Source organism: Orcinus orca, chromosome 3, assembly GCF_937001465.1.
Source record: "Orcinus orca chromosome 3, mOrcOrc1.1, whole genome shotgun sequence".
Taxonomy (NCBI): Eukaryota; Metazoa; Chordata; class Mammalia; order Artiodactyla; family Delphinidae; genus Orcinus; species Orcinus orca.
Window position 1 is genome coordinate 179,735,189 of NC_064561.1, and position 63,419 is coordinate 179,798,607.

The following is a 63,419-nucleotide window of genomic DNA, read 5'->3' on the forward strand; positions in this document are numbered from 1 at the left end:
CGCTGAGGGTCGGTAGGGCTGGCCCCTTCTGGAGGTTCTGGGGAGAGAGATTCCTTGCCTCTTCCAGCTTCAGGTACCACTAGCGTCCCTCCGCTTGTGGCCACATCACTCCAACCCTTGCTCCTATCACTGCATTGCCTTCTCCTCTTCTGTAGTCAAATCTCCCTCTGCCTTCCTCTTAGGAGAACACTTGCAATTATATGCAGGACCTACCCAAACAATCCAGAATAATCTCCCCATTTTAAGATACTTAATTTAATCACATCTGCAAAGCGCTCTTCACCGTGCATGGTAACATGCTCAGGTTCTGGGAATTAGGACATGGGCAGCTGTTATGGGCTGAATAATATTCCCTCCCCAGAATCATATGTTGAACCCTGACCTCCAGAACCTCGGAATGTGAACTTATTTGGAAATAAAGTCGCTGCAGATGAAACTAGTAAAATGAGGTCAGACCGGAGGAGGGCAGGCCCCTAATCTGACAGGTGTTCTTATCAAAAAAAGAAGTTTGGACACAGGGACGGACATGAAGACAGACACCACTTGAACATGAAGGCAGACATCCAGGTGATGCTTCTGAGCCAAGGGTTGCCAGCAGACCACCAGAAGCTGGAGAGAGGCCTGGACCGGAGAGAAATGCACCCTGCCCACACTGGGATCCCGGACTTCTGGCCTCCAGGACTGAGAGACAATAAAGCTCTGTTGTCTAGCTGCCCCGTCTGTGGTGCTTTGTCACAGCTGCCTCAGGAAACGGACACAGCATCTTGGGGCCATTCCTCAGCCCAGCACTGTGTGCCCAGCACTGGGCAGCCAGCCCAGCATGATCTGGGGCACAGGACCACCTTGCCCCGCCCCCAGATTTTATCCTCCACAAGCTGAGAAGCAGGGGCTGTGCTTCTCCAGCATCTCGACCCACAGACTGCACTCCAACTGCCGTCTCACCTGGGCCAGTGTCGGCACCAGATACAGAGCTCAAACTGCATCAGCACGCAGAGATTCCCCACTCAGGAAGCTCCGTACAAGCACTGAGTGTGGTGGGCTTGCACCTGTGCCTGTCACTGAAGAGGAGGCCCACGGATAGCCCCTGATGACAGTGAGACCCCTGCACTTCACCTCCAGAGCCCCCGTCCCTGGAGCTGGGCCTCCCTCACCAAGACAATTAGTGGTTGTGCCTCTGGAGGAGATGGCTGGACCCCCAGGAAATCCCTGCATCCCAGCAACATGGATGTTAGTGTGTTTGTGCTGAATCTCCTCCCTCACCTGCCTCTTCCTATCTGAAAATGACAACAAGCAGAAGGGTCCCCATGTGTCACAGCGGTCCTCAAAACCACCTTGAGGTTCAGTGATTTGCTGGAAGGACACATGCAACCTGGAAAAGCTGAATTTACGAGAGCAAAAAGATACAGACCAAAATCGGCAAAGGCAAGGGCTCCTGAGAGAGTCCAGGGCAGACAACGTATAAGCCTCCAGCTGTAGTGTCCACGGAACTGTATAGACAGTGCTGAACCCTCCCAGCAGTGACATGGGACCACAGTGTGAAGTATCGCCAACAAGGGAAGCTTACCTGGGCCTTGTGTCCCAGGTTTCCCTGGGGGTTGACCTTGGATCCTCAGTCTCTGGACACTCTAGAGGTCAAACTGATTACAGCGTGAACCAAGGACCCCAGGAATCACACTGCCAGCCTGACAATCTACCAGGGCCCAAAGCCCCAGATAACCGAAGACCCCCTCATCAGGCAGGACATAGGGGCTTAGAGGTGACCCCCCTAGGATGGTCAAGGACCACAACTTTTGGAAGGATGTGCAGGATTTATCACCCTGCTGAGTGAGCCTTTCCCCGTATACTGAGCCTGTGCGTCTAAAAGCCCTGTCACGGCTGATCCTGCTGGGAGATGCTCTCCGCAGAACCCAGCTCCAGAGCTTTTATTGCCAAAGCCACGGCCACCAGGATCCAGCCCCCCAGATGAACCACATGTCCGGACCTGCCCAATTTAACCCCCTGTGTTTCTGTGGATGTGAGGCGCCGACTGGGCTTCTAACATGATGGAACCTCAGAAGGTTTCTTCTTTGGATGGAAAAGAAGCTCTCACCCACCCGGGTCCTGTGATTAGAGCCTTGAACAGCAATCTCACAGGTAGTGAAAAGTAAACATGCTTCATAGCTTCATTAGTTTTTATCCCACATCAGTTGTAGATTTTTATAATAAAAGCAGTATAAATATAAGGCTAACATAAAAACTCTTATGAAGCTGTGACCACAAAACTCACTGCCCTCTAGGACAGGGATTCCCAATACTGGTGATAATCAGAGCAAATTCTGAGTCCACAGAAACTATTACTTCACTGTATTTTTATAGTACGTTTGGGTAAACTGGAAAAAATTGGGGGCATCGACATGAAGTGTGGCAAAAAAGTTTTTCCCTTTTGTATATCATTATAATTTTACAATGAAATACAGTATATGGAGATAATAAATGTTGCATTTGTGTGAAATTTCCAAATAAAAGCTTTTACTATGTTTGTAATAGAAAGTTGGGATGGATTTCTCTGAGCCTGACTTTTTTATATCAAGCTATGTGTTTGAAATGGTTGTGTGATCCCTGTTCAGGACTTTTTAGTGACGATGTCTTCAAATTCTTTTTGACCCCATGGGTGAGACACTCTGTTAACGTGATTGGGGAACAGAGTTCAGGAGGGCATTCCCCATCACCCTTCAAACGGTGACCACCCTTGGAATGAGGGTGAAGCACCTGACAATCCTTCTGTCCCTTCGCTGATAAACGTAACGTGAATTTCTCATGTGACGATGACTATGATCACTGAGTCCAGCGGACTTTTCGCAAGTAGGGATTTGAGTGACAACGATGCTTTGGTCCACCTAGGCTCTGCCTGGTTAGGATAGTCTCCCTGAAGCTGTTTTTGAGCCACCGTGAAGACACATCTCCTTCCAGCCAGTGACAGAAGCGGGGTGGGAGCCCCTCCCGGCCCCTCCCAACCAGAGGCCCTCGGGCTGGGCACCAGCATCTCGGATGTCTGGAACTCACCCTGTGGATTCCAGCATCACCTGAGCTCACTGCCTGTGGGGTGCGCTGGCCACACAGACCCCACCCTGCCCTTTGTCATCCAAGGAGCCCCCAGGCCAAGGGAACCGGTGTCCCCAGCGTGCTGGTCCTCGAGGGCGGCACTTTGGCCACAGGTGGGAAGCCTCTTCAAAAGAAGCTTGGTTCAGGGCTTCCCTGGTGGCGCAGTGGTTGAGAGTCCGCCTGCCAATGCAGGGGACACGGGTTCGTGCCCCGGTCTGGGAGGATCCCACATGCCGCGGAGCGGCTGGGCCCGTGAGCCACGGCTGCTGAGCCTGCGCGTCCAGAGCCTGTGCTCCGCAATGGGAGAGACCAAAACAGTGAGAGGCCCGCGTACCGCAAAAAAAAAAAAAAGAAGCTTGGTTCAGACAAAGGGTCAGGCCACACTCACTCCCGCCACTTACAGGGTCAACTCCCCCTCCCCCTCTCCCTCTCTCCTGGGTCACCCTCCCAACTGCCATGCACCCCCGGGGTCCTGGGTGCTGCGCCCACCTTCGTCCTGAAGTGGGGGAGGGAGGAATGAGGCCGGCAGGGGGAGGCCGAGAACCCGGCCTGGGCTGTGACTTCAATAACGTCACCAAGAGCAAAAAGAAGTTGGACATTTGTGAAGTAAGATAGCTTTCATAGGGACTTCCCTGGTGGTCCAGCGGTTAAGACTCTAAGCTTCTGCTGCCGGGGCCCGGGTTCCAGCCCTGGGGAACCAAGATCCCACATGCCAGGCGGTGTGGCCTAAATAAATAAATAAATATTTAAAAAATAAAATAAAAACACAAACACTGTATATTAAAAACTAGTTTTCATAGTTGTTTGCTTCAAACTGTCAGATACACAAAAAAACTGGATTCCGGGACGAGCTGGGTTTCTGAGAAGAAAGCAGGACTTCCTGGAATCCCTCTGGTGGACCGGGGGCGGGGGGGGGGGGGGGTGCTGTGCCTGCTGGGGAGGGGAAGGGGCTGGGAGGCCCCGGCCCCATGGAGGAACCAGGCCTGTGGGAACAGGGCCTACAATGCGCCCCAGAACTTAAATAGGCAGAGAGAGGCGGAGGTCCCTAAAGGAAAAGCAGAGAGAGAATAAGAAATATTTCTTCCACCAGCTCAGGCTCTGAGCATCTATTTGCAGAGTGTTTGCCGACGTGGCTGTTCTCAGAACGGGGCCGTCAACCTAACAACCCCCCGAGTTACCAGCCCCCAGCGTCCTTGGCTGCAGGTCGGGGCCACAAGCAGTCCCTCCAATGGGGCCGAGTGACCCTCCCCTCCCCGCGGTGGCGGCCGCAGCTCCAGAGACCTCTGTCCACCCGCACTGCCCACGTGCTCCCCAGGGCCACGCCACCCCCAGGGCCAGTGCCCCCTCTCTGCGTGGGAAACTCTTCTCCCCCCAGGAGATGCTCCCCGCTCTGCTCCTGCGGGGCTGAGCGCCGTCTCCACTACGGATCCCTCCCCGAGGTCCAGCCGCTGTCCTGCGGCAGCTCCCCCCTCCCGGTCTCCCTCGCAGCACATCGTCGCCGTCGGGGACCTGTGGACAACAGGGCCACCAACCCCCTGCCCGGGCCAGACACGCCGTCGGGTCTGCACGGAGGGTGGACGCCTGATTTCGGCAATTCGGGGCGCCCCCGTCGGACCCGACGGGCATCCCCGGAGAGGCAGGAGCGGCCGCGGTCCCACCCGCACTGTCACTGCTGGGAGGTCCCAAACCTCTCTTGGTCGCGGTAGAAGAAAAGAGCTGCTGCCCCGCTTCCCTGTGCTTTTGTAAGACCTGGGCACGTGGTTTCTTTCCGAATATTAACTGAGCTCAGAGCCCGCCTCAAGGAGCCGTCCTCCGTCGGTAAAGGGACCCTCCCGCCGGGCGGAGGGAGGGAGGGGCGCTGGGCGGAGGGTGGGAGGGAGGGAGGGGCCGCGGGGGTGCTGGGCCGGGGCGTCGGCTTTGAGCCAGCAGCGCCCCTCCCTCCTCCGCGAGGCGAGGCTCCCTCAGGCCTTGCGAAGGGCCGGCAAAGCAGCCCCCAGGGGACAGTCCCGGGCCGGGCACGACAGCGAGGCCCGCCCAGACCCCGGTCGTCGCACAGAGGTCCCCTCGCCGGGCAGGCGGCGGCGGCAGGACGGCAGGAAGGCCTGGAGCACCTGTGAGGGAGGCAGATTGGCCGCCAGTAGACACCCCACCCCGGAACTTGGAGATGGGATGGGGTGAGATGGACCAAAGCGGCCAAACAAAACGTTGACAATTGTCCGGCTTCACTGTGGGTCCAGCTTTTCTTCCTCCCGTTCGACTAGCTGGCAGGCAGGGTATCAAAGAACCAAAGAAGACTCTCCAGGACAGGCAACACCGCAGTGAGATGTGTTACAGCTAAAGGGAGGACTTGACATTCTTTCAAATTCTAGTGGGCATCTAGACTCCAATTTTCCTAAAATGAACCTGGAGTCTTACTATTTATTTCCTGCTGCATTTTTCCACATAAAAGCCTTTTTTTTTAACTCACTGAAGCTTTGCTGTCTATTTGCTTCTTTCCTCCCTGTGTAACAACAGAAGCAGGGAAGAAGCATGTGCACCTCCCCATAAACCGGTGAGATCTCAGCAAGCAGTTTCGCGATGTCCCGCCTGGCACTGAGGCTGTGAGGGACACACACAGGCACGCACACACACTCACACACCTCAGAAAGCTCACGATCTACTGAGGAAAGAAGATAAATTTGAAAAAGTCAAGTAACAGCCTTCTTACCATGGTATAGTAAATATAGTAAATATCAGAAAGCAAGTTGACTGACTGACCAATGACAATTACGGGACCCAGCAAGGTGCAGACAGCCCTTCTGACCCTCCAGGAGGCTCCAAGCAGAGGAGGGAGCCGCTGGGTGTGGACGGAGGAGCCGGCCCTGGAATAAGTGCACAGAGAAAAGGAGGACCCAGTCACCCCCAACCACAGCCAACATTTCCCTATGCCAAAGAGGGACCTGGGACACACAGGTGGAGGCCGGGGTGTCAGGGCCTCCCACACTCAGGAAGGACCCCCTGCCCTGCACCAGACCTACCTGGGCTTCTACACCTTCACAGCGAGCTGGAAATTCAGGACATGAGGAGGGAGGGAAGCCAAAAAAACTCCCAACTGCTCTTTGTTTTGCACCGCAAACAGAATTCAGCAGCATTTAGACTGTGACCACAGTGTCACCTCCAGCCAATGAGATGCTTCTCAAAGGGCCAAGCCCCTCAGACCCCACCCAGACAGTTTCTCTTGAAAGCAGCACAGGGGATGCTGGTCTGGCTCAGGGACCCCAGGAAGGAGCTGCACTCCGCTGGCTTCCCACCCTCCTCGACCGAGGCAGCTCGTGTCCTTTCTGGGCTCCGGGGTCTTGTGCTTCAAATGATGGGTCCAGACCATCAGGGCTGGCGAGAGAGATGCAGTGGGTGAGGCCACCAGCATTCTGTTTTGTTTTTAGTTTTTAATTTTTTATTGGAGTATAGTTGATTTACAGTGTTGTGTTAGTTTCTGCTATACAGGAAAGTGAACCAGTTATATATATATATATATATATATATATACCCACTCTTTTTAGATTCTTTTCCCATATAGGTCATTACAGAGTATTGAGTAGAGTTCCCTGTGCTATATAGTAGGTCTTTATTAGCTATCGATTTTATATATAGTAGTGTGTATATGTCAATTCCAATCTCCCAATTTATCCCTCCCCTTCCCCCCCACCTTTTTTTTTTTTTTTTTGCGGTACGTGGGCCTCTCACTGTTGTGGCCTCTCCTATTGCGGAGCACAGGCTCCAGACGCGCAGGCTCAGCGGCCATGGCTCACGGGCCCAGCCGCTCCGTGGCATGTGGGATCTTCCCGGACCGGGGCACGAACCCGTGTCCCCTGCATTGGCAGGCGGACTCTCAAACCACTGCACCACCAGGGAAGCCCCTCCTCTTCCCCTTTTGTTTGTTTGTTTGTAATGAGCTAGAGCAGGATAGAACAGAATCAATCCCACATGTAAACATGGGCAGTGGTTCATTTAACTTGTAGAGTCATATGTACGTGGCGGCAAAGTAACATGTATTCCTTTTGGTGAGGTGGTCGTAGAAATAGGACACATGATGCTCTGGGCAATGGGTCTCATCCTGACCCTACAGGAGAATCCCCTGAGGCTTAAAGCTGGTGGGCACAGGCTCCATCTACACAGTTAATTCAGATCCCTATAGGTGGGGCTCAGGCAGCCAGCCTCCATGTAGACACCCACACAAGTCTTCCAATCACTTTTGTCAAGAGCAGTGGTGTAACGTGGGCACTTGATGGCCACCCACAAGAAGGAAACACCACAAGTCGTGTGTTAAATAAGTGTCATGGGCCTTCCCAAAGGATAAATGCTCCCTAGGAGGGCCGTGGAGAGACCTGAGGACAGGTGGGAGCCGCGGTTCAGAGCAAGGTGAGGGACCAGTTGGGTCCCAAAAGCCCAGCCACGGCCACATAGGGAGGTATGAACATGGATGGGAACATTTAGACACCCGAACACCTGACAGCACAGCTTTGGTCTGATGGATCCAGTAACGAACCACATGAGCTTTTAATCTGTATATTTATAAGCAGGGTTTTGTTTTTCCACTTTTCTTTTCCTACTAACTCATTTTTTATTGTATTTTACATGACTATTGGTAATGGCTGACCAGATATTAAAAAATAAACAACTCACAAGTCCTTCAGTACAGACCATTTGAGAGACAAGTGTTCAGAGGTCATCAGAAAGGGCAGCCTTCTCTTCAAAAGGGCTGCCCGGCCCCCTACAGGGGAACCAGGGTGGTCCTACCAGCCAGCCACGACTGTTCAGGGCTCTTGAAGGCTCAGGCCGAGCTCTAAGGGAAACTTATGCGGGGCTGTGGTGAAGCCAGTGCCCCAGCGCCCGGGCTGGCCAGTGTCCCCTAACTGAGAATGAGGAGGCAAACAGGAAATGAGAGGTGACTGGCTTCCTTCCTGTTCCTCTCTGGACCAGGCGCATTTGGGGGTGCAGAACCCCAAGAAGCTCCCAATTCCGGTCACAGGATACAGTGCTCTGGCCAGCCCCGCAGCATTTGTACGACCTGCAAGTCTCAGCCCCAAACCACTTAAGAAGGGGTATCTTTTCCTTCCTACATAAATGGACCTGCGTTAAAAAAAAGGAGGTAAGTAACAATTCAGTAACAATTCAGGCAGTACACGCAGAGAGATAAAACTGGGAAGGAACTATTCAGTACTATAAAGCCTGATGTTGGGGAAGGCCGTCCTGAGGACCCCGGAGAGACATGCCGGGATTTGAGAAGCAGAGACAGGGTTGAGGTTGTGTTTTTGAAAGATGGTGCTCCGTGGAGGGAAGTTGGAGAATGGACTGAAGGCTGACCCCTGGAGTGGCGTCCAGGAGAGGGAGAGGGGGAGGGGAGGGCCGGGGGAGGGGGAGGAGAGGGCGGGCCCAGGGCGGGGCGTCCGGGAGAGGGGCGGGGGTGAGGGCGGGGCGTCTGGGAGAGGGGTGGGGATGAGGGCGGGCCCGGGGCGGGGCGTCCGGGAGAGGGGCGGGGATTAGGGCGGGCCCAGGGCAGGACTACGGGGAGAGCAGGGAGGGTGAGGCGGGTAGGGCAGTCCCAGGCAGTCAGGTTGAGAAGGAAGGGACGGGTCTAGGTCCTGAGGAGTTGTAGGTAGCAGATTTAGAGGCCAACAGATGCCCAGTGGATGAGGTAGGATGATCGAGGAAGGCTGAGGGCAGCCACCCTGGAAGCAGGTGAGGTCACAGGTGGAGGAGAGACCAGTGTGGCCTTGGGAGTTGCTCCTGGGGAATCCAGCCAGGCTACAAGCAGAGCTGGGAGATGGGAAAATGCGGAGAAAATGTCGTCGAGGAGGCCAAGGAGGTGAGGGCGTCCTGGGAGCCCAGCCCAAGAGAAGCAGAGCTGAGGTTGCCCCGAGGTTTCACAGAGTCGCAGGGATGCGAGCCCAGAGGGGAGCAGAGGGTGGAGAGAGCCATGCAGGCAGCTGGTTCCAGAAGAGGCCAGGAGCCTCCAGAGAGGGAGGAGACGGGGGAGACCTGAAGGGTTTGGAGGCTGGTGGGAGACAGAAGCAGGGGTCTGAGACAGAGGACAGGACAAGTGGGCCCAGCAAAGGCCGGGCTGCACTTCCCGTGTTTATTTACAATGTCGGCGAAGGAGCAGGGCCGGTGCTGCAAGCACCCTGGGGCCCCGCCTTGCTTTCTGACCCAGGAGGCAAGGCCATGTCTTAGAGGGGAAGGAGGGGAGCAGGGAGGTGGGGTGTGGATTTGAACCAAGTAGGGGTCGAGACCCTCCTCGCTAAGAAAGTGGGAAGGACCACCTGAGCCCTGAGGGGACGGGGAGTTGTGTCCCATCTCACCCCACACCTGTTAAGTGACCCTGGCCGAGTTTCTTAACCTCTGCACCTCCCCTCACTCACCTGCGGATGGGACGTCACCTGTGCCCAGCATGGAGGCATGCAAAGCCACAGCGCTGGTGGCGTCACAGGGTGATCCGGGCCCACTAAGTACTTAGAACGTCAGCCTCGTCTCTGCGGGGCCCTCGGCCCCGGCCTTAGCGGACCCCCCACCCCCGCCCCCGCTGTTCCTTCCCCTGCGCGAAGGGCCGGGGGGTGCGGGTCTTGCCGGGAGAATGCAATTGAGAGACAACGGTGAGGGATCTGACCACGACGGCCTGAGTGCGCTTGAAGCTGGATGAGAAAGGAGGCGCCAGGGGCAGAGGAAGATGGGGTCCGTCAGGAAGGAGCCGAAAGGACCAGAGGGTGGGATGAGAGCGCACGTTCCAGAATCCGTCTTTATGAGGGCCACTATCTTACGACATAAACACTGGCCATGAAAACCAAGTCCAGGTGGTTTTCTCATAACCATTTGAACACATCAACCCAGGGGGCTTCCGGCTGGCCCTCAACACCAGTGTGAGGCGAAGGGGTTCAGCCTGAAGTCAGCAGTCTCTTGGGGGATCACGGGAGACCTTGAGGCGCTCCGGGCTGGCACACGGCTCCAATGAAAGCAGAACTCACCCTACCTTCTGAAAACCCCACTAACGAACACCGGGTTTATCCATCTTGCCCACTCTGGGGCCTGTGAATCACAAATTGGTCCTTCTCCAGGACCCTGTGATGCTGGGAGACTGACAATGACACCAGCCGGTGTGGCCAGGGTACCTTCCTCATCAACTGCTGGGGAACCGCCCTGCCCACACGCAGCCAAGGAAACACAGTAATGAAACCTATTCTTGAGTCGCTCTTAACCAATGGGAAGTAGCCCCAAGGGTGGGGTGTTTGGGGTTCTGTGCTTCATGGTAGCCACTATCCACTGTAATCAGCTTGCTCTGGTCATCTAAGTCGCCTAAAGATTGGCAAGAGCTTTGCAAGTTCTGAAGTGTAACGATAAACATCACACCCTCCTCAAAGTTTCATCAAATCATCACAGGGGGTGAATGTAGCCAATATTTCATAATAACTTTAAATGGAGGATAAGCTACAAAAACACTGAAATACTATGCTGCACACCTGAAACTAATATCGTTAAGTCAACTATACTTCACTAGAAAAATAAAGAATACGTTTTAAAAAATCATCACAAGGTGACTGAAACAAAAACGTGTACGTGTGTCTGGATTACCAATGTCACCGCCACCGTGCACACAGGCTGTCTGGGGCCCACGTGCCAGGCACCTCGAACGGGGATAAGACAGGGCACGAGAAACCCTGCAGCAACTCGAAGAGGAAATCCTGGAGGGAATTCCCTGGTGGTCCAGTGGTTAGGGCTCCACGCTTTCACTGCCGAGGGCCCAGGTTCAATCCCTGCTCAGGGAACTAAGATCCCACAAGCCACGAATCTCAAACAAACAAACAAATAAATAAATGAAAAGGGAAGTCCTGGAGACGTGGCCGCGAGGGGTTTATCTGGAAGCCTGGGAGTCAGCGCTGATGGGCCCTGAGACAACGTGCTGGACGGGCAGAGGGTCACACTGAGGCTGAGCTGCAGTGGGACCCTCACGACAGCCGACGCTGGCTCGCCAAGTCCCGGGAGGACGCAGGGCCCCGCCGGGACAGCACAGGTACCGCCTCCCCTCTGAGCTCCCCGAGGCCCTGCTTACACTTCAGGTAACCGCAGTCTCCACGCCCCCGGGTTCCAGGCTCCCGGTGCAACTAACTGGCCTATTCAGCCCCTGCTCCTCGGGGAGGCCTCAAGTATCTGCGGTCACACCATCCGAGCTCCTGCGGAGAGCTGTGGGCAGAAACCCCGAGGCGGCCAAGGGCGACCCCCGCCCCCCGCCCATCACCCCGTCCACAAGGCGGCCTTACCAGCTCCACCTCCAGGCCGACCCCGGATCCTAAACCCGCACTGCAGCCCGTCCAGTGCCCCGAGCAGCCGTCCTCTCTCGCCTAGACCATCCCAGCACCATCCTCCAGAGGTGGCCAGTGGCACGGAGAGCCTCCCACCTCCCCTCGCGGCCTCCAGGAGCTCGCCCAGCCCACCGCCCTCCTATCTAGCTCCTGCACCCCGCCTCGGCCATCAGGCTTCCTGCTGTACTCCTGATGCACCCAGCTCCCTGGCGCCACTCAGGCCCCGGGCTCCAGGCCGCCCCAGGCGGTCCTGTTAAGAAGAACACACCCGTCACTCTTCACCTCCAGCCACGGCATCCTGCCCTGCTGAGGCCACGCGGCGTCGGCTGCTCTCGGAGGTCTCCTGCGACGTCACTGGAACGTGGGTGCCTGAGGAGCAGGCCTGGCATCTCCAGACAGCACCTGCCCAGGGCACCCTCGGAAGGTGGAAGGACCCGAAGGAGCACTGGACCCGTGACACCAGCCTTACAGCACGCCAGGCTCTACCAACCAGGTCCCGGAGCACCCGACTCGCGGGCCTCGCAGCCCAGGACAAGCGGCTCGGTCACTCGCTGGTAAGAAATGTCATACGTTTCCTTATAAATCCTAATCATCAGCTACATTAAGCCGCACCGTGATGTTCGGTGGTTTAAAATGCGTTATTTTGAAGTGATAATAACGTTGACCTCAGAGAGCCGTGGAAGAAACAGATGAGTCGTCGGGAAGTCAGTACAGTGTCACACCGCGCACAAAGAGCAGCATTTAAGTGGCTTTGGCGCACCCTGCCAGCCTAGCCTGTGGCGGGTCTGGTTCTCCTGCGCTCAGCCTGCAACCTCACCAGGTTCTGAGTTCACCGAACCAGTGGTAACACGACGGCCCCCCCTCCGAACTTAGAGAGGTCAAGAACATAAGCTGCAGGAGCCATAACATAACATAAACCCCGCAAGGAAAGACACACTCAAACACGACACCTCCTGGTTTCCAAAGTTTATTAAAAATCAAAGAATAGAAAAACTTTACATAAAAATATGTCAATTTTAGCTTCCACATTGTTGTCCACACACACAAAAAATCGAAACATGATATCCTGTTGTCAGGCCCGCGGCGTGTGGCCACAGGCAGCCGGGCCAATTCATTGGTTCACCGTGACGGGGCTGGAGCCTGGCGCCCGGGTCAGGGACTGAGGGTCCCGAGGCACACCTGAGGGCGCTCCCACGGTACCCCGCGGTCCCCCGCAGCGTTTCCTTGGAGGAGGGTTACAGTCAATATTGCTAACGCGTAGAGATTAGTACAGGCCTACGGATCAGTTTTTATAAATATTTCTTTATCAATAGGTTCATGATTTAAATATCTTTAAATACTTTTGATAACCTCCGATCATCAAGAACTGCAGACAAAGTGTGCTGCTCGGCTCTGGGAGCCTCCCAGGGAGCCCTGCAGGCGCGGCTGGCCACTCTCAACGCACGGGGGCCAGTCCTGCTTCCAGGGGGCCTGCAGATGCAGTGAAGCTCTCTACACTCAGACCCCGCTTGAGGACGCCCCGCTTCTGCATGTCACTGGGGTCACGGCAGTAAGCTTCTCGTCCCAACCTTCTCTGCTAGTGGACTTCAAAGACCATCCCACCTGTAGCGTCAGCAGGGCCAGGACTCCCATTTTAAAAATGGGAGTCGGATGACCTAGAAGAGGCACCTAACTCCCAGGACACCTGTGGTGCTCCAAAAACTCAGGGTGAGGCAGGATGGGTATATTAGTGTTCAAAAATGGGTAACAAAGACAGTGGCTGTCATGGCAGAATACACTTGCATAGTATACCTGTATGCTTCTCAAGCCGGGCGCCAGCCGCTCCGGGGCCCGACACTGGGCTGTGCTCTCCTGTGATGTGTTAAAAACCCCTCCACAGCGCACTGAGCAGCTCAAGTGCTTCTCCTATATTTGCTCTTAACAGAACGAATGCATACTGCTACAGATTCCACAATGGAATCAACATAATTCCTTTCTCCACATTCCTAAAACTGGGTACCATTGTCCGTGATGCTGTTCACCAGACCCATCATTTACAGGCTATGTTACTAAAACTGAGGCGTTTCAAAGTTCACATTTGCTTAAGATTTCATCATGTGACAACCTTTCCTCCCCATAGAAAGTTATACACTCTGGCACTCTAAATGCTGGGTCTGTTGTCTAGTTTAAAAGAACCAAACCCAAAACATTAAAACTCCACGGTCAGAGCAAGACAACAGACAGGCCGGACGGCAGAGCCGGCGGGCAGCTGGTCAGAAGGCTTCGGAGCCAAACCCCTTCGGAAACCCGCTGGGGGGGCGGGTGAGGGGGAGACTCAGCTCCTTCACCACGAACTGAGAGGCCTCACGTCTGACCAAAAGAAGGAACATAAAAATAAACCCCAAGCCCCTCGTTCGCGGTGTTCGTAACAACGCTCATCAGACAACCAGCCGACAGGATGAACCCAACTTAGAAAATGCAACTCGGGAAAGGATCTAAGCTCGTTTAAAAAAATTCCCTTCTCCCTTAAATATAACTTATGTGAAAATATGAAATTAAATAAAAAATATCTGAGTTATTGCACAAATCATAAATTTCCAATATTTACATAGAAAAACAGTTCTGAAATTTGAAACAAAATGTGAGGGCAGTAAAACAAGGATGACCTCCCAACAAATAACGGGGTTCGATCTCCGTTGCTCTGACAACGTGGAATGAAGTACCAACGCAAAGGACAGACACGGTACCGAGAAAGGCCAAGGCCCCGTCCGTCCCCGCAGCTCCTGGTCCAGCACTGAAGGGAGACTCCTGGGAAGGCAGAAGGCAGCGTCCACGTCCAGTGAGGCTCCACAGACGAGCACGGGAGCCGTTCTTCATGACGGACGTGGCCACCGCACAAGGAACATGCAGAGCGAGCAGCCGAGGGCGCCGGGGGCCCGGCTGGCGTGCTGGGTGCTGGTCTCAGGTCCCGGGGGCGCCGAGGCCACCCGGCTCCAGTCTGGGAGGTGTGGGCCGGGTGGCGCCACCAGGAGTATTATCTGCTGAGACTGACGGGCAGGCTGTCCCTCGTGTGTGTGTGTTTTCTCCTCCTCCAGCCGGCGCGGTTATACTGGTGGTGCCCCCGGTTGCCCACGGGAGGCCGCACCCCTCCGCTGCCCACCGCACTGTAGCTGCCGCCTTGGCCGTGGCTGTGGGAGCCCTTCATGGACAGTTTCATGCCGCTGTGCTGCTGAGGGGACCAAGAGGGACACAGGGTTGGAGGCCATCCTGGACAGGGCCCACGTGGAGACCCGCCGCCTCCGCGGGCTGGGAGCCCGAGCGAGAAGGAGGCACGACCCCGCTGGGGGGTCTGAAGGGCGGCGGGCCCGCGGGCAGGGCAGCAGGCTGCGCACGGTGGCCCGCTGCGCGTGTGCACGTGACCCCAGACGCGACGGGACCAACAGCGAGCCTCCGCTCACGCCTCACAGGGACTCCTGTTGCTACCTCCAGACACGGAGAACCACCCCTACCCCAGAGCTTTGGCAACACGAGAACTGTGGGCCTGTTTCAAACCACACGTGTTCATACCCAAATACTTCTGGAACCTCACTTCTAGCTGCTTCTACGTGTCCACAGAGATAAGAGGGTCCCTCTCACTTTCTCCCCCAGACTTCGACCATGACATTCTGGAAACACACGAGCGGGTTCCGTGTCAGTGGGGTGTGTGCAGGCTGCTCCCAGGCCGCCTAGCCCCACGCACAGCAGACCAGGGAAGACATGGCTGGTCTCAGGAAGGTTTCAGAGCAAAACCAGCAGAAGGGGGTTAAGAAGGAAAGCCAAAATGCTATTATTAAGGAAGAGCACTTTTGCCCTCTGCGAAGTTGTAATTTCATCCTGAGTATTTCTAACAGATCAGCGTAGCAAGCCAGGTAGCGACAGGATGGATAAATCCAGGAAGGAACGTTCTATTAACTCTAAATGAAAAAGATAAGCAGGACTCAGTGACATAGGTCCAAAGAGCCAACCCTCAGGGATCAAAACTTACTGGCAAATGTGATTAGACAAGCAACAGAGAGCGCTGACCAGCGCGGAGGTGGACAAGCGCCGTCAGCCTGGGCGCGTTGGCCTTTGGGCCTCGCACCCCGACCCCCATGCCTGGACACGGTCATGGTTCTTTCCAACATCCTGGCACCTTAACAACGACCTGTCTTCCTGATACCAAGTTTCTAATGTGTGGGATCTGGACTTAGAGCAGCCACAGGGCAATGGACAAATGCATTCACAGGGACCACCCCACCCCGGTCACTAGAAAACCAATCGCACGCAGGCCCTGCCAGGCCCTCTGCCCAGGGCACCCACGGCAAAGAACAGGGAGGGAGTGCAACTGTGGGAAGACAACACTGCTCACGGCGTGATCGTTCCTGGTTTCATCATCTGCTTCTTAAAAACCAAAGTTCTTTTAGCGTGTAAATTAACAGAAAAATGGGAAATCAAAATATTCTTCACTTCAAACATAATTTTTATGCTAACAAATTCAATAGAAAAAAGAGATGCGTGATGAATTAAACTATACGAAATTTTAAAATAATTTCTTAACACTTGTAAAGTTTTGTGTGTTACAAGGGAAAGCAAACATGAAGCTGAATGATCAGAGAAGAAAAAAAAAAAAAAGAATCTCTGTGGAATTCCCTCTCGTGGAGAAAGCATTAAGCACCGGGCTATCACAAACCTGCTTGGTGGGAACCCAGGACCCGGGCGGACAGGACTCATACCTTGTGATACAGGTGAGGGCTGGAGAGCGCGTTGGGCGGCGCAGATGGGACGGCCGGGGAAGACACGTGGTGGACAGCTTTCAGCGCTGGAGCTCCTTCAATGCCAGCTGGTCTACAGGGCACGGGGGCCACCCCGAGCGTTGGTGGAGGTATAGTAAACCTGGTCTGGGAGAGAACGAGCAGAGACGTCCGTGAGGCACCAACGCAACACAGGCTAAACCAGCCCGTCCTTACCATGGGCGCCGACAAGGGTGCCATTTGCAAACAGGCCCCTTAGCTTGTGCCCGACTACAACATCTTATTTTGAATCGGACACATTCTATACTCTGAAACAGCAACGACGATGTGAAGTATGTCCAGTCACCCAGGTCGTGAGGTTTTAATATTCATTGAAGACCAAACAATTCAAAAACATTACAGTCATCAAAATACCTGTACCCCCTGGTCTCCAGAAAGAGCCCTCAGCAAGGCAGATGACAGGCGTGAGGCTGGCCCGAGCGAAGGCCCACAGACGGGGTGGACACCCTCCCCGCTCTCGTCAGAGTCCCCAACGCTTCCGTCTTTGCATCACTGGCCCGTCACGGGGCAGAGGTGCTGGCGGGAGCCCCTCCACTCACTTTCAACAACCTCACTGCTCTCGTCTTAGAAGTGGATGCATTTGCCCCAAAGACCTCTGGAGCGTGACCGTGGCCACCGGGGCAGTGGCTGCAGCAGGAGCTGGGGCCTCAGGGGTGCGCTCGGGGGCTGCAGGGCACACACAGTGCCCCTTCCTCACACCTCCTCCCCCCCCACCCCGGGGCCTGAGCACACCCTCGGCCTCTCCTCCTTGGGGGCTCTGCGGCCCCAGCTCTAAGTCCCCACTGCACCCCGAGTGGGCAGGGGAGACTGTACACGTGAGGTTTTCAAGTGGGATTTCCCTTAGTTACCCCACTGGAAGTAATGTTTGAAGTTTGGGAATACAATGAGAAAGTGGGCTTTGAGCCTCGTCTTAAAACTTGAATGACCTTAGCTTCTGCCTCACTCACTGTCCGTGCAGGTGACAGATGGGACCCGGCACAGCATGTGGCCCTGACCATCCCCCCGACATCCCCAGCATCCTGGAGGGAGAGCACGGGCAGCACGGATCGGCACGCAGCTCTCGAGGGAGCTGAGCCCGAGGAAAGGTTAGAGCCAAGCTCATCATTTGTGGCAGTTTACTTTCACAGCGCAGGCACCTGCCTCTTCATTTCACGCTTACGCAGCAACTGAAGGTTTCTGGGGGTGCTATGCTGATGGCCGCCTCCACGCATCCTGGGCCCGCTGCCCTCAGTCCCCGCGGCCTGAGGCGTGTCCCGAGAACGCCCTGCCTGGATGGAGAGCCAAGCAACGCAGAGGAACCCGGCAATACGTTCGCACGCATCCGCGTTGCTTTACGCTCAGATTATGCCCCACACTGTGGAAACGGGTTCTACTGTAGAAGTCAATTAACGGGACGGGCTTTATATACGTGTAATTGATGTATATTTGGGAAGTAGGTACAAATTTAAAATATTTAAAATTAACTTTTACGCTCTAATTTTGTCTAAATTTTTTTAAAAGAGGACATATTCAAATAGAAAAAAAACCTATAAATACTGCCTAATGGATAACGTGGAGAAGTCAAAGTTTATATCAAAACTTAGTAAGAGTGTAAACACTGAGAATCTAGGGGAGAGCAAGGACAGTGTCCGTCTCTGCCCAGGGACGGCAGCGGAGTCCCTCTCTCAGCATGGCCCCAGGGAGGTGGCCTCACGCTTGCAGAAAAGCCACCTCGGTGCCCGGGAACCAAGAGTCCCCTCGCTGCAAACACAGGGCCTGGCGGGCCTCAACTGCACGGACGTCCCTTGAACAACAATTACAGCCTATCCACCCACAGAAGATGAGAATTTCCGACAAGACAGAAGCGGAACTTCCAGAGACTTCTAAAGTTGCTTCTGTAAGTTCTACCGTATCAGCCAGTCCTACAGCACAGGCAGCAGCTGGGAGCTGGTCCCGGGGCTGTCACCAGCCACGTACCTGGGTGTTAGTTGCCATGACCAGCGTCCTGGGTGTGGCCGACTGAGGTCTACCGCTCGGCACGGGCAGGGCGGCAGGCAGGCTGGCCGGCAGAGGGGCAGGCACCTGGAGGCTGAACTGGCGCACGCTGGGCGTCGGGCAGGGGGGCGTGTCCGAATCCTGGGGGTGACAAGAGGATGGCTGCACCCGAGGCCCGTGCCCCTAACATCGACGGGAGCGGCCAAGGGTGAGCCCCCAGGGTCCTGGGATGTGGGCAGCCCCAGTCTGCCCAGGTCTCCCCCGAGTCATAAGACCTGGGCAGAAGAATGTAAGCGAAGAAGAACGTAAAGGAGATGCAGAAGAGACGCCCAGACTGCAAGGTCTTATCTCCCAGTAAGTGGGTGAGACACGATCCACGGCAGCCTCGCTGCGCGGGCCCACCGCTCCCGAGGGCCACGTGCCCGCCACCTGAGGCTCTAGGCACAGCGGGGACCGCTGGGCGCGCACGCAGGGTGGCCTCAGGCACACAGAGCAAGCGATAAAGCGAGGGGGGCAGAGTTTAAACTCACTGCTGCGGGCGTTTTCCACACACACACACACCTCCCCAGCAGAAACACTCACGATGTCGCTTCCGGAGAGCGAGGACACAGAGGAGGCAGACGAGCCGGAGGACAGGAGCTGGGGGCTGGGCAGGGCCAGGGCCAGGCGTGGGCCGCAGGGCGACTCGGGGTCCCGGCGCGGAGGCTGCTCCCCCTCGCACGTGCCCGTCCGCTCGGTGGTCTTAATCCTGTCGTCTGTGGAGGGAAGACAGAGCTGTCACGCACCTCAGCCCGAGGGCCCCGCCGCACCTTAAACGCTGCTCAGGGGCCTGACAAACCGCATTTCTAATTTACTTCGTTTCGATTAATTTTTAAAATTACACTTCAGTTACTGGAGAACATTTAAATAGGCCTGGAACAACGTGGATGTACAGTTTCATCTGGAAATTGCACAAACCCTGATCACGATGTGCTCTAGGTATAAAAACACACTGGATTTCAAGGGCACAGTACCGAAAAAAAATCTCAGTAACTCTGTATATTGACTACCTGTGCAAATGTTAATATTCTGAACACTAGAAGTTGAATAAAATATATTCTCAAAATTAATTTCACCTGCTTCTTTCCACGCTGGCAATGCAGTTACTAGGAGCTTTAGAACTGCACGTGTGGCACACACGTTATTTCTATTGTACAGCACTGGCCTAACCTTAACAGTTTTAAATGAAACTCTCACAGAAAGCGAGGTGCCCCTGGAGTGAACAGTTTACCACCAAGGGACAAAGAGACGCTGCTGCACCGACGGGTCAGGCGGCGCAGCAACGGCCCTGGGCTGGCCTCTCACCGGCGTCTGGCGGCGCGTGGGCCCGGCCGCCCCACTTCTCCTTGATCCACGCCCGGTAGTCGATCACCTCCTGGGTCACCTTGATGATCCTCCCTAAGGTGCTGCAGCAGGAGGACACGGGCAGTCAACAGTCCTTCCCAGCAGCTACTTTACATTTTAACACAGAACCTCACTAAGCGAAAGGCGGGCAAAGAGCTGAAATAATTTTACAAATCTGTATGACTTCCGGGGTTTGAGCCCAAACATACTTTGCAATCACAGTACAGAAAAAATGGGTGCTCTTAGGCAGAAATCCTTGGACCTACGTCTATCTACAAAAGACCGCTGAAGCCCGGGGCCAAGTAGGGAAGCCCGCCCTCCCCAGCCCCAGTGACCACAGGGGTCCCATTTCCCAGCACTCGGGCGAGACAGCGAGAGCCCAGCACGGGCCCAAAGCTCTGCCTGCAAACGCTGAGTGGACTGAGGCCGCAGAGCCCTGTGCCACCACCGCTGGGGCCAGGCCTCAGAGGCCACTGCCTCCATCACCTGCCGAGGATGGAGGTGGCGGTCCTGCTGCGGTGACCACTGGTGACCATCACCTCAGCCTTCCTCTCAACTCCCCTCTCCCCCCCCCGTCCAAGTCCCTCCACCTCCACCACAGCAGCAGCATCTGGGCTCAGAAAGAAATATTGCTCATCGCCAATCAAAGCATACACCACGAGAGTGCACACTCCAAACGGGGAATGGGGGACAAGTGTGCAGGAAGGGGCCGGGGCGGGGGGCAGACGTGTCCCTCAGAGCTGAGCACCCACATTTGAAGACGGCCTGAGAAAAAGCACCACGTGCCACAGCTTTAAAAGCCAGAAATGAGCTCCCCAAAACTAACACCCTGAGAAAATGTTAACTCCCTAAATAAAAAATTTTCCACCCTTGAGCACGATGACCATCCTGAACTCCTGAAAGGCCTTCCTTTACCAGTATTTCCCAGTTCTCCCAAGATAGGGTGGCACACCCGTCAACAAACGACAGAGGCCAGGGCGCCGGTGCTGCAGAGGCTGCGGCACCCAGGACAGGGCTACCTTTCGGAATCTCTGTTGGGATAGGACCTGGCGAGCGGCGACACGGCGTGGCTGAGAACGATGTAGGCGTAGTCGAACACCTGCTTCACTTGCATGGCCCCGTAGGAGCTCCGGCCCACGTCGTTCCCTGAAACAGAAAGGTTGCCGTGGGAGCTGCTACCCAGCCGCGTGGTCCTCTCGCGTGAGCCTTTCCCACACAGGCTCCCAGCCCTGAAACACCCTCCAGACCCCCCAGCACAGCTGGATCGGGCGCCAGGAAGTGCACAGCGCCCACCGCCGTGGGCAGCTGGGGGCGTTGCAGCCCGAGGGCCCCTCTCACCATCAGATCAGGATCCATGTCCGTTAAAGGAGCCGTCATTCATGGAGACGGAGTGACAGCTCCTCAAATGGTAGGGTCACCCCCCGGATGGCAGGAAGCACAATGGAGCCAAGGCACAACCTTAACCAGACGGCCAGGGCCTGCCCGAGAGGACAGGTCAGCCTGAGCCCCACACCTGTCAGCACCGAGGGGGCCTGAAGGAGCAAACCCTCGAGGACAGAAGGTGCCAGGCCGAACTCTTGGGTGGATGGCAAATAAAGACGAAGCCGCCACTGAAGTCGGCAAGAGCCACAGGCAAGGAGCGACTTTTGTTAAGAATGGCAGGGTTTCCAAGTTTAATTTTTACACGTAACTCGCCCTTCACAATTCAGGTGAGGGTGTTGTTTAGGAGATATATCCTTAAGTACTGGAATTGTCTCCTTTCCAGGTTTAATAATAATGTAACCCAGTAACTGTGTGGGTTTTCATTTTTCAGTTATATTTCAGCAAACACTGAAGACCAAGGAATTGCCTGCCACTTAACTGATCCAAACAGACAAACCGGTGAGAGAAACCTGTCCTACTGGGCTGAGGGATAAGCACCCGTGTGGACCACAGCGTTTACAGATCACAGAGGAGAGTCTTTCAAAAGATTTTTAAGAAATAAATTTCATACCCCAGAAGCCACAAAACAAAACAGAAATCATAAATTTGAGGATGTTGGAAAACATATACAGGAGCAAAACAATAAAAAAATACCAAATACAGACACAAGAGACAAAAGTACAGCATGTCAACAAAGAAAGGCTTCCCTGACGCACAGAGGACCTTACAAAGTCAGTGAGGACAGGCCAGCAGACAGATGGACAAAGCACATGAGCTCACACAAAAAGTAACACAAAGGGCAGTGGACCTGGAGCTAACAATCTCCACCACCCTTCCTGTCACTTGTCTATCACTGACTTTATCACCAACAGTAAAGTACACTGTGTCACCTAATAAATGCTCGATAAACATTTTGTACAATTGATAGTAACCATGTGTTTAACCTCACTCATCATTAAAGAACTGTAAGGTCCGTGACAACGTGTACTGCACGGTCTCATCAGATCGGCAAAGATTTAAAAGACGGTCACCAAAGGTGTGGGTGTAAAGCAACCTAACCTGCCTCGGGGTCTGCAAGGAGGAAGCCCTTACAACGAACACTCCCCATGCACAGAGGAAAAGGGTCTCGCATGCATTGTTTAAATAAATGACAAGCTGCAGTCTGTTGGTATTATGTGACGCCATTCAATTAATAAGGAGGCAACAATCAATGTTAATATCCACGTATGGAAAACTGGAGAAAAACACATCAAAAGGGAGGGGATTATGGCATACTTCACTTTTCTATGTGACAAACTTCCGGGAAGCAGATGGTTTATGATGGATACGTAACACTTTTCTATTCAGAAAAAATAAATTTTTTTTCTTAATTCTCACTTTCTATGTTCTTCTGATTACAGAAAGTACACAAAGTTGCAACTTTACAGTACGTTAATTAGAAGCATTAAGAATGAATTCTGAACGTGCCACCATTGACTCTGTTAGTACAGCAGGAACCCACATCAGATCACATGCCCTCAGCTCAGTGTGTGTGTGGGGGGGGGGCGGGCGGGGGCCTGTGGATGCCCCTCCACACCCGGCTGGCGCGCGATGCCTCCATGCTGGGGCGAGTGCAAAGCGAGGGTCCTTACCAGGCAGCAGGGGGTCCTCAATGCACAGCATCGACGGCCTGTACCCGCTGGTCATGGCTTTCATGATCTCCTCTTTGGCGATATAGGCACCTCCTTCTTTTATTCTAATACCAGTTTTCAAGTAATTAAAATTTCTTCCGTAGAGTTCAAAAAATTCTACAAGAAGCATTCCAAGGTTTTCATCAGCTCTCCGGGCATCAATTCTTGGATGCAACTGTAAAAGCAAGGCATCCACGGTTTGTTCGGATTCTGGTCACTCTCTAGGGACAGCTGCGCGAGGCGGCCTTGGCTAGCCTGCCAAGGATGCACACAGTCGGTGGCCCTCCCTTGCGCACCAGCACCGTGAGGACACTAGCAGAGGCAGCCAGGAGGCACCAACAAAGCCTGGATATCTTTTGCCAATCAAGAGTGCTCAAAAGAAATAAAAGTTTCTCCTCTGAATTTTTATATTATACTTTAATTCTCTGAAATCTGTAACCCATATAGCTACCTCCTACACAGACATCTGATGAACCGCAAATTCCCCAACACTGATAAATAAGTGGACCACATTCTGCACAATTTAGAGTCACCTAGATGGTGGAGGTGCTTTCACGGATTCTAATCTCAATTCCATTGTTCTGAAATACAGCCAACAGGGGGCAGTGTGAGACTGAACAGTACCACAGGGCAACGTGAACCGGTTAATGTTAACTGTGTGTGGTAGTCAGCACCGCATCAGCACCGCATCCTGATATTTACAGCAAACTCACAGCCCTGCCCGGGCATACGGGTGCGCGTCAGCCTCAGCTCCACACCGCGCTTTCTTAAAGCAGGTAATGGATTTATTCTGAAGCTCCAAGCCCCTGTCTACTGACCCCACCCGTGTGTCACTCATTTAAGAGGCTCACGAATGTGAGCAACAGGGACCTGCGCTGCCCACTGTGACGGCCACGAGCCGTACGTGAGTGTTTATATTTAAACGGATTAAAACAAACAAACTAAACATTCAGCTTGCTGGTCTGCTATAGCCACACTGCCAGCGCCCCGTAAGCACACATGGCCATGCTGCTGGACCGAGCAGACAGCACTGCCCTCACACAGCAAGTCACACTGGACAGCAGCAATCAAGAAAGGACGGTCAAGTTCGAAAGGACGTAGAAGTCCGAGTCCCAGCAGAAGCACAAGGGCTGAAAATGCTTATAACACAGGGCTCCTCAAGGAAATACGGTTTCTAAAGCCTGCAGGTGTTTTCAGGGTTTGGAAGACCTTACAAAGGCACAATGCTGCATTCTTACTTTTGCCTTACCTTCTCCCTTCCTTATTTTCCTGGCCTTAGTCAAAAATCATCCAGCTGAGAGCCCACCCGGGGCAAGGCTGGGCCTCCTGACCTCAATGAGCCGTGAAATGAACACAGACGCTATAGCAGTCACGGCTTTGAGGCAGGGCGGGCAAGGCACCGAGGGATGGGCAGGGGATAGCGGCAACCCCGCCCCGGCCAGATGCGGCCTCCATGGTCACTTCAGACGGGGAGCCCAGCACCACAGAAGTGGGCAGTGGTCCGTTACAAGGCTACTGGAAGAGTTTCAATCAGGAAAACAGGAGGAGATAAATTAAGCGCACAACGTCGTGCTCTGTTCAAAATAATGTCCGGGGCTTCCCTGGTGGCGCAGTGGTTGAGAGTCCGCCTGCTGATGCAGGGGACACGGGTTCGTGACCCGGTCCGGGAAGATCCCACATGCCACGGAGCGGCTGAGCCCGTGAGCCATGGCCGCTAAGCCTGCACGTCCGGAGCCTGTGCTCTGGAATGGGAGAGGCCACGACAGTGAGAGGCCCACGTACCGTAAAAAAAAAATAATGTCCGAAAACTCGGGAAGAACGGCTACAAGGGCAGCATCTCCGAGGTGAAAGGGGAGGCCAAGGCAGTGTCATTAGAACGGTAAGAAAATGGGCGCGGAACTCCATTTTCACTGTTCTTACAGCACCTCTGCAAAAACATGCCAAGGAAATCAACATGGTGAAAGGCGCTGTGACCAGCAATCCTACTGTCAGCTGTACTAATGACACTGAGAAAAATGACCAAATTCTGGACATAAAACCACAAATGCAAACCTGCTGATAAATATGGAGGACGGTGCTGTGCAGCTAGAACACAGGCGCAGTCCTTCATTCCAGTAAATTTAAACAGGGCAATTCATGTCTCCGTTAACTTAGAGAATATATGTCTAAAAAGTAGTATAAGTATAGTTTATCACAGCATTTAATACTTAGGGAGGTTCTCTCTTGATTGATTTTTCCATGGTACTCAACAAAATAAGCACAACAGATAATTAAAGACAAAATACTGACTTTTCATCACTCAGAAAAAAGCCCTCTTCAGTATTTTTTTACCTTCTGTGGTAGCCAACTATTTTTCTGAGACAAATTTTGCAGTATAAATCATAGTCAAGAACCGAGAAAAATAGTGTTTCACTGTCCCTCAAGGCATGAAATTTTTCTAAATATAAAGAGTGTTTCTTCCAGGTTAGATCAATATACACCCGACTGACAGAACGAGATAAGCCCTCCCTCCAACAGTTAAATCGGATACAAAAATAAGCTACGAAGGAGCAAAGGAAATAGTATTGATCAAAACAGAGTTTTATGATGAAGACTAGAAGTCAATTTCTACCACACCAAACAGAATACCGAAGGGACAGCAAGGAGCTGGGACCCATGAAGCAGCCGGTAAGAGCGTCAAGGAAGGGCACTCCCACGGAAGCCTCAGGGTCAGGGGTTCTCGAGAGAAAGCACACTCACCTGCAGAAAGCTGATGGCCATTAAAATTAGGCTGTACGAGCTAATTCCACCTGTAAAAACTTCATTCAGGTCCCTCTGCAGGAGGAACTGTTTCAGTACTAAAATCAAGTAAGGCAGCAATGAATATTTCTGCAAATTCCAAAAGAAAAACATCATCTGGTTAGACTCTGTAGCTTTGAAGACTTCTCACACAGCAAATTCCACATGGCAGACAGGAAGCTCCCTTCATCCTCTTGCCCCTCGGAAGGCTCGAGGCCAACGATCCTCACACCGTAGGGGCCTGAGAATGAATTATGTGAGGGGCTCGTCAGGGCCACGCTGGGCCCGCCCCCCAGCTTATGGCTCAGCAGGGGTGAGGTGGGGAGCCTGCATGGAGACCCCAAGCCCAGTGGGGCTGGGGAGAGAATGAGCCTCTCCTCCCAGTGTCTCCCCGCTCGCCGGCGCCCAGCGCAGGGCTCTGCGGGTGGGTGTGCGGCAGTGCGCAAACGCCAGCACTCAGAAGCACCCGTGAGAGGGGCAAGGGGGGCAGCAGGAGGCCAGCAGAAGGCAGCATCGCCAAACGCAGGGCGAAGGGTGGAGGGCAGAAGGGCTGAGAAGTGGGTGGAGGGATGTGGAAGCTCCTGCTGCTTTTCCTGCTCTGCTGGGGTAGAAATGACCCTTCAGGCAAGCGGGATGGTGCAGAGGGAAGGGGAGCACGTGGTCCCGAAACTGTGGGCAGAGGCAGGGTCCAGATGATGGGGCTGGGGTCGCCTCGCCACCTCCACGGCAACAGGAGGGAAGGACTCTCCATTTAACTGCACCACACACCTGGTCAGAGTCCAGTGAATGCGTCCCATCCTTAGGCACTAAGACCACCCAAAGTAAGCAAATCTACATACACTCCACTATGATGTACTCAACTTGCAATCAGGCACGCTGAGCTACAGGGATGGTCATTTTGTAATAACTAGAAAGAATATTTCAACAAAGTGCTCTAAAATAATGCTCGAGTGTATGAAATGGTTAGCCAAGGAAGGCAAATCTGCAAAACAGCTCTGTAGTTTCAAAGTGTCTCTGGAAATAGTACTGTAGGATAAATTCAACTGCTACAGTCTTTGTCATTAAAGATTATCACCCCTGGTTTTTACTGTGCTAACTTGCTGAGACAGCACCTTCATGTAATTCTTGATGAACTCTGCTGCCCGGACCCCAGTCTCCATGTTAAAGCTGATGTCGACTTTCACTTCCGTCTCCTGGTCTGTGAGTTTTATTATCGGCACCTGCAAGGATTTAATTGTGCTTTAGAAAACAGAAAATTGTGCTTTAATAGGCAACGTCTTCCACGGTCAGGCATCAGATGTTTCCCAAGTTGTACAGAGGTTTTTTCTCCTTATACACAGAAGGGGCTTAGAGATCATGAACCCCAGATTGTAAAGATGAGAAGAAAAGGGACTTTCCCAGCATCAACCCCATGAGCCCCCAAGGCCGCCCCCCCATCCGACAACAGCTAGCGCTCATCTCTGCCCGGCCCTGCCAGCCTGACCTGGTGCCTCGCTGGTGACCGAGCATCAACCACGGGCTCTCTGCAGGACCTGTGCTCCCCAAGCCTGCCTACCGCGAGGGGAAGCCAGCTAAGGCCCTGTCCCCCCATGAGGGCCTGGGGATGGGCAGAGCTTTTGGTCCCCAAATCACATTTGCTAGAATTTCTGAAAGCGTTCAAAGTAACTTCAAAGCTGTTTCTTAAATTATATTTTGTACTGATATTGTTTTTCCAAACAACTCTATTGTGGGTTTTCATTCTTTAAGAAAATTTAACTTAAAAACATTTTTTTCCCCTGAAAATCAAGTAAAAGGCTATTCTGTAAATGCTCTCAGTAACAAGAATCATCACCAAAAGGCACCCAAAACCGGCCTCATAAAAGCTGTCCAAGCAACCATTCAGACCACACCTGCCCCACACAAAACTGTTCTTCCAGAAAAAAGGCAGCCTCCAAGGAACAAAAAGGACGTTCCTTCCGCCAAAACAATCGGGGTCTCACGAAAGGTTTAAAATGTCTGGAAGTCAACAGAGGAACACGCTCTTCAGTGCACACCTGCTCTGGGCTCTAAAACATATACACCTGGGGGCAAACTGCCCAGGACACGTGTGAGAGGGACAGGCCAGCTGGTGGTGACAGTCTCTCCTGGAGATCACCTCCACCACCAGGCAGGGCGAGGTCCAAGGAGGCAGAGGAAACAAAACACTTTCCCAAAGAACCGATCAAAACTGCTTCAGAAGGAGCCTATGGTCAAGGGCCCACACCTCCCGTACGTGGTAAACTCCTCAGGAGCCAGCATCTTCCCCGGCACCTCTGGACACAGCTATGAAGCCTCTTCTATACGCACAGACTTTTCTCCCCAAATCACTCCTGGCACCCTCCTGCCTTACACACACACACACACACACTCCCTCTCTCCCTCTCTCCCTCTCTCCCCCTCCCTCCCTCCCTCCCTCCCTCCCTCCCTCTCTCTCTCTCTCTCTCTCCCCCCGCCCCACCCTCGCTCATGTGTTGAAGCCCCAGGTTCTGGAGATTAGTAGTAACACTGCAATACTTATTTTGTGGTGGTTGTTCAAAATAGACCAGTTTCCACCTTAAACACAGCTCTCACGCTGGGCTCAGGGCCCGTGATGAGATGCCGGTGAGGCTGCCCGGCAGAGAGCACTGCCTGGCAACAGCTGACACTCGTGGAGGCCTACGACGGGCCTCCAGCAGCTGAGGAGGTGTGTGACAGCAATGAGGCCACCTGACCATGCAGCTCCTGCAGCATCTATTCAGCACATGGTCTGTCCTCCAGAAAGTTCTGGAACCCAAGACATTCAGGTTGAGGCTCCTCAGCTGCTCTACACCTAAACAAGGACACCTGGTCAGAGACCACCGGCCACCCACCGTGCACTCTCGAGGGGCCAACACGACAGGACAAACGGCAGAGCCACAGAAGGGCAGAGCCGAGACTCTGATAACCTGCTCACAACAGGCAGGTAACACGGAGCTCCTGGGCTGTGGGCGGCCCTGGACCAGGGTAAACCTGGGCCCGCGCTTCCAAAGCCGCCTCATCTTCCATCTTCTCCCGAGAGAAGCACAGTTTTCACGTGTGTACAATTTTGGAACGATGAAAGGAACAGGCAAGCTTCTCTCTCTGAAGTGTAACTTGGCAAATGGTAATCCTTTTCTACGTGATAAATGCCACAGTCTAATCATTCTGCCACATTCTCCACAAAAGGCAGCCTCTGAATCTGTCTCGTTTCGGGTATTAATATCTTTTCCTTACGCGGCCTCACAAGAGACGACCCCATCATGCATTTTAGAGCAGGAACAGTTTGGTGCTCTCACAACTTGTACTTCAGATGGTGTCTAAACATTCTCAGCTTCAACTCCTAACCACAAAAAAATACAAGCGCGTTTACACTACAAGTAGGGAAGTCTTCAAACACGCAGCCAGAAACCGCTGGCCACATCAGCTAACCCCACGGGACGCAGGCTGCCTGCAGGCGCGCAGAGCCCCTGCACGGGCCCGGGGCCCAGAACCCGCGCTTACCGTCGCCTTGTCGAGGACCTTGATGGAGCCCGGCTCGGCCACGCTGTGTTTCCGCAGGGCCTGCTCCAACAGCTGCAGCGGAGGGCGCTCCCATTTTCCAAAGACCACTAAGTCGATGTCGCTGGGTGGGAGAAAAGCGAGTGTGAGCCCTGCTCGCCTCCCCACACAGCGGCACACATGGCCGGCCGACCCGCGCCCCGGCACAGGCCCGCAGGTCCTCCGAGAGGCAGACGGCGTGCCGGGAAGCCCCTCCCGCTTGGTGAGAGAGCGCAGCTGACGAGCCACTCGTAACAGAGGCAGAAAGCAAACGCTGACCGAGTCTCCCGCACCCCGAGGCAACCGAGGCCCTCACGGCTGCACTGGCCCGGGCTCCTGGACACCTCGAATCTGCCCAGCTCCCCGCTGGCCCTGCCAACGCCAACCCAAATCCTGAGACTGTGGCCTCTTTAGCCTCCAAGCGTTAACAGTGGCTTGGGAGAATATAAGCTTTTAATAAAACGATGCACATAAAACTAAGATACTGAAGCGTCCTTGACGAGGGTACACTGGAGAACGGCTTTAGAATGCAAACTTCTTTGACGTTTTTCTATCCAATAAAAATCCTTACAAAATACTGTTCAAGTAGAAGTTTGCTTGAATCTTCATTAAAACATAAGATGAACTTTTCAAAAACAAATCCAAAAGTCTCAGACCGTCTTCTACCGCGCTTCCTCCCATGGCTCTCACTTCCCCCCGCTCCTAGGAGCCAGCGCTCTGCATCCCACCACATTAAGTGCAAGAAGAAGAATGCAAAGCAGTCAGTTACCATAACGGTCATTAAATTTTTATTTCCTGCAATCTCCCCTCCGTGCTCCACCGTCTCTTCCTTTCGCTCGCGTCTCTAGCCTTAGCTCTGAATGCAAGGAACCTACTTTAACCTTAACACGCGTGCAGACACCCACCCGGCTATGCAGACCCAACCCTGGTCCTCCGCGCAGCGGTGCAGCTGGGCCTCACCTGGTGGGAAGATAGAGGCCCGTGCTGAAGCTGCCAAATATCTGCACCTGCAACAGAGAGGGAGCGTCTCAGACGCGGCCACGCGGACGGCCCTGCCCCGCCCCTTCTCACTGCGAGGGCCCAGCGTCAAACAAACTCCTCTCGGTCTGTAAGGTAAACGCCAGCCCCGGAAAGGAATCTTCAACAACTCAGCACTAACAGGGCGTAACAATTCCTGGCCTCGCCCACAGCCCACAAAGCCAGGGCCTGCTGAGAGCCCCGCGGCTCAAGCCCGTGGAAGGCACAGGGCAGGGCTCTGTCCCAGGGCACCGAAGTGCAAAGCCGGAAGTGCCGCGTGTCACTGTGCCCTGGAGGGGAAGCCCGGGGCCGGCCAGAGGGCCGTCTCCCGCTGGCCCCGCACTCCAAGTGCCCACGGACCGCATCTCAATGTACATGCGTTCGCTCTCTGGAAAAGTGGTGTGTAGTTTCACAAAACGGAACACACGCTAGGATGCGTGACGCAGGGAAGAGGTAAAACTTCTCATCTTAAGGTAAACTTAAACCAGGAAGAATAACCACACTGTTCCAAAAAGGAATTCCCTCGGGCCGATGGTCCTCACACTTGAAGGTGTCAGAACCACCCAAGTTCGGCAGAGATCCCACCTGGGCAGGCCCAGGGTTTCTGACTGGGCAGGGGCAGGGCGCGTGCGTCTCTAACCAGCTCCTCGGTAAGGGCGGCCACCCATCTCGGGACCCCCTGGAACCTGGAAGCATGGCCTCGGCCACGTCTGCACTGATCCACAGACACAGGCGGCCACAGGGTGCTGACATGAACTTGTAGCAACACAGAAGTGCAAAGGGTATACCCACATCAGCCGTCGGCCAAAGATCTTTAACCACAGTTTCGATCCTTTTCACCACCTCTCTTCTCATGGCTGCTTCTTCAGGACAAGGGGACATGAAGTTATAAAAGTCAATTATTTCCTCATGAAGTCTAGTGGACAAAAGAGAAACAAACTAGAGTTACAATTAAGCTTAACCACACTTCTCATTCTGCTGTTAGAGCAGCATGACACTAAAATATATTTCTGGCCACTTAAAATCCAGTTTCTTGTTTCCTCTGAAAGTATATAATGAAATGAACACTCTGTGGTGGATGAAATTCCACGGTACGGTTTAGCACCACAGAGTAACAGGAGCAAATTTTGTTGATATAAATATCAAAACTTTCAATTGGCATTTAAAGGCTTATTCAAAAGAAACATTTCAGGGACTTTACATGAACGAACTGAGAGAACTCCATCCGTGAAAGATGGAGGGTGATCCCAACTGAGGCAGCGCAGGGAAACCCAGTGGGTTTCTCACCCTGTCCGGGCTGTGCTCTGCACCCATGGGCACCCTCACTAAAGGGTCTGAGACAGGCCAGGCCAGGAAGACATGTGTCCTCGGGAGCCTGGCGGCCCCAAGTCTCGACAGCCAGGTCTGCCTGGCCCACCAGCAGACAACACCCTAGACCCCGCACCCAGGGCCCACAACCACATCTCTCGGGCAGAAAGCCCCACTCAACTCAGCACTGGAGCAGCCCCCTCACGATTCCCGCAAGGAGGCCAGCACCAAGGTGTGCAGGGACACGAGTCAGTTCGGCCCTCTCTCCCTCTTGGTCTTTCCTAACAAAGGTCTAAACAGCAATGGTTTCAGGAGAAAGGAGCGGGCTCCAGAAGCTGCCTCACACCCCTGCCCCAAAACTCACGTCTCCGCCAGTCCCCGGCGGCGGCGACGGGGAGCTAAGTCTCAGCTGAGGATCTGGGCCGCAGACCCAGGAAGGAAGCACAGGCCACCCTCGGTTACTGTCAGGGATTTAAAGACGGGCAAGCAAATAACGCGATCCTAGGAGTTACGTCAAGTCAAAGCTAGCTGCTTCCGTTCTAAGTTTGATTATTAGCACGGAAAAGAGAAGACAAAATGAAATTTGTTCAATAATACTATCATGTTAGTTAGCTCAACAGCTAGCAAGACAGTCCACCCGACAGCAGACAACACTTAACAGGAGCTTCCAGCGCCAAACGACAAAGGTAAGGACAGGAGGTCTAACATCTCACCTGCCCTCGGCTCTTGTTTGAGGCCAACCTCACTCTCTCACCTTCAGGACTGCCACCCCCACTACTCACTTGAAGTGACCATCCTGACACTCAGTTTAAAAGCTACTCGAAGCCGCTGACAGCACACATGGGACACACACAGGAAATAAACGCCCGACACGCTTGTTCACGGTGCATCTGCAAGGTCAGTGAGGCCATCACTGATTGGAGCCCTGACGTTATCACGTTTAATTTTTTTAAAAAAAATCACGCAAAACTTCACCCCAAGCATGCTGCTGATTCAGCCATGAGTCCCGTTTTTAGTAAGCCCAAAAAGGTAGAAAGTCATGCAACATTAAAATGCAGTAATTTTTCCAAAATATCTACCCAACTCCACGATTTACCAGGTCAAGCTTCTAACATCTCAACAACTACCCAGTGCCAACTACATCCTAAACCTTTAACTGCATCTCTTCCAGCAGCTCAGCAGGCACGTCACGTCGGCGGCATGGCCGATGGTTCCCAGCACTCGGCAATGTCGTCAGCAGGACCAGATGTGTCACGTTAGTGACCACACCGGGGACCTCCCCCTGTTAACAAGTGACAGTAACACTGTCACCGGGCAGCTGTCAGGAGACAGCACAGGGCTCCTCAGGGCAACAGCATGTGCCACTGGACCAGCCGTCACCTCGCTGAGAAGTCAGTCCATCAAAGCACTAAGAGCGCACGCTCTCCTGCAGCTCAGCGCTGCTCTGCTAACACCAGGAGTACAGAAGCATAGAGACGTTAGATAAGGATATGGGCCTAGAGCACCTAAGCAACTGGCCCAGAGACACGGAAGAAGGACAGCAAACCTGGTGTGGCAAAACCCTATCCACACCCCACAAATGTAACACATTAAAGCATCTAGGAAACAGGCCATTCCGATTTGCCAAAATGTCACTGCCAGTCTGCGCCTGCAGGGTGGAGAGAACTGTCACATGTGAAAGAGCAACATGAAAAGTCGCCCGTCATTTTCCCAGGAGGCACAGACACGGCCCAGTGTGACAGTGTCAGTCTCGTCAGATGTCTGTTGACTTGCCTGTCACCGAGAAGGGCGCCCCTTCTCTGTGACAGGCAAGCACGCCTCCCCTCCTGATTCAGGAGAGATGAGTAACGAGGCCACGGCGTGCCCACATCCCAGAGCGGAGTGCCAGCAGAGCACACGCCTCCTGATTTCAGAGTTGGGTTCCACCAATAAGATACACTAACGAAACGCCTACCTGAAATTTGCATTAAACTGCATCTAAAAATTAGCAACGGCTGTAACAAATATTAGGAAGATTATTTTTGCTTTGCCTTCTGGGAATGGAAGGGATCCTGCTGGCGGCCTGGTTGGACAGGGTGGCTCTGGCCCAGCCCCTGCAGGCTCTTACTCGAGGCAAGCAGGGACCAGGAGGCACTGCGCGACCGCTGGGGCCACCTGAGGACCGCGTGGCTCTGGAGGGTGATGCACCACGGGTGCAGCAGAAAGACACGAGAAGGTCTAACAACCATCATGAGGCCCGGGCAGATCCAGAGAGCCCCGCAGCTGCCTCCTCCGCTCAGGCTCTTGGTGGAAGGAACGCAGAGAGGAGAGGGGAAGCACCGAGGGCTGGGAAGGTGGGGCAGGCAGTGCAGTTGTGGGTTGGGGCAGCCCAGGAGGGCTGGGAAGGGTGGGGCAGGCAGTGCAGTTGTGGGTTGGGGCAGCCCAGGAGGGCTGGGAAGGGTGGGGCAGGCAGTGCAGTTGTGGGTTGGGGCAGCCCAGGAGGGCTGGGAAGGGTGGGGCAGGCAGTGCAGTTGTGGGTTGGGGCAGCCCAACAGAGCCTGCAGGCGGGAGAAGCAGCGCCCCGCCCTCCAGCCGGTGTGGTGGCCCGCCCCGCAGCCGGGCTCTGTCCAGGGAAGGTGACCTCCAGGGGCCTGATCTCAGCGCAGAACATCGCTTGCTTACGGTGAGCATTCAATCAGTATGTGTGGGATGAATCAAGTTTTGATAAAATGCATATTTTGCTTATGACTTTGTCACTTAAGATCTACCTTCCCTGTACAATGTCATCAAAAATCAACATCCAAGAAACAGTTTACCCCTGTACCGGATAACTTGCTTTGTTAGCAGAAATTACTTAAATGGCCAACTGTCCTTTTAAAAAAATGTAAACGGTGATAAATAAAACAGCTGGGATTATTTATTCAGCACCACATTACAAGTAGCTTCCTCACTTTAAGAAACGACCCACGATGGTTAGGACAACACACTTTCACAGTAAGTGCCAGCGGCCGCGTGTGCAGCCATCGCCTCGGCACTGAACATACACACGCGTTTGGTTCTCCAAAGAGCTTTGCTGAATTATGTCTGTGAAAAGTTTTGATCTTTTCTACTTGAAAACGAGGACAGTTACTCTTCTCACATATCAGAACCTCAGAGGAAGCTCACAGATGACAAGACGTCTACATAAAACCACACCCAAGTCTCCTCCATGGCTCACAATTTAGTCACCGCATCTCCTAGAGCTCACGTCACCCCACTAGCTTTCAGCCTCCAAATCTTCCAAGGAAATTTCTATGCTGTGACCACCATGGAAATATTCCTCCATCATGGGTCAGAGAGGTGGTATCTCAAAACCAGCAGGAACAACGATCACCTGGAGGGCCCAGGCCACTTAAGAGGCCAGGGAGCATCTGCCAGGCCCCAGCAGAAGGCCCTGGGGAGACCTTCTCGGAGGGTTTCCTAAGGGGAGAGCTCCCACAGCCCTTTCCCCTTCCCCTTCCCTAGTCCCAGCGTGCTGGCCTGTGGCCGGCCTCCAGAACCGTGATCCCCGCAAGGCTGAGAAAAGCAGCAGAGGGAGAAGGTGGGCTGGTCCCCTGGGATCAGGGCACCATCACTCTGTTACTTTCACTCTTTGTAGCCAAGCCTGATCCTGACACAGCAGCGGAAAACCAATGAAGTTAGCTTCCTGCCTTGTTCTACATTTGAAAACGTAACACAGACGCAGAGTTAAATTACTAAATGAAAACATCAGATAGAAGAAGTCAGGGGAAAAAAGCAACGGAAATCATCAGCTATCTCGAACTCGAAGGAGGCCTTTCCAGACTCCAACACAAAAATGACAATCGCAACGCAAAGACTGAGAGAGTCAAATAATTACCAAGAAATTCTAACAAAAGACACGCAGGGTGTAAACAAATTAAAAAGCGAACGTCAAGTGCACATGTCAGAAGCAGGAAGGACTTGTTCAGAAAGACCAGGCCTCTCTCGGGCTGGACCTCACGCTCTGGGATCAGCTGACAATGTATCTCAAGAGAAAGGCATCCCTCGCTGAGCCCGGAACCCCACGCCTGGACACCTGGGCTCCAGACCCCCACACACACGCTCGCAGCAGGGCCGTGGGTCAGGACGGGCGCCGTCCGCCCATCAAGAAGAGCAAGGGGAGGCTCCGTGACAGACAGGTGACAGACATGCCCCGCACGCACGTAACTCAGGAGAAGGTCTAAGAGGCCACGTGCCAAGGCGGCAAGGCCTCCTCCTCCAGGTGACGGATGAGCTGGTGAGAATGGCCACCTCCTACTCTACACGCGGGCGCTGCTGGAATTCTGGGTTTTTACAAGAATGTACTCATCACATGTATAAATTTAAAAGCGAAAAGGAGAAAAGATGATACATTTTAGAGGGAAAACAACTGCCCGAGAGATGCTCATTACACCACTGACTGTATTTAACATTTGGAAGCAACAAAACATTAAATACAACACAAAAAAGTCAACTGTATTTCTAGATGACAAGATTACTTGTAATTTTTACATTCTTTTTGCTTGTATTCATCTCCTAATTTTAACAGTGAATACTGATCACTTAAAGAAAAGAACATCAAGTCGGTCAGGCTTCTAAGCCCTGACGCCACTCTTCCCATCCCGCCCCTAAACAGCAGCGAGGTTTCCAAGCCCCTCAGTGTACCTCGTGCCGACACCTCTGCCAGGCCCTAAAATCCATGCGGAGTGGGGAGGCACAGGCTGCGGACAGGACTCCTGTGACAACACAACGTTCTGCAAGCGGCTACCGGGCACCTGAGGCGTGGCTGCCACGACTGAGGGCCTCAGGTTGTAGCTTCACTTAATTCAGTCCCAACAGCACATGGGGCTCGTGGCTGCAGTCCTGGCCGCTGCTCCCTCGTCTCCACCCCGATGGCCGAGCAACGCTATGCTCAACACAGGCAGAGCAGGCGGCCCCAGGACCGCACGTTGTCTCTGCAACCCTCACTCCTTCCATCCCGTGAGACGCCACCGTCCAGGAATGAGGGGCGGCTTCCCCAGGGGGCACAGGCCTCGCCTGGGGGCCTGGGGAGAGTGCACCCTGCCCACACACCTTCCAACGGGAGACAAGGGATAAAAACACACCCTGGTCCTGGGGCTCTCAAAGGTTCTCTAAGTAAACATTTTAGAATCTTAGGGCTAAATGTGGACAAATAAGAGCCATGTCTGTCAAAAGCAAGCATTATAGTTCTTGATATAATTTAAACACATACTCACTGCTCCATTTACGAAACTAGGATTTAAGAGCCCGACAAGATGTTTGTAACAATGGTGCCTGATTAGAGCATTTTCCAAAGTAACTGATGTAATTGTGGAATTGAGCAAGGCTATTCTTTCATCATCACGAAAATGTACTCTTTTTTCCTTAACATTTCAACATGTCTAAAATTGGGATACATCTTTCAATCAATGGCTGAGCATCAAATCAATGCAAAACTAAATATTTTTCTTTCTTCATGGTACATTTCATAACAGTGCATCTCTTTAGGTTGGCTGATCTGCAGGAAGTTGTCTAGATGAAGTTTATATGGGGCTGGCCACAAAGTTCGCTCGGTTAATGAATATGTTGTTCAATAAAGTTCTTGGTGAAAATGAAAAAGGCGTCTCTTACTTAATACCAAACAAACTTTTTGGCCAACGCAATAGTTCTGCCCTGTAAGAAAAAGACAACTTCGAATGGGTTGGGTTTTTGCAAGTAATAGCACCTCAAATCCAAAGAAATATGGGAATCAGAAGCTGACCACAAGGCATCCTGTGGGGAGAGGGCAGCAAGAGCAACAGAGAGGACCCACTGGCATGTGAGGCCCGTGCGGCCACTTTGCAGCCACGAGGCCGGAGCGAACTCTGGAAACCTCCGCACAACGCAGCCCTCATCCTAAGCTGAGGACCCGAGTGCCCGCACCACCGTGGGCCCTAAAGGGATAAGGCCGGCAAGGAGCGGCGCTCTGGATGGCTTTGTGTGGTGGTGGCTTGAGCCTCTCAAGTGGTCTCATCAGGTGGGGCACGGTGGGAAAGGTCTGCTGTCTGTGTGCAAAAGGAACCCTGCGGGCAGCGGAGGCAGGAAAGCGCTGCGCGCCCGATGCCTTGTCTCCGAGCAGCGGATTCTGAGACACTCTAGCCTTGGCTACTGGCCCATACAGACCACACGCAACTCTGAGAGTCAATCTGGAAGAATCTCAAATTGATACAACGCAGTGGAGCAAGCCCTGAACTGATTCACTTCCTGGCTATTTTAAGAAAGATGACAATGGTGAGACCAGAGTTTTCAGTGCATTTTAGTTTTCATCATGAAACTACTGGAAAACAAACTTCTGAACATTATTACCAAGCATGCTTTTAATCTAGATACTAGAAAATAAAGTTCACTGAAAATGAAAAAAGACATTTCTCATTTACAATCGCTCTCTGGTAAGAGGCCAAACCCATTCAAAAGGTAATGACTGACTTTTCAATTTTTAGTACATGTCCCAAATTAATTTTTGCTTTTGGTCCCAACTTATCAAGATCAGCAATGTTTCCGTATCTATCTCAGCAGCTGGTATACGGTTGCTGTGAACATTTATGAAATCCAACTCAATGAGCTTTTTTAAAGAGCAAAAGATGGATTGTTAAGTTAGAGAACCAAACTATCTACTTTCATAGCTAATAACGCTATTCATGAAAAGAGATGACCCATTTCAGGAGGATGATATTCGATTTCAGAAGCTGGGCTGCCAGGGTTGCAGGGTCCCCGACTCTGTCTAAATCTGAACGGAAGCCGGCGAAGGCTGGCTGGTTCTGCAGGGGGCACCCACTGCCGGCTTTTCCCTGCCTCCTGGCCTGGGAGCCTCGGTGACCAGCCCCAGGCACAGCTGCTCCCTCTCCCATTCCCAGCCCAGCGCCACCTGCAGGTTGTTCCACGGTGACGTCTCTATACGCAAACAAGGAGGACAGGCAGATGCACTACAGCAGGAAAGAGACACGATGACACAAGGGACCAGAGGCGAGGACAGTGAAGTACATTTAAAATAAAACAGTGTGGACAGAAAAGGGGCAAAGCTAACAGGCCAAGCAGTTACTGACACGGGTCTGCAAGGGGGAAGCACAGAGGGTTGCCTGTTCCCCTAGATCTGAAATCCTCACAGCTTTTTCTAAGGAAAGCCATGGTCAGAGGTCAGATTTCATTCACTGCTTTAAAGAACAGAAGAGCCAGATGAACGAACGCAACCTCCTCCAACGTGGTTACGAGACGTGTCAGCACCCAGTCCTGGAGGTAAGAGCTGTGCTCTCAAGTATTGACTCATCCAACTCTCCCAGCCCACCGTCCCCAGGGCCCCGCCCTACTGCTGCCCTGAGTCACGCCTCCCCTCCACACCCGCCAGGAACCTGCTCAACTCCAAGTGCTTGTGGAAAACCAGGCTTTTTGATTACAATGTAAAATGCCACAGAAAACACTAGAAACTCACTTCAACTGTTAATTTATTCTCTCCCTCTCCCACTCCTTCCAAGTCTTCTTAAAACCCTCAAAAGCCTTGAAAAGCCAGCGGTTTCTCAGAAGCTGGAGCTCCCTCCCCTCAGCTCCACAGTGCTCACTGTCTGCATTTTTGCCAAAAGCAACGGCTTGGGGAAAGTATTTGGAGTTATAACTACTGGAGTTTTACGGTAGATTTTCAAGCCCACATGGATGCACTTACACTAAGACAGCAGAGTCCGAGCGCCCCGGGGGACCAGGCGGCCCGAGTTAGCAGCTGCCTCTCCACCAGCTGCAAAGAAGGGCTCTGCTGGGCAGCGACCAGTGAGACCTGCAGCGAGTGACTGAATCACTTCTATTTTGGGGATGGACGATCCTTTTTTTTTTTTTTTTTTTTTTTTTGCGGTACACGGGCCTCTCACTGTTGTGGCCTCTCCCGTTGCAGAGCACAGGCTCCGGACACGCAGGCTCAGCGGCCATGGCTCACGGGCCCAGCCGCTCCACGGCATGTGGAATCTTCCTGGACCGGGACACGAACCCGCGTCCCCTGCATCGGCAGGCAGACTCTCAACCACTGCGCCACCAGGGAAGCCCAGATGATCCTTTTTAAAACTCCCATTTCCTGACACAGTTAATGAGCTAATTATAAATCATTTTATTTATTTTTAATTATGTTACAGGCCAATTAATGTCTGTACCACTATTTAGAAAGTCTTGAATCAGACCTTCAAAGGTTGTTTATAATCTAAGCTCAAAAGTGTGAGGAAGCTGACTGAAACTGCAAAGCAGAAAGCCTGTGTTTCCAGAGCGTTCCTTCCAGCGCCCCCATCAGCCTGCCCGCGGGGTCTGCACCTCAGCCTCTCTCCGCTCCTGCAGCGCCCCACCTGTGCACAGCTCCTTCTCTAGAGGGAGAGAGCCTCTAAAGAGACTCTAAAATGTTAACGGGAGAGGGAGGCCCTCAGCGAAGCTGCTGCACAGGGAGGGGCCTGAGAGCTGAGTGACAGACAAGAGGCGGCAGCGGGAGCCGGGCTGGGGGCACTACTGCACCCGGCCCAGGCCACGGCCAGCCCAGGAAAGAAAGGGCTCAGACCCGCAAAAGAGCCGGGAGCTGGAGCAACCTAGAGGGAAGCACCCCACTCACGCGGTACGTCCTCAACCCATCATGGGCAAGAACGACCAGTGGGCCTCAGCCCCCCAACACTGGTGTCCTACGGAACCCACAGTGCACTCCAGGACCCCCAATCTGGAGGAGCTCACGGCCGGGAGGGCCGCTGGGACACAGGGGTGCCAAGAAGGCACTTGGCTGGGCCCCGTGCACTGCTTCAGGCCACCGGCCACGCAGCCTCGCCGGACAGCCACAGCACAGACCCCTGCAGGCCACGGTGCTCGGAGGGAACCGCCAAGTCTGAAAGCAGGATGGCCCGGCCTTGCTCGCTAGCTCAAGTAGCTGGATCATTTTTGAGATGAAAACAGCTATATCCTCTGTCCTAATTTCCAGAGATGTTTACCCTCGTGAAGGTGAGCTGGATAATCTTTTGGGAAGCAGTATGTGTGAGAGCCTGAAAAGATGACTTCCCTGAGATACTACACAATACCACCCATATTACCAGCATTTTCGTTAGTCTCCCAAATAGTCCTTGAGTCAAGTATTATTCAATATTTTCTCCATTTTACAGATTTTAAGATTTTACAGATTTTAAGAAAACTATTCATTAGACAGATGGTAAATGGCCCAAGATTCCACGACCAGGACTCAAACCCAGAGCTGTGCAGCTCTCGATCTTGACGTTCAGCCACAGGGCTGTGAAGCCACACTCAGGAAGTGGCCCAACATACAGAAGCATGCAGACACATGCACTACGGGCTGTCTACAAAAAGTGAAAAGCTGTAAACATCTCTCCCTAGTTATTTAGGAAATAATATACATCAATTCCATCTTTAAAAATCGTTTAAAAGAGGTTTTTTTTTTTTTTTTTTGTGGGCCTCTCACTGTTGTGGCCTCTCCCGTTGCAGAGCACAGGCTCCGGACGCGCAGGCTCAGCGGCCATGGCTCACGGGCCCAGCCGCTCCGCGGCATGCGGGATCTTCCCCGACCGGGGCACGAACCCGCACCCCCTGCCTCGGCAGGCGGACTCTCAACCACTGCACCACCATGGAAGCCCTAAAAGAGCTTTTTAAGACAGGAGGAATCACTTATCTAGAGTTAGATTTAAACAAACATACAAAAATGATACATTTAGGGCTTCCCTGGTGGCGCAGTGGTTGAGAGTCCGCCTGCCGAGGCAGGGGGTGCGGGTTCGTGCCCCGGTCGGGGAAGATCCCGCATGCCGCGGAGCGGCTGGGCCCGTGAGCCTTGGCCGCTGAGCCTGCGCGTCCGGAGCCTGTGCTCCGCAACGGGAGAGGCCACAACAGTGAGAGGCCCGGGTACCGTAAAAAAAAAAAAAAAAAAAAAAAGACACATTTAAAGTAGCATTAAAAATAAGAGAGACATATGCTTTGTTAAAAACAGAAAAGTGTTAACAACAGGAAAATTATGGGTAGTTTCCTTTCTGTATTTTCCAAGTTTCTTCAGTAAGTACTTTAGTGCTTTTATAATCATAGCCAAGAAAAAGTGTCATCACGTCAGCTTTACTGACACTGACTTTACTCCAAAGATCAAAGGGCAGACATCGCTGTGCTTAAGTCTTCTTTGAGACTGGCTGTCTTTGGCCTTTACATTAAGGCCAAACCCGCGTGGGCTTTCCCTTTGGCTCGGCCCATGCCCGGCACCCTGGGGGCCAAGGAACTACTCGTGTGACTCTGCTCAGCTCCAAGGTCCAGCAAGGCTAAAGGCCCCTTCACCCCTAAAGTTCTGGTTCTAGTGCCACCCCAAGTCACTGGTCTAGCATACACGCCCCCCCGCAAAAGACAGGGCTCCTGAAAAAGCTAGCCTACAATCCCAGAAAAACCCCTGCAGATGTAGATGACTGAACCCAGAGACCTGTGAGGAAGGGGGTGTTCTCTCAAGTACCCCAACCCTCTCTGGCCACACCACACCAGGGACAGCTAACGGGCTTCCCCACTGTCCCAGCGCCCACTGACGGCACTGCTGTCAGACAGCTGTGTTGAGTAGGATTCTGAGGCTATATTCAGACTTAGAAACTTAAAATTCATTAGTGGTACTATCCTACCAGTATTCTTATGATGATGACAAGTAACTGACACGTACCACCTGCCTGCTCTGTCCAGTCAGTGTACGACACGCTTCACGAGGATGATCCTGAGAACCACCACCACCTCCCGTCTTACAGATGCTCAGAGGCTGGACAACCAGCCTGAGCCTCACGTCTGGTGTGAGACTTCCTGGCACAAACCTCTACAGTGTGTCTGTGCTCACGCTGCTCAGAGTGCGCCCCGGAGCTCCACACCCCATCGACTGCCCCTCCCAACTGCCTCCTGCAGACTTCTGGGGCCTCAGCTCCACTTCCATGGCGCTAGCTGCTCCCTCCCTGGCCCTGACCCCTCGGTGGTGATGCTAGATGATGCTAGACGGTGATGCCAGGTGATGCGAGACATGCGCAGCCTCTCCCCAAGACAGTGTCCTGGCGGGATAAGTCATCCCAATGACCCTCAGGACAGGAGAGCCCATGTGTGTAACGCACCTGACGGAGGGCATGCCAATCACCTTCCACGTCACCAAGAGTGGCAAAGCACTCGTTAAGCCTGTGTCCAGTCCCGTGCGGCCTGCAGATGTGACCAGAGTGGGCGCTCGTCATCGCCAGGTGCCAGTGCGCATGGCCACACGAAAGCCAGGTCTCCCCACACACCCGAGTGTCAGCATATCTGAGCGTCTGCTATAATTAAAGCTACTTAACGTCCCTGTATCCAATATTTGCATATATATCAAAGCTTGATCTACAGTATTAGAAAAATAAAAACATAACTTTTAATTATCAAATGTTTACTTTTCACTCAATCAGCAGGAATGTCTCCATCCAGTGTAAAGGAGGCCGTAAATCATTTGTACCAATTCTGCTCAGCATGAACTAGGCGTGTCTACCTCTTCAAGTCTCAGGAGACAGGCCAGGCTCCAGGGTTCTGGCTCAAGATGGCAGGAAGAGCACACATCAACCTCCCAAGACCCCACCATGATGACCAGAAAAAAATGTTAAGAAAAAGGACAACACAACAGCGCTGGAAAACTAGCAAAAATAGAAAGGCAGGGAGGAAGGGAGGGCAAAGCAAAGAACTTAACGGATCCAAAGGTTTAAGTCAATATTGAAGTACAGAAAGCAGACGCAAGTCATCACTGCACAGTTATTTACCGCCAACCCACGATGGACCAGGTGGTGCTCTGACACAGGCTATAGAGTGAGCAAGACAGAATCAGTAAGTCCCCCATGCTTGCTGAGCTGGGTTAGAGGCACGGAGAAGGGAGCAAAGTAAATAACCAAGATCAACCCCAAGTATAAGCACACTACGCCGAGATTCCAAATGGTGGCCACGGCTGTCTTTATGGCTACTTTAAATCGTATGGTCAGGGACGGCCTCCCAAAGAGCTGATACTGGAGCCAAGACAGAAGGGCAAGAGGCAGCCAGATGTGCAAAGATCAGGGGACGAACCTGAAGGCCCTGAGAGGAAGTCAGCAGGGCCTAGAGGACAGGGGGAGCCTGAGTCTGACACACCAGCAGCGAGGGTCTTCTGTTCCCCGGGCTGACTTCAGAGCACACGACACCAGGCTTCTGAGGACCCCGAGGCCATGAAAGGACCGGGCCAGATGAGCTGGGCCCTAAGAGGCTGAACTAATTCAGAGAACAGACTTCAGGCCCCCAACAAGGTAGCCCACGGACTCGCCCCAAGACTCGACTCTCCACATGGGGGCCGACGGGTCCCAGAAGGTCGGCCAAAGACACAGCAGCCCCTCAAACCTGCAGCCTGACCTGAGAGGGAAAGTTCTAGGGGATGTCGGAGGGCTCAGAACACCCTCAGGTCGCATCAGCAGAGATGGCAACCCATGAACGTGGCACAGCAAACAAAGAGGAAGAGAAAGGGGCCCAGGACATCATGAGAACAAGGACCCCAGTGTGGGAGCAGACGCCAGCCGGGATCAGGAAAACCCACTCCCACGCTTCGTTGCTACAGAAAACCTCAGTGAGAACGTGGTCGTAAACACAGGGTGAAAAGGGGGCAAGGAGCTGCAGGAGAGGACAGCAAAGCCACTGTGCCAACACCTGAGAAGGGCCCGTTTAAGGAAGACGGACAGAGAGGAAAAGAGAGTCAAGCCGTCCACGTGGAAAAGGTGGAAGATGAAACCAGGGCCGCGCCGAAGGCCCGACAGGGGACCAGCCCCTGAGGTCAAGGCAGAGCCCGGCCTGCGGGTGGAAGGGCAGTTGCGGTCCAGGAAGGGCTGATGCAGGGCCAACACTGCGGAAAGGACCAGGTGAGCACAAGAGGAAGGCGCGGCCAGGCGGGCATCCAGAAGAAACCACCTCCCTGAAGCGGGATCAGTCCCGCCCCAGATCTCTGACAACATTCGCAGCCAGAGACATCGGGGAGCATGCCAAGGTCGTGAAGCGGGGACCCTGTTCTCCAGGCACCCAGCAGGCTTCGGGGAACGCGGAGCACATGAGCTCTCCTGTACAGACTCGACTCCCAGCACGCAGCACAGACGGAACGCAGCACGGCCGCATGGACCCGTGGAGCGGGCTGAGGGCTACCAGGCCGGGCCGGTCAGAGTGGAGTGAAGGGCTGTGCACAGAGCCCATCCCGCAGGGGGGCCAGGCAGTACGGCCCTTGGAGCCCTGCCGAAGATGTCTATCAGAACGTGGAAAGCTGCCGGCGTCCCGGTGAGAGCCTGGCACACAGCATGAAGTCTACGCAAAGACAGAACCCAGACTAATCGACTGCAAACTGTAGTGTTCAGGGCCAAGGCAGGATGGCAGGATCCACTACGAAACCCTGCGGGACCCTCAGCTGCTCTGGGCTTCAGTCTCCTCATGTGAAACATGAGGATGCTGATGGTGCCCCCTCACGTGGCACTGTCAGGAGGATTTAATGAATACAGACAAAGTATTTAGAATGGGGTCTAGCACTCAGTAAGAGCTCAACAAATGGTAGTGATCATAATTGCAGAACAAAATACAAATGCCTAACTCATGGTGGCAGACAAACAACATAATGCAAATCAGGAGCTGGGCGGCTACATAAAGGGTTGTCTTAGTCTGCTTGGGCTGCTGCAAAGGGATACCACAGACTGGGCGCCTGAAACAACAGACATTTACGTCTCACAGTTCTGGAAGCTGGAAGTTCAAGATCCAGGTGCCAGCAAGGCCGGGTCATGCGGAGGGCCCTCTTCCTGGCTCGCAGACTGCCGACTTCTCAATGTGCCCTCACATGGTGGAGAGAGAACGAGTGAACTCTCTGGTCTTTCTCCTAAGGGCACTAATCCCATGATGAGGCCCCACCCATGACCTCACCTAAACCCATCACCTCCCAAAGGCCGCACCTCCTAATGCCACCACATTGTGGCTTCAACCTACGATCTGAGTGGAGACAACTCAGTCCATAGCAAGGGCTAACATCGCTAACCTACATGGCAGCAGACAAACTGAAGTGATTTCATTAAAACTTTAACTTTTCTTTGCACTTAGCCACATAAGGTTTTTAATCTTCTTTATATTCTTAGTCTCAGCAACATCTCTTAGAAACTATTATTTCTTTTTGAAGTTGAACATCACTTTCGCTTTCAAGCAAAATTAATAATTTAGTAAATTGTATTTAAGGAGAACATAAATTGTAATAGAAGTATTTCTGTTGATCAATGCATGTGTCCGTCCATACAGGGCTGAGAGAGATGCCTACAATGGCAGTCACCTAATGGGTCCATGGTTATTTCTGGGTGGTGGGGTTGAGTGATTTTTAAAGCTTTCTGCTTTTTACCGAAAAATACACACAAATCTGTTTTATAAAAACAATATCATTATTTAAAAATCAGCATAAAGCACAGTCCAAATCAGTCTCTCATTTTAAAGCAACGAGCAAACAGAACCATAGAGGCACGGTGTCACGCAGAGCCGTGCTGTCACCGGTTCATAAAGGAGCCACTGGAGAGCCGCAGGGTGATAGACCAGGGCCTGCTGCTGGCTCTGCAGAAAGCTACTCAGATTCCTCTTGGGTCCATCTGCGGGGTGCCCGAGAGATGTACAGGGATGGGGCGGAGCTTCATGATGTCGTGTGCTACCCCTCCTGAGAAGCCAGTAGTCATTTCTCTTGACCTAGAGACTGGAACTCAACGTAAGCAAGTGTTTTCTTCCTATTGTTATTCCTCTTTGGACAATCCCCTCTTTGCTCCGAGGGTCCAGCAGTTAAGAAGACGGGCTGTGGCATCAGACTGCCTGTGCTCCCGTGCCAGCTCTGCACCTATGGGCAGTGTGAGCCTCACACCCTCTCCCACACCACCCCCTGCTACACAGTAAGGAGACAAGAGCCCCTCCCTCTCCTGGGAGGGGCGAGGGCTCAGTAGGGCCAGCGACGATTAACACCATGACAAGTACTGAGGACCATTCACCTGATGGGAGCAGAGGAAAAGGTGAAGCATCCAGCTGCTACGGAAGGCTCCGGAACACTGAGCCGTCTTCCCAGCCCAGCTTTTTACTTACTTCCTAGGGGCTTACTCTGATCCCTAGAGGCCCTTTTTACTCTTACCAATTTTGCAAGCTTCCCTTCATTCCAGGCCTTAGCCTATGACAATTCTCACAGGTCCCCATTCTTTGGAATTTGGTCTCAGTTCTATACTCTTATTTCTATCCATCATATTGTACTTAGGTTTTGTTCGTCTGTCTCTTGTGAGGCAGTCTTCGAGAGAGGCACCGACTCTTTAGACAGATTCCTCACCCACGTTTTTACAGGAGATAATTTCTAACAACACTTCAGAATTTCTTTGCATTTCACAAGCCTCTTTTCTATTTCTGTCATTTCAGAGTTATACTTCAATTTTTTGATCCGTTTGCTTACGTTTAGAAAAGACGCCAGTAACCAAAATCCTCCTTACTGCGTGGCGCTAAGCCCCCTGCGCCCCTGCCAGTTCACCAAGTTCCTGCTTCTGGCTCTTTTCTCTGGGGGCACCAACCCCTTCCTGGGAGGCACCAGTGAACACAGGGGCTTTCTTGTCAAGCAGGCCTGCGCTGAGGCGCCCGTTCTTTTACCTTCTAGTAGCACCCTGGGCGAGATGCTTCTTCATCTACCAAGACTTAAAACGAGTTACTGTCCGGGGGAATTGGGAGAAAGCAGGATCTGCAGCGAAGGCAGCGCCTGACACCAAGGAGGAAGTCGGCAAACGCTCGCCAGTCCTGTTTCTCGGCCTTTCCACTGTCTTCCAGAAAAACACAAGCCAACGATTCATCGGATGCTTCGTTTTTCATAAAGTGTAACTTCTAAGAATAACCCAGATGGCAGGAGCCCTGCTGCCTCCACCACGACTGCCCCCAGGCAGCTTCGGACGTCTGGGGGAAGCAGGAACTCCTTGTACTACAGCACCAGGATGGGCTTCTGGTCCCCCAGCGCTCCCCCACCCATCTCCCGCATCTCTGTCATTGGTCACCTGACTGGCAAAGTCCTTATGGGAGGACCTGGGCCCCCTCCCCCAGTCTGCTCTCTCTAGGAAGGCAGAAAAGCAAATGGCCCTCAGCAGACACACAAAAGCCAGGTCTGCAGAGCAAGCTGCTAGTTTCCATTCCCGCGTCTTGGGGGCGGCTCCTTCGTTTCAGGAACTTCGTTTAAGCTCTTCATTTAAGAACTATTTGCAGCTCCCCAATGTCAGAGCTAGACTGACATTTCCACATGCAGCACCTTTGGCCAGATCACATTAGCCTGTCTAGGCTTTGCTTTTCTGTCTCCAAAGCAAGAGAAAAACTACCCGTTTCATGGGCCTGCTCTGAGAACTCAGGGAGGAACCTCGTGCAGAGGGCCGACCCCATGCTGGAGTCCCTGTGCTCTGCTGCTGCTGCCCAAGGACACTGCCCGGTGGGAAGAGGCTGGATTATGTCATTAGCCCGTGTGCACAGATGCAGAGAAGCACCACCTGCCTGCTGGACCAGACACCCCGAGCCGTAGGAACCCATCTTATACTTCATGTGTTACTGAAACAGCAGCCCTCTGAGAAGGATTTACACTAGAAACGCAGAAACAATTTCTGGAGCTTTGCAGTGGCGACTCTCTGAGTAGCGCAGCTTTCGCTGCTGTTGGAGTTTGACTGAGTCAAGTAAGGAATCTAAAGTTACTGCAGTTCGGTGCTGTCCAAACATAAGACCATTTAAATTTCAACTAAAATTAAAAACAATTGAACTCCAGTTCCTCAGTCCCATCAGTCACATTTCAAGTGCTCAGTGGTCACACGCGGCCAGCGACTACTATACTGGGCAGCACAGAACTAGAGCCCCGCCCCATCCTCACAGAATGTTCCACAGATGGTGCTGTTCTAGTTCTGACCTTCCCAGGCCCTCACTTTTGCTTCCTGCACTATACACAGAACATGTGCTAAAAGCTGCAAAGAGCTCAGAGAAATAGGATAACATCCGCTCCTTCCACTCTGCAGAGAACAAGACCAAAATCCCAAACAACTCTAAGCAAGTTACACAGGGCAGCACACACATACCTGATAAATACATCAGGAAAACCCTGAAAGCTCTGGGAAGACAAGATTCTTACTTAAAAATCTAGAGGACACACGACTCAGGCATTGTTTAAATTTTTAAAAATAGAAAAGTTTGCCTTGGCTCAAAAGGAGAAAGCATTTCCACGCATCAGGTGGGTCTGTCTCCAGCTGTGCCCGCTGCCTGCCCTGAGGACACCAACTGCAAGTCTTCAGCAGTCTCTCCAAGAGAAAAGTTTTGGCCTGAGAGGGAAAGTTCTCCGTATCCGGTTGGCAACAAGAAGTTTGGTTTCCATTTCTTTAGAGAAGAGAGGAGAAAAGGAAAGGAGCAGCCCTCCTAATTCCCCCACGTGAGCACTCACACAGCGAGCCCACGTCTCCTTTCTCTAATAAGCCCTGCAAGGGCAACGGGGCAGGCCCTGCTCCACGGGTGGGACGCTGAGGCTCAGAAGTGAGAACCCTCGATGAAGACAGCCATGTCCAGACCCAGGAGCCAGGCTACCCGAGATGCAGGCTAGCCGGCAAGCTCAAGGCCTCGCACGTGCTTCCCGATGCTAAAGGGATGGAAGAAAAACAAACGCACAAGTAGTTCGATTTTTCATTTCCCTTTAACTACTATAGCATTCTAGCCATTCCTTCAGATGCCCAGGATTCCAGAAACGTTAAGATCACCTGAAATCTCTTTCAAACATGAAAAGATATAAACTACCTACATCCACATGTTATCACTCAGGAAATTAACTCTGATCTCAAACCACAGAGAGCTTAAATGATTGTTCAGAGCAGCTGATTTGGGAACTAAAAAAGAGCACAAACCCACAATAAAAAGGCACGGTGCTGATCATCAGAGCCACTCCCCACCAGGGGGAGCCTCAGAGCCCTCAGTCAAGTCCACCCTGTCGGTGCAGAGAAGGACAAACTTCAGAGCCGAGCCTCGCTGGCCAGGGCGGGGCCCAGCCTCCGTCCCCTCCCACCAGCAAAGGGAACACAGGCCTTGGAAGCCCAGGCCACGTGCGTGCGAACAGGTGACAGGACGCTCACCAGGTACCAAGTTTTCTAACTTTTCATGTCAGATATTAATTTTATAGTAAGAAAAAGACCAGTTGGAACTAAATGGAGATGCCTTTCTAACGGAGAATAGAATTTTTGTTGAATGTTTTGTTTTTACATTCTGTCACAAGGCATAAAACTGATTTAACCGCACTCTTCAGGAAGGCAGGCAGATACACTGCAAGAGATTTCACTTCATTCTGCATTTAAATAACTTCAGAGTTGGCAATCAAGTCTGCAGAAATTCTAAGACAAACAGCAAAAGTTATTTTTAGCATTTGGTTTATTTAAACTCTGCAGACTGGCCGCACCTCACTTGCCCCTCTAAGCTGCCAGCGTCCTTCTCTCTTCCTTTCCTTCTTTCATTCACTCACTCACCAGACACTTACTCAGCAGCGGCTTGGTGCATGCTTGGCACTGGGAATGCAGGCTAGGCCGCAGCCCATCCTCCCCCGAAGAGACCCAGCAGAGCAGGGGTCAGTTTTTAAGAGTAGTGGTGACTCCACAGAAAGGGACAGAGCTCTGAGGCGGGGCTTCTGGGCAGGACACCACTCCCATTAACCTGCGCTGCAGGGTCTTCTGCAAAGCAAGGATGGACTGTGGGGATCCATGTACTGACTACGGAGGCGACTTGGGTGAGTCACCGACCTTCCTCCCCCAGCACAGGAACGGCACCTTTCCTAAGCTGACCAGTGCAGGATACCTCACAAACGGGACTTTTCAATCACTGTAATTTCCATATGTTCATCCCCATGGCTTTCACATAACCTCTTCTCAGATGACATATTTTAAGAAGAGTCCACGTGAGAAAGGCACAGAAAGGCACTCGCAGCTATGATCACTCTGGCTGTCCCTGAGTTCAGGGGTGACAACCAGGCAAGAGGACAGACAATCTGCAAGAGTCATCGTGATGGGCTGGAGTCCAGTCAGAGGAGAGAAGTGCTGGAAAAGAAAAACACAACCTGTGTTCCCACAGCATAGAAGTCTACGTATGAGAGAACACCTGCACGCGCAGCAGGCAGCCCCCAGAAGATTCTGTACCCTGACCCCCGGCACCTGCGGCCGTGATGAAATTGTCACTTCTCCTGTGATTATGCTGTATGACTACGTGCCCTAAACACAGACAGTCACTTGGGTGGACCTGACCCAACTCCATGAGTCCTTAATGCAGAAGGCTTCCTTCAGCTGGCAGCGCCATCTAGAGATTCAAAGCCCTGTGGTGGGTTTGAAGATGGAAGGGCCTCGAGCCAAAGGATGCAGGTGGCTTAAAGGAGCTGAGAGAGGCCCCAGCGGGCATCCAGCAAGAAATCAGGGGCCTCAGTCCTATAACTGCAAGGAATGGAATCATGCCAATGACAGGAGTGAGCTCACAGGAGGACCCTGAGCCCCAGCAGAGAACACAGTGGGCAGCCCCGAGACTTCAGCCAGCGGGGTGCCTGCGCAGAGAACCCAGCCCCCAGCGCCAGCCTCTGACCCACAGAACCTGTGAGACATCAATGAGTGCTGCTGTAAAGCCACTGAGCCTGTGGACATTTGTTACACAGCAGCAGCAAACCAGTGCAGCGTGGAAATCCTAGCATAAGATATTTCCTTTTTAGTGCAAATCCCAAGTCACTGGGGAGAGGCACCTGTGAGCACCTCACTGGGAGGCTCGTTCGTACTGGGGGCAGATGTCTGGGGCACCTGTCTCGACTACCGAGACCACCCTCCTACCCTTCCTCGGGTGCCACACCCACTCAGCAGCCTTCTGAGAGGAGAAATCCCTGACAAGCTGACCAGAGTCTTCTAGGCAGGCCTCTGCACAGCTGTGCTGGCCAGTGGCAATTTCCAGGTGACGCCGTGGCTTATGACAACCTCCTATGACTCCAGTGAGAGATTCAGTCACCCCTCCCCGGTGACCCTGCCTTCTGGCTGTACCATCAAAATCAGGTTTCTGAATCTGAACATCACAGGTTTTTGTTTGTTTACTACAACCCTCTTCTACTTCACAACCCAAAACCCAAATCTTAAACCATAATGACCTAACCGTGGCGCACAAATCCTTATTTTCCAAGGATGACTGTTATCTCTCCTTCTATTTACATGAATCCATTTAAAATGGGGGCCAAAATTTCATATTAAACAGCGACCAAAAGAAGGTCTGAGACTTTACTTTGAAAAACAGATCTTAAACTCTGAAAAACTTGTTTACTTTAAAACACTTAAAAATACGTTTAGGAGCAATCAAGTCACAACCACGTGTCACATCTAAGAGGTCACAATGGCACTGCCTTGGCACTGCTTTTCCATCCAGAGCTCACAGCAGCAGGACGTCCGCTTTATCCCACCCTGACCTCCACAGCAGGAGCAGTCGGGAGGCCATTCTTTACAAGATCATTCGAGGGCCCACTTTTCAGAGGACTCCTCATATCCTGACCCTCCACTTCCAGAGCTCCGTCCCGCCCCTCCCCCTCCCCCTCCTCGGCAGCCCCGTCTCCGAGCGTCAGCTGTGCTAGCTTTGCCCATACTCCTTTACCAGCACCCAGGCATCACTTTCCCCGACTGTCACAGCCACCATCTTGTGCTGGATTTTCAATTTCACTTTGCAGAGAGACTGGCCGTGGCGCGAGGGGCAGGGACAAGGATGCAACTTTCACGCAGGGCGGAGTGTCTGAGCAGGAGCTAATATCATGAACGATCAGTGCAGCAGCAAACTCGTGCCCAGCGCGTCACCCTCGGGGCCTCCAAGGATAAACACTCAGAAAACAAGGCCCACGTGTGCTACCATCTCACAATAACCATTCCTGTGCATCCCCGGACGTCTGCAGGAAGACATGAGAATGAGACAAAGGCAACAAGAGTGGTGACAGCCATGGTCCATGGCGGGTCCTGCTGGCCCTTCACCTGTGCCCTCCCACTGGCCCCCTAAGGACGAGGCGTGGGAGACCATTCGTTGGACTGTAGGTAGTGCCACGTCAGGCTGGAGGCACAGAGGGAGAAAGGAGGAAAAGGAAAAGATTCAGGAGGGATCCTGAATCTTCTCCAGGCACTGACTCGGGAGAAAGGGGAAAAGAGAACATGTGTGGAGTTAGAAAGAACCCAGGCCGGGGCCCAGCAGGGCACGCTGGCCTCTCCTCTGAAACAACACCTGTCGGCTTCTCACAAACTTCAGGCTAAGTGAATTTTCTCTGAAGGAACAGAAGATGTTAAAAAAATGAAATACTGTCAAGGGACCTGCAGGGAGGGTGCTGCGTGTGACTCTGCACACTGCGGGCAGGGCTCAGAGGACAAACGCTGAACCTAAGCCAGGGCAGGGCCCGGACTGCAGGCATCCGCCAGGGCGCTGGGTTCTCTCCCATTCCAGGATCTCCTTCCTGGGGGTCTGCAGGCACCAGGAAGGATGCGGCAGAGTATCTGAGGTCCACGCTCCCACTCTCACTTATGCAGGACTTCTCTTTACCTTTGATCTGGGAAGGTTTCTGAAGCTGTTGAGACTGACCCAGGCAAAGTCACAAAGTACTGCTGGGTCAGGAGACAAGGGCCAGAGAGAGTGGCGGCAGCCAGAGGCCGGGACACATGCTCAGGGTCAGTCTCAAGACTGAGAGCTCAACCAAGGAAACTGACTAAGAACTAGAACCAGCGGCAGCTCCAAAACAAGAATTTGACCTTCTCCACTCTGAATGTTCTCGCACTAATTCCTGTGCACTTTCACCTGCTTTTTCTTCGTCTTAGGATGCAAACAGGTTGGCCACCTTACAAGGCGGCCGCCAGGCAAAGTTCCCAAGGGCAGAAACCCCCCCAATAAAGAAGGGATGGTGCCAGCTGCTACATGGGCTACCAGGCAAAGGCCCAGTAGGGTTCAGCTGATGCTACTCACACCCCCCCCCCCACCAGCAACTGCTTACCCTTTCTTGAGGACTGCAGACACTGTCTTTCCAGAAATGCTGTCCTGAGACTAGATGGGCTGAGCAACATCTCATCAACAAGATTTTTTTCTGCTGGCTGGCCTAGGCGATCTCTTATCTCAGTTCTTTCCCTGTCTAAGCCACAAGTGAGGGACCTTCTGGTGGCCTTCCTCATCACTCTGGGTAGGCTGGCAGCCTGAAGAAAGTTCCAGACACAGCTATCTCTTGATACCAAAAAGTCAGTTGGAGAAGCCCAGCAGGCCCGTGGCAATGTCTTTTCACGAAGGACGACGCCTCCCTCCGGGGCACTCTTCCTCCGCTCCGCCCTTCTAGATGGGCAGTCCGCTAGGATTCAGAGCAGCGAGCCAAGCGTAGGGGATTCACCCTTCCAGGCAAGTGACAGGCAATCCTAGCTGACTCCTCCTCTAGGCAGGGATGGCAGAGAGTGGACAGGCCCAGGGCCACCCATAGAGGCGGGCAAGGAAGGGCAGCCAACACAGCCCGCCTATTTAGGTGGGCCGAAACACAGAACTCCTGGCCGCTTCGGAGCCCACTCTTCAGCCCTACACGACTTGGAGCCGACTTCTAACAGGCTGATGGGGGTGGAGGCGGGGGACCCTGACAGAGAGGGAGTGGAGACCCCAGGCAGGGCCCAGAGGGGCAGCACCCGGGAAGCAGGCCGGGTATCAGGCTTTGCCTCTAACCTAAGGGGGCGAGGGAGGTGCCCGGGGGTGGGACCTGACCCAAGCTGCTGCCAGAGGAGAAAAGCCCACTGGCCGTGCTGGGAACGGTCCAAGGGGGGCAAGAAGGCGTGATGACCACCTCGGGGTTCATGAGCAACCTCACTAGAGACGACGACAGGCCACGTGACAGTGAGGAGGACAGGCAGAGAGAGACTGGACAGGCAGGGCTCATGGGCCCTAGGTGCGGGCAACCCGGACTCAGGTTTCCAAGTCAGGGTCCTGAGGCTGTGTCTCCCATACCGACCCCACCCCCAGATCCCAGGGCAGCACCTGGCAGGTAGTAGGCTCATTTATTAAGGAAAGCGACAGCAACCTATGTACTGAGGCGTACTAGAAACTATGGGTGAGGAAACAGCTTCCAGAGCCTGAGGAGTTTGCACAGGGGTATCACACTGGCACTGCTGGCAGCTCATGAGAGGAAGCAGCGGGACTCCAGACGGTCTGGGCCCAAAAATGCTCTACAAGCAAAGACCACGCGCCTTCTGTTTTCCAAGTGCTAAGACACAGAGTCAATTCCAGTTACAAGACAGGCTGGAAACCTACAGGTCCCCCAAAGAACTCTTACGTTTAACGCCATACATCAAGAAACTGTGTCCGGGACTTCCCTGGTGGCACAGTGGTTAAGAATCCGCCTGCCAATGCAGGGGACATGGGTTCGAGCCCTGGTCGGAGAAGCTCCCACATGCCGCGGAGCAACTAAACCCGTGCGCCACCAACTACTGAGCCTGCACTCTAGAGCCCGCGAGCCACAACTACTGAGCCAGCGTGCTGCAACTACTGAAGCCCGCGTGCCTAGAGCCCGTGCTCCACAACAAGAGGAGCCACTGCAATGAGAAGCCCGCGCACCACAACGAAGAGTAGCCCCCGCTCGCCACAATTAGAGAAAGCCCACGTGTAGCAACGAAGACCCAACGCGGCCCAAAAAATAAATAAATGAAAGAAAGAAAAGAAGAAAGGAAGAAACTGTGTCCCCACCACCTCTTCGTAGAAAGTTCTACAAGTAAGAACTGTAGAAAGAGAGGGAAGAGGAGTCTGGGCTCCTCCCTGGGGCTGAGTGTATGCTCAATGCTTCAAGGAATTTAAGAAAGTAATGTTTCCAACCCACACCAGGTGAAATGAGTTGCAGAACGCAGCTATTACTGTGTATCATACACTCTCTAAAGTAGTATCAAGTTAAGTGTTTTACAACACACTTCAAAGCAGAATAAACAAACCTATGAAAAGAAAAAGTTACTTGAAGAGATAATTTCAATACCAAGCAATTGAGGAATTTCTAAGCCTCTAATGTTTTCCAACCCTAACACCCAGGAAAATCATTAGATGCCCTTTAAGTCAGCATGAGATTGTACAAGGAGAGTTTATGATTTAAGTCCTGAAATACCAACATAAAACCTACATACAGATATCTTGTTTCCAGTGCTCAGAAAAGCACAGGAAGGTAAGAGGGCTGGGTAAGTAGCACTCACACCTGAGCAGCGTCACCTGGGACTGCTCCAACACCCCCCCCACACACACACACACACACACTCTTTTTCACCAGTCCTTGCGTCTGTAATTGCACTAACCCTAAAGGAACTTCTAATCCCCTTTAGGCTGATATGGAAATACGTAAAGCAGAAGTGACGCTTTCCAGAGAATAAGTATTTGCTATAAACGTTTTTTTACTTTCTTTGAATACTAACTTGTTTAAAAAAAAATGCAGATGATGCTATTTGTCACTTTCGGCACAAAATTAAACCGTAACATTGAAACCCCCTCCCGAAAATGTAATTTTTAAATTCGCTGTTGGTTAAATTGTATCGTTACAAAAAACCTAATCCTCTTTCAAATGTATTTCCGCGGAGAAACAAAGTTAACATTTAACCAATGTTTACCTTCCACTTAATTCAAATTCCTGGCAATACTATAATTCTCTGCAAGGTAACAAACTCCACACCTATCTGCACCCCACTTTGACAAAAGGTCCCTAACCTGTCGGGGTGGGGTGGGAGGAGATGGAGAGAAAGTTAGGCGACCTCCTTTCCAGTTTCGCCAGGAAGAAAAGGAAAACATCTGCACAAATCGGACTCAACGGTCCCTCTCCTACACTGTTAGTGCAAGAATCCGGACATTTCACTCGTTTGTTAAGAGGAGTTTAAAATGGAAATAACAACCTCCCAGGGAGTCGGACGTTGGCCTCCAACATCCACCCTCGGGAGCCCGGATGGGGACCTCCGAGCTCCCGCGGTGCTGCCCGGGGAGCCGCGCGGCGGGGTGGCGCGCCCGGCCGGGCCGGGATCCCCACGGGCGGGCGCCGCCCCCCCCCCGCCCCCGGTCCCCGCGCCGCGCCGCGCGCACTCACCCCTGGATACCCGGGCTGTACGCGCGGCTCTTCCACGGCGTGCCGGGCCGCGGCGCCTGGGGCCCGGGGCCGCCTCCTCCGCTCAGCGCGGCCGCGCGGCTGCCGGACAGCAGGTAGTTGAGGCCGTACGTGCTGGCCTTGTTCTCGCGTTTCCGGCGGCCCGGGTGGAACTGGTGCTGCGGCGGGGAGCCGGCGGGCGCGGGGCCGCGCGGCCCGGGGTGCCCGTTGGCCGCGCCGGGGCCGGTCGAAGGACCGTCGGCGAAGTGGAAGAAGGCGCCGCCGCGGCCTCCTCCCGCCCGGCCGAGCGAGGCGCTGCTGGAGGACGACGAGGAGCAGCCGGGGCTCTCCGTGCCCGACTCGGCGTTGGACGAGGACGACGACGACGACGACAGAGACGGCGACTTGTGCAGGCGCCGGGCGCCCTCAGCCGCGGGCCCGAGCGCCGTCAGCAGTGCGGGGGGCAGCGCGGCGGGGCCAGGCGCGGGCGGCGGGGGCGACGCGGCGGGCAGCGCGGGCCCCGCCAGGCCGCCGCCGCCCAGCCCGGCCGTCCCCGCCGCGGCTGCCGTGTCCAGTGCCGGCGAGTTGAGGCAGAAGTAGGACGCGAAGCCCGAGCCGCCGCGGCCCACGCCCTGCGAGGTCTCCCAGATCTGCATCCACAGGGCATTGGCTGGCCCCTTCTGCTCGGGCTGGATCCAGGCCACGCGCGGATCCATCCACGCGCCGCCCCGCGGGCCCGCGCGCCCGTCCGCCCCGGCCCCGCCCCCGCCGCGCCCCGAGCCCCGGCCGCGCCGCGCACGGACGGACGGACGGGCCGCGCGCGGCCGGGCGGACGGACGGGCGGGCGGGCCTGCGCCGCGGCTCAGGCCGGCTCGCGGGCGGCGGCTCCCGTCGGGGTCCCGGCTCGCGGCGACCTGGAGGGGCCCGGGCAGGCCGCGGCGGGCTGCTCAGGCCTGTCGGGCTCCCTTCACGCGGCGCGGGGCGGACGCGGGGGCCGCGGCGGCGGCGTTCCACTCGGGCCGGCGGGAGAGGCCATCGGAGGGGGCGGGCGGCAGGGCCGAGGGGGCGGGCCCAGGCGCCGCGCAGCCCGGGACCCGCGGGAGGGCCGCCGCCGTGCGCCCGGCCCTCGGTCACGCTTGCGCCGCTCGCTCCGCGTTCCTGCAGCGGCGGCGGCGGCGGCGAAAAGACACTGTCGGCGGCGACAGGGCGCGGGGGAAGGAGGGGGCGCCGCCGCCTCCGCTCCAATGAGGGGCGGGGAGGGAGCGGGGCGGGGGCTGGCGGGGAGGAAGCGCGGCCGCCCTTGCCGGGACCGGAACGCCAGTGCGCACGCGCGGCTGATTTCAAATCCTCACTAGACACCGCCGCCTTGGTTACCGCGCCTGCGTACTGGGATTCTCCTCGGCGAGGGCCGGGGGGGAACGGGGGGGCGCGGGGGGCACCGCGACGGAAGGATACGCGACAGGGAGGGGCTGGAGGGGGGCGGCGACGGCGGCGGTTTCGTGGGCCTTTCTAGACCAAACTGGGCTGCGGTGGGGCACGGAGAAGCCGCGAGGCGGCGCGCAGTCGTCGGCCCGGCAGCGGCCGACAGCCCCACCTCCCTCCGCCGCGCAAGGCTGAGGCGTGGAGACATGCGCGCTGGCCTTGGGGTACCGGCAGCCGCCTAACCGCGCCGCGCGTGCGCAGGGACGGGAGGCCGGCGCTGCCGGTGGACGTTCCGCACCCCCGTGCGGGGTCCTCGCCCTCCGCTGGCCGACCTTCCAGACCTGCGTAGGGAACTGACAGCCCCCACTGCGGTCCCGTCGCTGCTCCAGGGAAAGGACAGAGATGCCCGAAGCCCCCTCCCGTCCATCAGGGTCTTGCGTGCCGCCGGTCACGCTGCGGTCCCTCGTGTCGGCGCCCTCACAAGTGCTCGCCGGCGTCCTCCCGGAGTAGCAGGTCTTACAGCCTGCGCCCGGCACTGGCCCCTGAGCGGCTGCCAGGAGCGGGGCCCAGGGGTGCCCTGGCAGAGCCCTAATCTGCCTGTTTCCTCACAGGCTTTTTTAGTTTCATTTAAAAATGACTTTCTATGCAGAAACGGGTGTTAAAACTTTCAGCTTAGCTCACTGGAGCGATTTCCCGAGGCAAGCTTGGCAGTGCTGCCCATCAGAGAAACAGCCCGTGTACGTGGGTGTCGGACGCGTGGCCTTGGCTGTTCGAGCTGGCACAGGTTCGCAGGATGCATTGGAGAATTGCCCAGCTGTCTGCTCTTTGAGTTCCCCGTGTCCAGAGGATGCTCTGAGCCGGGTCTGACAATAGTATTGTTTGGAATACAAAGCTAACCACGCAGTCTGTGAGATCCAAAGCAAGCCTGCCTTTGCCATGGCAGCCCAGACTGCCTGCCGGACCCCGCGGACCGCGGCCCGCCCCGCCCCCGCGCGTCCTGGTCTGAGTCCGGGGAATGCGTTCCCGGGCCAGGCGACTTCACGGCACCGAGCCAGGGACCTGAGGCTGTGTGCCTCACTCCCACAGCGCCTGGGCGCCATTCCTGTTAAATATGTGGGAACGAGGCGAATTTCAAATGGTCTGTTCCTCGTCTGTGTCAGAGGTGAGTCGACGTTACCAAGTGCTTGACGCCTCAAACCTTGTACCGACATGAAAAGTCCGTGTGTTGCATACTAAGGTTTTTTGCCAGATGATGTTACTTGATAAAAGCGGCTCTTTGAGTTCAGACGTTTTTCAGTACCTGTATATTGTACATGTGGAAATTATGATCAAGTATTAGAACATGTCCAGTTAAATACACTACAGAAAATCGCACACAAGCAAGTTAGGCGCCATTCTGGAACTCCTTGCTTCCAGTGCCTCAGGCCAAAACCCCTGGAGTCATCCCAGCCTCCTCTGTCTCCATAACCAACACGCCCTCTTGGCTTCACCTTCGGAAACAGCCAAAGCCCTACAGCTACCCTCAGTCCACCCTACCCCCTACCTACACCCCACTTCAAGCCACCAATATTTTTAGCCTATTTTAAATAGTGCCTTCTAGCTGGTTTCCCCTATTCCATTCTTAGCCCTTTGGCATTGTCTCCCTACAGCCACTTGAGTGATCCTTTAAAAAACGAATGTGGACTTAAAAAATAATAATAATAAGATCATGCCACTTTTCTGCTCAAAACCCTCTGGTGGCTTTCTTTCTCACTCAACCTTACTGTGATCTACAAGTCCCTGCATCGTCTGGTGCCCTATCCTAGCCTGATCAAGTCACAAGCCAGTGGGCACACTCCTACCTCAGGGCCTTTGCACTTGCTGTTACATCTGCCTGGGATGCTCTTCCCCGAGATGTCCCTCCCCACTCTCAGGTCTTAGTGAGGACTTCCAAGTGGCTCTGTTTAAACTACAAAGCTAGCCTTCAACACTCCCTGCTACCCTACCCTGCATTATTTTTCTTAGCATTTATCTCCGTTAGTTTCCTAGGGCCACATAACAAAATACCACAAACCAGATGGCTTAAAACAACAGAAATTTATTCCCTCACAATCCTGGAGGCTAAAAGTCTGAAATCAAGGTGTTGCCAGGGCCGTGCTTTCTCTGAGGGCTCTGTGGGAGAACCTTACTCTTAACTTCTGGTGTTGCCAGCAATTCTTGGTGTTCCTCGGCTGGTAGGTACATCACTCCAATTTCTGCCTCCATCGGTGCATGGAGTTTTCCCCGTGTGTGTGTCTCTTCTCTTCCTATAAAGACACCATTTACATTGGGTTGGGACTCACGCTGTTGACTTCATCTTAACTTGACTACATCTGCAAAGACCCTATTTCCAAATACAGTTACATTCTACTGGTACCCAGGGTTAGAGCTTGAACGTATCTCTTTTTTTGGGGGGGGGCGGACACAATTCAACCCACTATACCATCTAATCTAAATTTTGTTTACCTTGTTTGTCGTCTGTGTCCCCTCACCCCATTGGAATATAAGCTCCACAAGGAGAAGAATTTTTATCTGTCCTTTTCCCTGCTGGGTGCCAACTCAAGGACGGTGTCTGGCACATTACAGGTCCTCAGTGAACGCTGGTGGGGTGACCAATATTCACCTAACCAACCCAATGGGAATGAAAGCAGGAAGTTGCCTTGCCGAGCTTCCAGGAACTAGTACACGGGTTGTCGTTGTTTACTTGTTTTCAACATTTCAACCTCCCCCCCATGACCTCCCACTCTGTCTTTGCCTCTAGCTAATCCCCCTTAGTTTGATTCATCAGCCACCAGTCAACTTCTTGTAATTATATCCAGATTTTGATATTTATGCATTTGATCAGAAATCTTTTAAGTAAATTAGAAGCAGTATATTTCTTTATGTAAATCAAGAAACAACACTGAGGGCAAAATGCAGTCTCTGAGACTCTGGGCAGGGGAGGTCTTTCTCTTTGCTTATCAATTTTCACAGTAAGCCCAACATTTACCCTTTTTGGCCAAAACCCACTCTTCTCTTGCTCTCCTGATATTAAAGGAGAGGTGATATTTGAGATTACCTTATGGTTTTAGTGTTCTCATGAACAAATGGTTTCCAAAGTGTGTTTCATGGGCTTTCTGTACCAGAATCAGACATGCTGGTTAAAATGCAGGGATCTGGGGCTCATCCAATCTACTGAAACTTTCTAGAAGTGAAACCCAGGAATCAGTATTTTAAGTAAATTCCCTGAACAATTCTTAAGCACAGTAAAGCTTGAAAACCTCTGCGTAATCCAAGATTTCCAAACTCCATTGCTCACAGGAACTGACTAGGTAATATAAGTAACTGACCAAAAAATCAGTGTGTGTGTGTGTGTGTGTGTGTGTGTGTGTGTGTGTGTGTGTGTGTGTTAGCTACTGCTGAGTAACAAACGACCCCCAAACTCAGTAGCTTAAAATAAGTGTTTGGTATAGCTCACAAGTCTGTGGACCAGCTGAGTGGTTCTGCTGATCTGGGTCAGACACGGCTGAAATTGGCTTAAGGTGACTTAGATGCTTCAGTCAGCTAGAGGGTACCCCAAAGGCTGGCTGACCTAGAGTGGCCACACGCACAGGGCTGGCAGTTGGCTGGCTAGCAGTTGGCACACCAGGGTTGACTGGCCCATGTGTCTCTCATTACCTCTCAGGCTGGCCCCAGCTCATTCTCAGGGTGGCTGAATAGGATTTCAAGAAAGCAAACGGGCACGCACGAGACCAGACTGGCATGCCTTCACTTCCTCCCAATTCTATGAGCCCAAGCAGGTGACAAGGCCTTGGCAAGATTTAAGGGGTGGAAAAGTAGCCTTCACCCCTTGATAGAAGAGCTGAAGTCACATTTCAAGGGTCATGGGATGCTATGAAGGGAATAATTAGGGCCCCAGAGTGACATGAACGAGGAATGGTGGGAACGAGGGGCCCTGGAGAGCACCTGCCTGCCGTAAAGGACCACAGATGCTGCTCTCCAGCTGGCAGGAATACAGGACTCACCCAAGGTACCAGAGATGGCCTTTCTCACAGGAAACTGGAAATGCAGACATGAGCCTGAAATGTCCTGTTTTGAAATGTCAACCTGTAGGCAGGTGCTGCTGGTTGCCCACTCAAGTCCTTTGGCCCTGCTGCCCCCCCGCTCTGTTGTAGCAGGCAGAGCCCCCTTTCTGCCCAGGTGTCAGCATGGCCAGGTACACAGGAAGGGCCCACCTTCCTTGGATCAGAGGCTGAATCATGCCGTGTCTACATCACTCCTGGGGGTCTCATTCTCCCTGCCAGCACCAATATAAGCACGACACATGACTCTGTCCTAGAGGACAGGACCTGTGGGAAAGGCTGCTGGACACTCCTGGGAAAGTCTTCAAGGTGAACATAAAAGAGACATCCAAGAGGAAACTCCCCTCTTCACCGCTGGACACAGTTATATAGGATGCTTGGCACTGCTGCAGCCATGCTGAGGCCAGTAAAGAGAGGGGACCAACGCTCTGGAGGCCGAGCAGAATGATGGAAAGAAGATGCCCTTGGTTGCCTCACTGAGCAACAGAATGAGCCACAGCACAGCCTCCCTCTGCAGACCCCTTGGCGTCCGAGGTGATGACCACCCTCACTAGTTGAGGCATTTTCTGGACGGGTCACACTTTGCTGCAGAAATCACCTTGATACAGCAATTTAATTCAGAAAATGCCACCATACAGTGAGAGCCAGACTCGAATAGTCAGTGGGTTACATGTAGCTTATGGGTAATCTCTGGTCCCTGGGAGGCAAATAATATGATGGAGAAAAAAGAGGTGAGAGAAAGCGAGAGAGCGATCCACCTGTGCTGTGCCCTAGTGATTCTGTGTTCGTGAGCAGAGGTTTCCTTCAAAGAGCTATATTCCTGCAAAGGTGAGTGCTGGACTTTTTGAAAGTTGCAAGCACTGGGGCCACTCATTAAAGGAAATCTAGAATATATATATATATATATATATATATAAATATATATATAAAATGGAATATATATAAAATGGAATCACTTTGCTGTACAGCAGAAACTAACACAACATTGGAAGTCAACTATACTTCAATATTTTTTTTAAAAAAAGGAAATCTTGGAGGTGAGCATTTTGGTATAATAAATGACCTTCCTCTTATCATTAATTATGGAAATTTTCAGATTTATACAACAGTAGAGAGAATCTATATAATGAGCCCCTGTATACCCATTACCCAGATCCAGTAATTATCAACTTGTGGTCAACTGTGTTCACTCATATCCTCACCCACTTTCTTCCCTTCCAAATACGTTGAAGCAAATCCCAGCTAATATATCATTTCATCCATAATATTTCAGTAGGTATTTCTAAGTTATAAGCACACTTGCTTTAGAACAAAACTATGATATTGTTCCATCAAGGTAGTAATAATAATGTCTTGATATCATCAAACGTCTGATCCATAATATAATGAATATCTTTGATTATCTTACAAAAATTTTAATAGGTTGTTTTTTCCCCAAAGTTCTATATATTGCAATGGTTGATTTGAATCTTCCCAGGTTTTTA

The 63,419-nt window shown here is 53.2% G+C and overlaps 2 protein-coding genes across 3 annotated transcripts; both read right to left on the minus strand.

Moving 5' to 3' along the window:
- Positions 1-12,364: 12,364 nt before the first annotated feature.
- On the minus strand, positions 12,365-57,155 carry TENT4A (terminal nucleotidyltransferase 4A). 2 transcript variants are annotated; one of them, XM_049708241.1, is made up of 13 exons: positions 56,438-57,155; positions 30,808-30,931; positions 29,959-30,005; positions 28,963-29,083; positions 26,559-26,666; positions 25,408-25,536; positions 22,630-22,843; positions 20,596-20,722; positions 19,538-19,638; positions 18,776-18,948; positions 18,176-18,334; positions 16,142-16,306; positions 12,365-14,616 (listed from the first exon to the last, which is right to left on the minus strand). In XM_049708241.1, the coding sequence occupies exons 1-13, from the start codon at positions 57,148-57,150 to the stop codon at positions 14,425-14,427; spliced, it is 2,373 nt and encodes a 790-aa protein (XP_049564198.1). In that variant the 5' UTR covers positions 57,151-57,155; the 3' UTR covers positions 12,365-14,424. The 2 variants fall into 2 exon arrangements, with proteins under 2 accessions (XP_049564198.1, XP_033292582.2); XM_033436691.2 differs by having other exon boundaries at positions 12,365-14,619.
- A 246-nt stretch (positions 57,156-57,401) lies between these two features.
- LOC125963976 (translation initiation factor IF-2-like) lies at positions 57,402-60,100 on the minus strand. The gene is made up of 3 exons (XM_049707885.1): positions 60,025-60,100; positions 57,809-58,406; positions 57,402-57,708 (listed from the first exon to the last, which is right to left on the minus strand). The coding sequence occupies exons 1-3, from the start codon at positions 60,098-60,100 to the stop codon at positions 57,402-57,404; spliced, it is 981 nt and encodes a 326-aa protein (XP_049563842.1).
- Between the last annotated feature and the right edge of the window lie 3,319 nt (positions 60,101-63,419).

Bases quoted from the DNA above. Each gene is read 5' to 3' on its own strand.
- TENT4A (XM_033436691.2), bottom strand. From the start codon at position 57,150: ATGGATCCGCGCGTGGCCTGGATCCAGCCCGAGCAGAAGGGGCCAGCC. The intron at 18,949-19,537 runs GTGAGAGGCCAG...TTCCCTCCACAG, and splicing joins CCACGCGCCGCCAGACGCCG to ACGACAGGATTAAGACCACC. The intron at 14,620-16,141 runs GTATGAGTCCTG...TGGTCCCCTCAG, and splicing joins GCCCTCACCTGTATCACAAG to CAGCACAGCGGCATGAAACT.
- LOC125963976 (XM_049707885.1), bottom strand. From the start codon at position 60,100: ATGGAGGCAGAAATTGGAGTGATGTACCTACCAGCCGAGGAACACCAA. The intron at 58,407-60,024 runs GTAAGGTTCTCC...CGCTCCTGGCAG, and splicing joins GGCAACACCAGAAGTTAAGA to CCGCTCAGGGGCCAGTGCCG. The intron at 57,709-57,808 runs GTAACCAAGGCG...CCTCCCCGCCAG, and splicing joins AATCCCAGTACGCAGGCGCG to CCCCCGCCCCGCTCCCTCCC.